We start from the raw sequence: 58,930 nt of genomic DNA, 5'->3' as shown, positions 1-58,930 counted from the left end.
TGTCCACTCTATGTATGCCTGTCATAATCTTATAAACCTCTGTCGGATCTCCCCTCAGCCTTTGATGCTCCAGAGAAGATAACCCAAGCTTAACCAGCCTCTCGTGATCGCACATGCCCTTCTAAACTGGGCAGCATCCTGGTAAACCTCTTCTGCACCCTCTCCAAAGCCTCAACGCCCTTTCCTGTAGTGGGGTGACCAGAACTGTACATAATACTCCAGATGTGGACTAACCCGAGTTTTATAAAGTTGCAACATAACTTCCTGACCTTTGAACTCATTGCCTCGACTAATAAAAGCAAGCATTCCAGAAGCCGCCTTAACCACCTTATCGACCCGCGTAACCACTTTCAAGGAGCTATAAACTTGGATGTCAAGATCTCTCTGCTCAGCGACACTGTTAAGGGACTTGTGTGTTAAGTGTACGGCCTCCTCACATTTAACTGGGTTAAACTCCATCCGCCATTTCTCTGCCTGTATCTGCAACTGATCGATATGGTGCTGCATTCTTTGCCAGTCTTCTACACTATCCACAACTCCACCAATCTTGGTATCGTCTGCAAACTTGCTCACCCACCCATCTACATTTTCATTTTCATTTATACACACTACAAGCAGCAGAGATCCCAGCACAGATCCCTGCGGAGCACCACTAATCACAGACCGTCAGACCGAATAATCCCTTCGACCACGACTACGCGGGCAAGCCAATTCTGAATCCAATCAACCAATTTGCCCTGCATCCCACGAGTCTTAATCTTCTGGATTTGCCTCTCATTATGTCAAAGGCCTCACCAAAATCCATTTAGACAGCATGCAGTGCCTTACCCTCATTAATCTCTCTTGTCACCTTGTCAAAGAACTTAACCAAATTGGTAAGACATGGCCTGCCCTATACAAAGACATGCCGGCTCTCCCTAATTACGAGGGATTGGTGAGGCCAAGTTTGGAGTATTGTGCACAGTTCTGGTCACCGAATTATAGGAAAGATGTCAACAAAATAGAGGGGGTACAGAAGAGATTTACTAGAATGTTTCAGCACCTAAGTTACAGAGAAAAGGTTGAACAAGTTAGGTCTTTATTCTTTGGAGCGTAGAACGTTGAGGGGAGACTTGGTAGAGGTGTTTAAAATTATGAGGGGGATAGATAGAGTTGACATGAATAGGCTTTTTCCATTGAGAGTGGGGGAGATTCAAAAAAGAGGACATAAGTTAAGGGGCAAAAATTTAGGGGTAACACGAGTGGGAACTTCTTTACTCAGCGAGTGGTAGCTGTGTGGAACCAGCTTCCAGTAGAAGTGGTAGAGGCAGGTTCGATTTTATCATTTAAAAAAATATTGGATAGGTATATGGACAGGAAAGGAACGGAGGGTTATGGACTGAGTGCAGGTAGATGGGACTAGGTGAGAGTAGGCGTTCGGCACGGTCTAGAAGGGCTGAGGTGGCCTGTTTCTGTGCTGTAATTGTTATATGGTAATTAGACCATGGGTTTCCAAATGCTCATATACCCTATCCCTAATAATTTTCTCTGGCACTTTCCCTGCAACTGATGTGAGACTCACCGGTCTTTAGTTTCTGGGATTATTCATCCATCACTGGTCTCTTAGTTGTCCCTGCCTTTTCCCCGGTAAATACTGAAGCAAAAAGCTTATTAATTATCTCACACATTCTCTGCATCAAAGCAAATGTCTCCCTCCCTCCCTCCCGCCCTTTATCTTTGAGTGGTCCCACCCTCCCCCTAGTTATCCTGTTGCTCTGATGTATGTGTAGAATGCGGCTGCAAATGGGAGGAGAAGACGACCTATGGGGCATAATTTGCTCTGGGTTACCCAGACCAGAAGGGAGTGGCAGGCTGGGGATGAGACAGATTGGCTCCCGTTCCCTTTCTCTGGGCACAAACCGGAGACTGAGCCAGGCACTATCTGCATGAAGATCTCAGCACCTCGAGTCGGCTCTGTGGGCAAAAGGAATCATCGTCATCGGGACATGAGATGCCCAGACTTCCTCCCCTTTCCCCAAAGATACTGCCCGGCCCTCTGGGTTCCTTCAGGAGGAAGTTTTGTTGCTGCAGACTCCAGAATCCGCACCCCCTGTGTCCCTGCTGGGGTCTGAGTGACTGGTTCCCCCCTCCCACCCTCCACCAGGGTGCAGGGACCAGACAGGTTCCAGGTCTGGGAGCCCTGAATGATCTCCTCGTTCGTAGTCCTGGACCAGAGTGGAATGGCTAACTCTGCCTACCGCAAGGAACAGCGCTTCGATTCTACCCCGTCTTTCCCAAACTGAGGTGTGACTGGTCTTGCGCTGTGAGCAGGGCCGTAATTCATTCCAACATGGGCTGATGACCAGGGGATCAGACATTTATCACAGGTACAGAACTGAGCAGAAGTCTATACCTAGATCTAGAGTGCCTAAGACTTTGCACAGTCCTGTAGTAATTTTGTGTACTGTCAAAAAAAACAAATTTTGTGACATTTGTGAGTGATGATAAACCTGATTCTGATATGGGTCTCTCTTGAGGACTGAGAGCGGGAAGGAGGCAGGGAGAGGGGAATCATGTTTGGGAAAAGGGAGAGGGGAATCATGGTTGGGAAAAGGGGAAGGGAGAGGGGAATCACGTTTGGGAAAAGGGCAAGTGACAAGGGAATCACAGTTGGGAAAAGGGGAAGGGAGAGGGGAATCACGGTTGGGAAAAGGGGAAGTGACAAGGGAATCACGGTTGGGAAAAGGGGAAGGGAGAGGGGAATCACGGTTGGGAAAAGGGGAAGTGACAAGGGAATCACGGTTGGGAAAAGGGGAAGGGAGAGGGGAATCACGGTTGGGAAAGGGGGAAGGGAGAGGGGAAATCATGGTTGGGAAAAGGGGAAGAGAGAGGGGAGGGAGCGGGAAACACCAGAGGGATATTCTGTAATGATCAATAAACCAATTATTTGGAATCAAATGACCTTGCCCGGAGTCTCAGGTCTTGGTTTGTCTGCACCTGAGCTACCCCCGCCCCTGGCACTTTTCTGCCACCTGTCCCACGGTTCCCCACCCTCACTATTCCCAACATCCTTTGCTCCTGCCAGATTTACAAACTCACTGTCCACTCCATGTCGACAAATGCAGTACTGTTCCAAAGTCTTAGGTACCCTACCTATATATATGTGCCTAAGATCTTTGCCCAACACTGTGTCTGGAAACACTCACTGAAATTCGTCGTTTACACGAACAGCCAGAGCAGCCTAAGGATGTGCAAGTGTCATCACCACCTCACTCAGCAGAGCGACACAGAACACAACGACAGCAAACCAGCTCCCTCCCACCCACCCAGACAATGACCAACTCCTGAATCTCCTGTAGACCCCCAGATCTGTAAGCAGAGACTGTTTCCTTCTGGTTCCTCCCCACCTTAAGGCAGGTCTCCTCCCTGGGAGTCCCAGGACCAGAATCCTTCTCTGCCTGTCCTGCCCCGCACCCGGCGATGGTGACCTGCGCTCAGTGACTCCCCATCCCACCCTACGGCCCGGACCAACATCTCATGTGAAGCACTGGAGATCCTGCAGGTGTTGGAATGCTGAGCAAGATGCACAAAAGGCTGAGGAACTCAGTGGGCTGGTCGGCACCCGTGGAGGGGAGTGAACGGTCAATGTTATCGGCCAAGACCCTTCAGCGGGGCTGGAGTGGAAAGGGGCAGCCAACGGAATTAACGAGTCAGGGGAGGAGGAGAAACCAGGCGATAGATGAATGCAGGTGTGAGACGAGGGGTAAGAGTGGGGTATGCAGTGAGAAGCTTGGGGGGATGGGTGGGGAGGGCGAAGGCCTGATGAGGGAATCTGTCAGAGAGGACATTACACAATGCCCCTCCAATTCTATATTCTAGTTTGATAATCTAACCCAACGGCATGAACACCGATTTCTCTAACTCTTACGCCTACCTCAGAGCCTCTTAAATGCCCCTTGGTAGCAGGCTCTATCGCCAACCCTGGCAGCATGTCCTGGCACTCAGCACTCTCCATGGAAACAAGACCTACCCCTGGCATCTGCTCTAAACCAGTCAGTCAGTGGGTGCCGGGGTTGATGGCTATGCACCCCCATCTTCTTCGATCTTGCGACGGCACCGAGTACAGCCTCTCCTCCAGTTTGTTCCCCCCCACCCCCCGCCGAACTCGAGCCCGAGGCCGTGTCGGCCTCCAGCCGCGGCCGCTTCTTCGAGCTCGGCCCTTCCTTAGGCGGAGGCCTTAGGCAGGTCCAGGCACACGGTGCAGCGCCCCAGTTCATCCTGTCTCTTCTAACTAGGTGCATAGCATACGATTCGTAGACACGTGGTGAGGCTTTAATCTCTTCCACGGAAGATGGCCGTTGGCTCACAAGGAGCTCATCCGTCCTTTGTCAGGTCTGTCTTTTTTCAGTCCTGCTGGGTGTCCTCACACCCTCCTCAACAGACTAAGTCCTGTGGGGGAGCCGGCCCAAGTCGACGACCACTCGACCCCAGCCGAGCACTGGGCGCCCGCCCCCTGCCGAATCTCTCCGAGCGCCCGGCGCTTTGTCCAGCCACCATTAAAACAATGCCTCTGGTAATGGCCATTATCGCCCTGGGAGAAGGACATTGTAATGAGATGGGACGGTGTGCGGCAAGACCTGTCCCTGTATTGTGCTATCCCGGGTTCTACGTACGCAAAGGCAAAGGCCAACGTTGCTAGGCCTTTGGTCAAGGCTGAAGACTTGTAGAACGTACAGCACCATGGTACAGTACAGGCCCTTCGGCCCATGATGTGGCGCGGCCTGCGTGGGGCGGCACGGCAGCGGAGCGATCGGTGCCACGCCTTGCCGTACCGGTGGCACGGGTTCGATTCCCACCGCTGCCCGTGAGGGGTGTGTACGCTCTCCCCGTGACCGCGTGGGTTTCCTCCGGTTTCCTCCCACAGCCCACAGACCACAGACGTGCCGGTTAGCAGGTTAATCAGTCATTGTAAATTGTCCTGGGATTAGGCTGGAAATAAATCGGGGAAGGATCAGAAGGGTTTGTGTATCTCAATCAATAAAGGCATAAATACACAGAGAAATAGATATGTAGATAAATAAATGAATAGATGAATTAATTTACAAACAAATAAATGTACTCCAAGATTAATCTAACCCTATCCTCCCACACAGCTCAAAATGCTCCAATTTTCTGACATCCCTGAACCCTCAACACCCTTCCTATAATGAGGCAACCGGACTGAACCCAAACTTCAAGTCTGGCCTAACCGAAGTTTTATAGAGCTCACAGCTCTGGAACTCAGTCCTCCAACTAACGGAGGCCAACACACCTGACCCACGTGCGGCTGCTTGGAGGGGTTGATGGGCAGGGATCTCAAGCTCCCTCTTCTCCACACTGCGAAGAATCCTGCTGCTGACCTTGTACTCTTCCTTCAAAATAGATCTTCCAGTGTGAAACGCTTCACACTTTTCCAGATTGAACTCCATCTGCCACTTCTTGGGCAAGCTCTACATCCTCTCAGTGTCCTGTGCTGACCTTTGACAAGCCTCTGCAGTAGAGTCATAGAAAATTACAGCCCTTCAGCCCATCATGTCTATGCCGGGCCATTTAAACTGCCTACTCCCATCGACCTGCACCAGGACCATTGCCCTCCATAGCCTTACCATCCATGCACCTATCCAAACTTCTCTTAAACCTTGAAATTGAGCTTTTACATGCACCATTTGCCCCGGCAGCTCATTCCACACTCTCACAACTCTCTGAACGAAGAAGCATCCCTTCATGTTCCCTTTGAACTTTTCACCTTTCACCCATGACCTCTGGGTTGTAGTTCCACCCAACCTCAGTAGAAAAAGCCAGCTTGCATTTATCCTATCAATGCCCCTCATAATTTTGTCTACCTCTCAATTTCTACGTTCCAATGAATGAAGTCCTAACCTGTTCAACCTTTCCATGTTACTCAGGTCCACAAATGCCTAACCTTCCTTCTGCAGACTTACTTACCCACCTTTCTGGTTCCTCGCCCAAGTCTTTTTAAAAAGTTTCAGAAAGCAAGGAGTCCCAGAACAGATCTCTGTGGAACTATTCAGTCAGCTCGAGGCAGAATACACTCCAGTTACAACCACCCTCTGTCTTCTGTGGCTGAGCCAATTCTCTAACCACACAGCCAGGTTTCCTTGGATAACACATCTCATGATTTTGCCATGAGAAACCTTGTTAAACATGTCAGTAAAATCCATATACATCACTCAATCTCATCAACATCACCTCCTCAAAAAAATTCAATAAAGCATAGTCTACCCTTCAGAAAGCCATGCTGACTAGCCCTTATAAGAAGATGCTTCTCCAAATGCTCGTAAATCCCACCCCTGTGAATCCTCCTCAATAGTGTGCCCACCAGTCACTATAATTTCCAGCGTTTTCCCTCTTACCTTCTTTGAAGAATGGAACAACATTTCCCAACCTCCTGTACAACTGCTGCAGCCAGGTAAGGATACAAATGCCCCAGCAATCTCTCTTCCCTCGCGCCTGTAGTAACCTGCGGTAAATCTCATCCAGCCCCAGGGACTTATCTACCCTAGTGTTCTTCAGAAACTCCAACACTATCTCTGAGGACACGATATCAGGAAGTGATCTGGGAATTGGCCTGAAAGCCATTCGTCCCCGTGCAGCCCCAGAGGTGACAGATTCTCTCCCCTGCCATCCTTTGTGAACAGAATAGGATTTTTATTACAGTTGGGGAGCTTGGTGATCGCTGTCGCTGACAGCAGGACAGAAGATCTCCTTGAGCCTGGTGCTATGTGCTCTCAGGCTTTACTATCTTCTGCCTGGTGGGAGAGAAGAGATGAGAGAATGTCCGGGATGGGAGGGGGTCTTTGATTGTGTCGACTGTTTTACTGAGGCTGCGAGAAGTGCAGACAGCGTCCTTAGAGGGGAGACTGGTTCCTGATGTGCTGAGCCGGGTCCAAAACTCTCTGCAGTGCCTCACAGTCCCAGGCAGAACAGTTGCCGTGCCAAGCCAGACTGCATCTAAACAGAATGCTCTCTACGGTGCACCAATAACAATTGACAGCGGTATGCCAATCTTCTCTAGCCTCCTCAGGAAGGAGAGGTGCTGACGAGCTTTTGGCCCTGCAGCTAGCTGGTCGGATGAGGACAGTCTGCTGGGAATGTTCACCCCTGGAAACTTGAAGCTCTCGGCCTGCTGGATTTCAGTGCCATTGAAGCAGACAGGAACAAATGCCCCCCCTCCCCCCCCCCCCCACTTCCTTACGTCAATAACAAATTCTTTTGTTCGGCTGACATTGAGAGAAAGGCTGTTGTCACCAGGCTCTCTGTCTCCTTCCTGTACGCCGACTCACCGTTATTTGAGATGCGGCCCTCTGCGACGGTGTCACCTGTAAACTTCTAGGTGTTGTTAGAGCAGAGTCTTTGTTCCTCTTCAATGAGGAGGCGTATGGTGTGTTTGTCTTCATTAGCCGGGGGATTGAGTTCAAAAGGTAATGTTGCAGCTCTATAAAAGCCTGGTTAGACCACACTTGGGGTATTGCGTTTAGTTCTGGCCCCCTCATTACAGGAAGGGTGTGGAAGATTTGGCAAGGGGGCAGAAGAGATTTACCAGGATGCTGTCTGGACTAGAGAGCATGCCTTATGAAGATAGGGTGAACAAGCTAGGGGTTTTCTCTTTAGAGAGACGGGAGATGAGAGGACACCTGATAGAGTTGTATAAGATGATAAGAGGAGTAGACGGAGAAAAGATGAAAGATTAGCTTTATGTGTCACGTTTGTATTGAAAGAGCGGAGTGTGTCATTTGTGTCAAATCAGATCAGTGAGAATTATGCTGGGCAAGGCTTCCAGCTCCAACATAGCATGTCCACAGATCACTAAGCCTAACCCCTACGTCTATGGACTGTGGGAGGAAATTGAGGCACCCAAAGGAAACCCACATGGTCACAGGGAGACGTTCAGACTCCTTACAGACAGCAGCAGGAATTTAACCCCGCTGGTGCTGTAAAGCATTCCGATATCTGCAACGTTGCTGCATCGCCCTGGTACGTACAGTCCCGTGGACAGTCAGTACCTTTCTTCCCAGGTGGAAATTGTCAAAGCAAGAGAGCGTTATTTTAATGTAATCGGTGGGAAGTATGGGAGTGGGGGAATGTCAGGGGTAGGTTTCATACACCGAGTGGATGGTGTGTTGAGTGTGCTGTGGGGAGTGGTGGTAGCGGCAAAGACCTGAAGGACATTTGAGAAATTCTTAGGTAGGTACATGGATGAAAGAACAATGGAGGACTATGTGGGACAGAAGGGTCAGGTGATCTTGGAGCAGGTTAAATAGTCAGCATTCCACTTCCCCACCAGCTCTGGTCTTGATTCACACTTGGGTAGATGGGTCTGTGCCTCTGTCTGCCCAGCTGGGAACAAACACTACAGATGCTGAAGAGCTGTGGATAAATGCTTTGCAAGTCAGTCAGCATCCGTGGAGGTAGAACCAGAGTGAGACGCCGGATGTAGAGGTTTGGATTAGCCTTATTTGTCACAGGTACGTCAAAACCTACAATGAAAGACAGTATGTTGTTTGAGTCAACGACCAATGCTGTCCAAGGGTGCTGGGGGCCAGCCCACGAGTGCCATGCTTCTGGCACCAGCATTGCATGCCCACTGCTTACCTGTACTAACCCGTACATGTGTGAGGGAGCTGGAGCACTCAGAGGAAACCCACGCGGGCACCAGGAGAATGTACAGTTTTCCAAACGGGCAGTGATGGAATTGAACCAAGTGCCATTATGCTGACTGCCACCAAACTGCCCTAATGCTGCTACGCTCCACGTGGGCCATACTGTGAACTCAGGGAGACATCAGATCTGGGAGTTAGAGTGCGAGGCAGTCTGTGTAAGGAGGTCGGAGGGGGAGTGATGAGGCAGGGACTTGTAGGTGATAGTTGGAACTTGGTTAAGAGTTTGGGGTGAATTTCTGGGAGAAATACCAAAGAACACAAGAAAATAGCAGCAGAGTTTCCATGTGATCATGGCTGATCTGCCCAAAACCTTGTCTCCTCTTCGCCAGTTCCCCAAAGTCCTCAATTACTTCCCGCTGGCTCAGTAGAGGAGCCAGCATAACCAAAGACCCCACACATACTGGACGTTCTCTCTTCGCCCCTCTCCCATTGGGAAGAAGATACAAAAGTCTGAAACTATGTACCACCAAGTTCAAGGAGAGCTTCTCCCTCACTGTTGTTGGTCTCTTGACTCTTGCATGATGAGATGCTGTTTCTCTGTCACACTTTATTCTGCCTTCCACTGTTGTTTTACCAGTTCCACCTGTGTGAACAGTGTGTAAACTTTCGACTGTGTCTTGGTACATGTGACAATGATAAACCACCATCAACTCCAATTTTCAACTAAAAAGAATCTTATCCATGTCCTCTTTAGATACCTCCTGTGATCCAATCTCCATCAGAGAGAGAGTTCACCCTTTGAAAGAAGTTCCGCCACCCCCCCCAATATTACTTGTGAGGCTTTCCCACAAAGACCAGATATCACCACCTCTACCTTATCAGTCTCCTCCCAGGATGTTTCAATGAAGTCACCCCTCAGTACTTCAAACAAAAAAATGCAGATCAAACTTTTTTTTTGCTGGTTGGGATATGATGACCTCATCCTGGGGTTAGCTCGGTGAAGTGCTTCTCAGCTGCCTCTGATGGGAATATAAGGAGACCAAAACTGTACACGGTACTCCAGGTGTGTTTGGGACAAGATGAGGCCACCCTCAGGGTGGAGGAGCAACACATTATATTCCATCTGGGTAGCCTCCATCCTGATGGCATGAATATCAATTTCTCCCTCCGGTAAAAAGTTTTTTTTCCCTGCTTCTCCTTTTCCTCTATTACCTCTTCTTACCTGCCTGTCAAAGTGATTACCAATAGTCTTGGTAACCTGTCCACCCTTGTCAAACCCCATGTCAAAAATCTTGGTGTGGTATTTGTTCCATCTTTAAGTTTGACAAGCAAGTTAATGCAGTAGTAAAAGCCAGTTTTTTCCAGCTTCATACTATTGCCAAAATCAAGTCGCTTCTGTCTTTCAAAGATCTCGAGAAAGTCATCTACACCCTTATATCCTTCCGCTTGGATTACTCCAACTACCTGTATACTAGGATTAGTCAGTCATCCCTGTCCCGCCTGCATCTGGTCCAAAACGCCACAGCCGGGCTCCTGACAGGTGCCCGGAAGAGGGACCATATTACTTCTACCCTGGCCTCCCTCCACTGGCTGCCAGTACGGTTCAGAATTGATTTTAAGGTTCTCCTGTTTCTCTTTAAAGCCCTAAATGGGCTGCCCCCCCCCCCCTTATATCACAGACCTTCTAACCCCTTATTCTGCTTCCAGGTCCCTCGGGTCAGCTGACTTGGGGCTGCTGGCTATCCCAGGATCTAAATTTAAGCTCGGGGTGACCGCGCCTTTGCTGTTGTAGCCCCTAGACTGTGGAGCAGTACTCCCCTCCCTATCAGATCTGTCCCCTTCATTGTCTCTTCTAAGTGCAGGCTCAAAACTTACCTTTATTCACCAGTGTTTGAATCTTCCTGATGTGACTGATTTTTGGCTTGTGCCTAGGCTCATGTGTTGTTTATTTTGTGCCTATAAGCTGTGTGCCTTGTTGTTTATATCTGTGTTTCTTGTATTTGTGATTTTAGCTACGTGTTATGGTTTGTACAGCACTTTGGTCAACATGGGTTGTTCTTAAATATGCTCTATAAATAAATGTGACTTGACTTGACTTGACTATTACTTCCCCTGGGGTCCCCTCCTCCTTCCCTTTCTCTGATGGTCCACCCTCCTCTCCTATCAGCTTCCTCCTTCTCCAGCCCTTCACCTTTCCCACCCATCTGTCTCCACCTATCTAGCTATCCTCCTCCCCTCCCCTCACCTTTTCATTCTGGTGCCTTCCCTCTTCCTTTCCAGCCCTGAACAAGGGCCCCTGCCCAAAACGTTGACTGTTAATGCGTTTCCATGAATGCTGCCTGACCTGTTGAGTTCCTCCTTCCTCACAGTTCCCGCACCCCGCACCTCCTGTTTCTACCTCCTACCCAAAATCCACAAATCTGCTTGTCCAGGTAGACCCATTGTTTCAGCTTGTTCCTGCCCCACTGAACTTGTATCTGCAAACCTTGACTCTGTTTTATCTCCCCGGTTCAGTTCTCTCCTACCTACATCCGTGAAACCTCACACGCTCTGGATCTTTTCAAGGATTTCAGGTTCCCTGGCCCCCATCACCTTACTTTTACTATGGATGTCCAGTCTCTATACACCTCCATCCCCACCAGGAAGGTCTCAAAGGTCTCTGTTTCTTTCTGGACAGTAGACCCAACCAGTTCCCCTCCACCACCACTCTCCTCTGTCTGGCAGAACATGTCCTCACTCTAAATCATTTCTCCTTTGGGTCCTCCTACTTCCTTCAAACAAAAGGGGTAGCCATGGGTCCCAGCTACGTCCACCTGTTTGTCAGCTACATGGAACAGAATATGTTGCAAGCCTACACTCGTGACTATCCTGCACTTTTCCTACGCTACGTCGACAACTGCATTGGTGCTTCTTTCTGCACCTGTGCTGAACTCATCGATTTCATCCACTTTGCCTCCAACTTCCACCTGGACCTCAAATTCACCTGGTCCATTTCCAACATATCCCTCCCCTTTCTCAATCTCACTGTCTCTCTCTCTGGAGATAGCTTATCTACTGATGTCTATTATAAACCAACGGACTCTCACAGTTACCTGAACTATACCTTGTCCCTCCCTGCTACTTGTAAAAATGCCACCTCCTTCTCTCAATTCCTCTGTTTCTGCTGCCTCTGCTCTCAGGATGAGGCTTTTCATTCTAGAACGAAGGAGATGTCTTCCTTTTTCAAAGAAAGGGGCTTCCCTTCCTCCACCATTAACGCCGTCCTCAACTGCATCTCTTCCATTTCACACACGTCCGCTCTTACCCCATCCTCCCGCCATGGTTCCCCTTGTCCTCACCTACCACCCCGCCTCCGTGTCCAGTACATAATTCTCCAAAGCTTCTGCCACCTCCAACTGGATCCCACCACCAAACACATCTTTCCTTCCCCCCCACTTTCTGCTTTCCACAGGGATCGCTCCCTATGCGACTCCCTTGTCCATTCGTTCCTTCCCACTGATCTCTCTCCTGGCACTTATCCTTGCATGCAGAACAAGTGCTTTACCTGCCCCTACACCTCCTCCCTCATGACCATTAAGGGCCCCAAACAGTCCTTCCACACTTAGGTTGGAGGAACAACACCTTATATTCTGTTTGGGTAGCCTCCAACCTGATGGTATGAACATTGATTTCTCAAACTTCTAGTAATGCCTCCCCACCCACTTCACCATTTCTCATCCCCTTGTCCCTCTCCTCTCTCACGTTATCTCCATTGACTCCCTCTGGTACTCTTCCCCCCCCCCCCCCGCCTTCTTTCTTCCATGGTCTCCTGTCTCTTTCACCAATCAACTTCCCAGCTCTTTGCTTCATCCCTTCCCCTCCAAGTTTCACCTATCGCCTGGTGTTTCTCTTTCCCCTTCCCCCACCCTTCAAACCCACTCCTCAGTTTTTTTCCCTCCAGTCCTGTGGAAGAGGCTCGGCCCGAAACGTCGACTGTGCTCTTTTCCACAGCTGCTGCCTGGCCTGCCGAGTTCCTCCGGCATTTTGTGTGTGTGTGTTGGTTTGGATTTGCAGACTTTCTCATATTTCTGCTGGTAATAAACGTTTTCCTAAGTGAGGAGACCAAAGCTGTACATCGTACTCCAGGTGTATTTAAAACAAAAAATGGGGTTGCTGGAGGAATGGGGTGGGTTCGAGCAGCGCCTCCAAGGGGCGGACGAGCAGCTGACATTTTGAACTGACACTCTGCATCGGGAGAGTGGAGAAGGAACCAGGATCAAGAACATCAACACCAACGTCTGTCGCAATTTTTAAATTTTGTGGCAGCAGTATAGTGCAAGACGTTAAAGGTAAAGCAAATGAATTTGGCAAAAGAGGAATACCAAGGCCGTTCTCATGGGTTGGTGGTCCATTCAGAAATATGATGTGGAGGAGAAGAAGCTGTTCCCAAATGAGCGTGGGTTTCCTCCGTCCTGAGAAACACAGAAACATAGAAACATAGAAAATAGGTGCAGGAGTAGGCCATTCGGCCCTTTGAGCCTGCACCGCCATTTATTATGATCATGGCTGATCATCCAACTCAGACCCCCGCCCCAGCCTTCCCTCCATACCCCCTGACCCCCATAGCCACAAGGGCCATATCTAACTCCCTCTTAAATATAGCCAATGAACTGGCCTCAACTGTTTCCTGTGGCAGAGAATTCCACAGATTCACCACTCTCTGTGTGAAGAAGTTTTTCCTAATCTCGGTCCTAAAAGGCTTCCCCTCTATCCTCAAACTGTGACCCCTCGTTCTGGACTTTCCCAACATCGGGAACAATCTTCCTGCATCCAGCCTGTCCAATCCCTTTAGGATCTTATACGTTTCAATCAGATCCCCCCTCAATCTCCTAAATTCCAACGAGTACAAGCCCAGTTCATCCAGTCTTTCTTCATATGAAAGTCCTGCCATCCCAGGAATCAATCTAGTGAACCTTCTTTGTACTCCCTCTATGGCAAGGATGTCTTTCCTCAGATTAGGGGACCAAAACTGCACACAATACTCCAGGTGTGGTCTCACCAAGGCCTTGTACAACTGCAGTAGTACCTCCCTGCTCCTGTACTCGAATCCTCTCGCTATAAATGCCAGCATACCATTCACCTTTTTCACCGCCTGCTGTACCTGCATGCCCACTTTCAATGACTGGTGTACAATGACACCCAGGTCTCGTTGCACCTCCCCTTTTCCTAATCGGCCACCATTCAGATAATAATCTGTTTTCCTATTTTTGCCACCAAAGTGGATAACTTCACATTTATCCACATTAAATTGCATCTGCCATGAATTTGCCCACTCACCCAACCTATCCAAGTCACCCTGCATCCTCTTAGCATCCTTCTCACAGCTAACACTGCCGCCCAGCTTCGTGTCATCCGCAAACTTGGAGATGCTGCATTTAATTCCCTCATCCAAGTCATTAATATATATTATAAACAACTGGGGTCCCAGCACTGAGCCTTGCAGTACCCCACTAGTCACCGCCTGCCATTCTGAAAAGGTCCCATTTATTCCCACTCTTTGCTTCCTGTCTGCTAACCAACTCTCCACCCACACCAATACCTTACCCCCAATACAGTGTGCTTTAAGTTTGCACACTAATCTCCTGTGTGGGACCTTGTCAAAAGCCTTTTGAAAATCCAAATATACCACATCCACTGGTTCTCCCCTATCCGCTCTACTAGTTACATCCTCAAGAAATTCTATGAGATTCGTCAGACATGATTTTCCTTTCACAAATCCATGCTGTCTTTGTTCGATCATTTCACCGCTTTCCAAATGTGCTGTTATCACATCCTTGATAACTGACTCCAGCAGTTTCCCCACCACTGACGTTAGGCTAACTGGTCTATAATTCCCCGGTTTCTCTCTCCGTCCTTTTTTAAAAAGTGGGGTTACATTAGCCACCCTCCAATCCTCAGGAACTAGTCCAGAATCTAACGAGTTTTGAAAGAAGACTAATAATAATCCACCGTCCTGGATGGCGAGGGGAGTTAATGACGGATGCTGCCTTCTTAAGGCAGCACCTTTTGAAGATGTCCTCAGTGGTGGGGAGGGTAGTGCCCGTGTTGGAGTCTCCAACCCTTTGCATCTCCGTTTGATCCTGGGATTGGAGCCTCCGTGCCAGGCAGGTGCCCGTCTGTAGAAAGTAGCTAGTCTTTGGTGATCTACCAAGTACTCTCAGACTCCTAACGAAGTTTACCAACTGTAAAATGAAAGGGAGGGGGTGAGCTGTGAGATGGGGGCTGGTTGGTGATGGGAAGGCTAAGGAGTGGGTGAATGACAACCGACGGGTGGAGCCAGATAAGGGAGCGGGGGAGTGATGGGAGTTGGGAGACGGCGGGCAGGTGGGTCCAGGTGTGGGATGGGGCAGGGTGAGGTGGGAGACGGAAGGTGCAGACTGATAAGCGTGGATACAGCGGGGTACTGGTGTTGCAAACTGATCGGCAAAGGAGAGAGCTAATGGGAATCGTCAGGAGGTGAAGGATGGGAGGAGGAACTCAGTGGGTGGTGAGTGGATGGAACTGGGGGAGTTGGTGGGGGAAGGCTTTGGAAATGGGTGATGGGATAAGGGAAGGGGATTGGAAGGAGAGAGGAGGGAGAAACACAGAACATAGAACATCACAGCACAGTACAGGCCCTTTGGCCCACAGACTGTGCTGACCTACTCTAACCCTACACGGCCATCCACTTTTCTATCATCCATATGCCTCTCTAAGAGGTCATTAAATGTATCTGCTTCTACCAATGCCCCATGCACCCAACACTCTCTGTGTAAACAAACCTTACCTCTGACATCTGCCCTGTACTTCCCTCCAGTCACCTTAAAATGATGTCCCCTGGTATGAGCCGTGTCCACTCCGGGGGAGAGCAGTGTTCTGCTGTCCACTCTGACTATGGCTTTTATCATCTTGTGCACTTCTATCCAGTCTCCTCTCATCCCCCTTCACTCCAAGGAGAAAAGCCCTCACTCACTCAGTCTATCTTCATGTGCCGTCCTCTAGTCCAGGGCAGTACTTTGGTAAATCTCCTCTGCAGCCTCTCTAAAGCTCCCACATCCTTCCTGTAACGATGAGATGATTGGAACCGAGCAAAATATTCCAAATGTGGTCTGACCAGGGATTTTATAGAGCTTCGACATTTCCTCGTGATTCTTGAACTCAATCCCCCGGCTAGTGAAGGCCAACATGCCCTAGGCCTTCTTAACCACACTATCAACCTGAAATTGTTTCAACGTTTGGTTTGTTTTCAGTCTCTACCAAGTAGGTGTTCATTTCATCCAGACAGAAATAGGAGATGTTGCAGACTCTTCAAGTGGATGAGGGGGGTGGGTTGGAGAGAGAGAGAGAGAGAGACCTCAACCAGAATTGCCCTCCAGAAAATCATCACACAACAAAGAGGACTCTTTCACTTTATTTTTAAATAAGCTTACATGTGAAATCTTACAGTCTTTGCGCACTAAAGTTTACTTTTTCACCCACCAAACTATCTATGGTGTCTGAGCAGTTCTGTGGCTACTGGGGGGTTGTTAACGTTAGAGCTCGTGAACAGTCCTGGCCCAGTCTCCATCTCACTCCTTCGGCCCGGGACCCTCTCCCACCCTCTGTCCCATTGGCAGTGGGTTATGAGCAAGGAAGACTTTGGGGAGGGTGGGGTCTCTCATCAATCACCCGGAGGGACCCGAAAGATGTGGGACAACTTTCGCACCCCCAAAGCAACAAGGCGAGCTCTCTCCCCGCTGCCCGCTCACCAGATGCAGAGGGTCTCCCGGGCATCGGCGAGGGCATCACTGCAAAATCACACGGGGTGCTGCCACTGGCCAAAGCAATCAAGTGTTAAGGCACGTCCGCTATCTGCGAGAAGGGAGAGTGGAGAGGCTGGGCTCAGATCACCTCCTGTGTGATGTCTACGGGGACTAGTAACAAGACACCTTTGAGAAGGTGCGGCCAAGATTCTCCAGAAGAGCACCCCGATCAAGGTTACAACCAGGGGGAGACAGAAGCAGCCGGGACTCTGTTCGTTCAAGCAGGCGGCTTCTGGGCTGCGCGGGCGAGGAGAGAGTGCGGGTGGCGGAGTCTTTCTCCCGGGGTAGAAACGTCAAAATACCAGAGGGCGCAGGTTTAAACGTGAAGCAGGGGTGGGAAGCGTGGAGGAGAATCCCAGGGCAGGATTTTGTTTGCACAGAGCGGAATAGACAGCAGGGGGTAGGGGCGTTAGCAGAGAGGCTGGCAATGTTTGCAGGACGCGTGAGCAGACAGGGAATGGAGGGAGCCAGGGCCAGTCTGCTGGGGGAAGTCAGTGGATCTGTGGATGGGGCCAGACAGTCGACATTTCGGGTGGAGATCCTGGGGATGGTGGGGTGGGGGGTTACTTTGGACTGGCTTCGTGACAATGATGGGCTGATGGGTCTGTCAAATGCTGGAGACGGTCAGCAGCGAGATGTGAGTAGCGGGGAACCGAGTGAGCAAGAGAGAACGCTGAACGGGTCAGATTATTCATCTGATCAATGAGACGTAAATGGCAAAGGAGCGTGCGGTGAGAGGTGGGATACAGCAAACCCGAACGCTGGGAGAGAATGGTGGCTGCAGTTGGAAGCAGACATGACAGCAAAGTTTATCAGACGTTTAGACAAAGCACATGAACGAACGCGGAATGAATGGACCATGTGGCTTAAAATGACTTCATTAAATTCACAGCATCTGTTCCTGTGCTGCACTGTGTTCAGGCAGCATCCATCAGCGTGGACAATGTCTGGCTGGGAAATCCAGTTGATCTGAACTAGTTCGGTGGAGTGTTGGGCCTGCTGGTCACCTTGGCTGTCAGAACTGTGAGTAGGGCACGGGGCAGGGTGGGAGTGTGATGTGGAGTCAAAGGGAGGGCACAGGCCTGTATCTGCATAGCTAAATTCACCCAAGACCACCAACCAGATCACCTCCCCATCAACACGACCCCGGTGTCAGTCAGTGATTCCGGACTAGAACCACTTCACCAAGGGCAAACCCATTCTGAAGAGTTCCTCACACCCATCCAAGGGGGAAGGAGAGGATGTGTATATGTACCCTTTTCTCCTCTGCCTCCCTGGCCATTCTACGCTCTCCCTTTTAGACATCTAGCCTAGACAAGAGTTTCAGATCCCTTCCCTCCACCTTTTTGTACTGGCTATCTCCCCTCCTACTCTTTTAGTCCAGAATAATAGTCTTGGATGGTGGGGTGGAGATACAGTTGAAGTCAGAAGTTTGCATACACTTACACTGAAGTTATTAAAACTCATCGTTTAACCACTCCACAGATTTCATATTAGTAAACTATAGTTTTGGCAAGACGTTGAGGACATCTACTTTGTGCATGACACAAGTAATTCTTCCAACAATTGTTTATAGACAGATTATTTCACTCTTAATTGGCTATATCACAATTCCAATGGATCAGAAATTTACAAACAAAATCAAAAGAAATCAGCCAAGACCTCAGAAAAAAAATTGTGGACGTCCACAAGTCTGATTCATCCTTGGGACCAATTTCCAAATGCCTGGAGTTACCGAGTTCATCTGTACAAACAATAGTATGCAAGTATAAACACCATGGAACCACGCAGCTGTCATACCGCTCAGGAAGAAGACACATTCTGTCTCCTAGAGATGAACGTACTTTGGCGCGAAAGATGAAAATCAATCCCAGAACAACAGCAAAGGACCTTGTGAAGATGCTGGAGGAAACAGGTAGACAAGTATCTATATTCACAATAAAACGAGCCCTATATCGACATAACCTGAAAGGCTGCTCAGCAAGGAAGAAGCCACTGCTCCAAAACTGCCATAAATAAGCCAGACTACAGTTTGCAAGTGCACATGGGGACAAAGATCTTACTTTTTGGAGAAATGCCCTCTGGTCTGATGAAACAAAACTTGAACTGTTTGGCCATAATGACCATCGTTATGTTTGGAGGAAAAAGGGTGAGGCTTGCAAGCCGAAGAACACCATCCCAACCGTGAAGCATGGGGGTGGCAGCGTCATGTTGTGGGGGTGCTTTGCTGCAGGAGGGACTGGGGCACTTCACAAAATAGATGGCATCATAAGGAAGGAAAATTATGTGGATATATTGAAGTAACATCTTAAGACATCAGCCAGGAAGTTAAAGTTCGGTCGCAAATGGGTATTCGAAATGGACAATGACCCCAAGTATACCTCCAAAGTTGTGGCAAAATTGCTTAAAGACAACAAAGTCAAGGTATTGGAGTGGCCATCACAAAGCCCTGACCTCAATCCGATAGAAAATTTCTGGGCAGAACTGAAAAAGCGTGTGCGAGCAAGGAGGCCTACAAACCTGACTCAGTTACACCAGTTCTGTCTGGAGGAATGGAACAAAATTCCAGCAACTGACTGTGAGGAGCTTGTGGAAGGCCACCCAAAACATTTGACCCAAGTTAAGCAATCTAAAGGCAATACTACCAAATACTAACAAAGTGTATGTAAATTTCTGACCCACTGGGAAAGTGATGAAAGAAATAAAAGCTGAAATAAATCATTCTCTCTACTATTATTCTGACATTTCACATTCTTAAAATAATGATCCTAGCTGACCTAAGACAGGGAATGTTTTCTAGGATTAAATGTCAGGAATTGTGAAAAACTGAGTTTAAATGTATTTGGCTAAGGAGTATGTAAACTTCTGACTCCAACTGTATGTTTCTACCTAAGGAGGTGTAAGGTGCTCCTTCTCTCTGCTAGTCTGCAGGTCACCTTCCGGCAAGGTGTAGCACCTGCTTAGCCTCCCAACAACCCCCTCCCTGATCAGGGTCACAGAAAGCCACAGGAGCAGCTGGTGGATGGTCATACGAGCAGGGGGTGCATATCACAAATCCTGGTTATGTGACTTCTGATACCAGGCAGGAAATCTCTAAAGAGCATTGATAATAGCTGGCGTAAAGACACTGTCCAGAAGAAGGCAATTAAACCACTTCTGTAGAAAAAGGTGCCAAGAACAATCATGGTCAAAGACCATAATCGCCTATATCATACGACACGGCACATAATGATGATGATGATGAATGGTCTCGAGACAAAATGCTGACCGACCATTTCCCTCCACAGATGCTGCCCAACCTGCTCAGCTCCTCCAGCTTTTTGTGTGTCTTGCTCCATATTCCAGCCCCTGGCCTCTGCTGTCTCCTTTAAGACACTGCGTTAACCTGTTTATTCCATTCTAGACCCATTTACACACTTGAATAGAAACTCTGCAATGCTGAGCCCGGGCTATCAGTTTGGGCCTCCAGATTATCAGTTCAACCAACAAACTAACTTGGTCTAACCAATAAACAAACTTCAGAAACTACTCATTCTCAAACCAAGTTCTTTCTTTTCAAAGACCTCACCATCGTTCCCCCTTCTGCACGTGAGGCCCAGGATCCTTGGGGATACTGCAGGAGAACTGACCCACGATGAATTGTTCGGGACAACACCAAAGAAGAATACAAGGGAATAGGAATGGGAGGAGGCCACTCAGCCCCTTGAACCCACCCTGCCAGTTGGTGTGATCTCAGCTGATCTAGGCTGGCCTCAACTCGTCTTCGGTACTAACTCCCTGACACCCTCAGTTCCCTGATCTTTTGAAATTTCGTCTCTCCTCCTTTCATTTTCCAGGCACCGTTACCCTCCAGGCAGAGAATTCCAGAGGTTCACCGCTCTCCTCAGTTTTAAGTGACTGGTATCCCTCCCACTGGTGAAAACACCTCAACATCGTCCACCTCTGGATCTGAGATGTTCAAGTACAGACTCACAATCTGGATTTTGCTCTCTTTTATCAGCTTTCACTTGATCGAGGGGCTTTTCATAAGAAAATCTCCTGATGATGTTAAGAAACCAAATCCCTCCCCACCCACACACCCTTCTCCTCTGCCTGGCAGATCGGAGGGTACCACTGAACCAGACTTGCTCTTGGTGAAGGAAACGCAGTGGGAATGAAGGGAGATGCGGGCTGCAAGCAGAACAATTGTCCGGATTCTGATTTCACTGAATGCACTGAGGGCAGAAGTTGGGAGACCGTGTTTCAGTTGTACAAGATGTTGGCGAGGCCACACTTGAAGTATTGATTGCCCTGCTGCAGGACAGATGCTACAAGCCAGAAAGAGTTCATGAGGTTTATGAGGATGTTACTGGGAATCGAAGGACTGGGTTATGGGGAGAGGTTGAGCAGATTGGGACTTCTTTCACCGAAGGGGGGTGACCTTACAGATGGGTTACGCATTCAGGGTTGGGAAACCAAGAACTAGAGGGCACAGGTTTAAGGTGAGAGGGGAGAGATTTAACAGGGACCTGAGGGGAACTTTTCCACCCAGAGGGTGGTGAGTAAATGGAACGAGCTGCCAGAGGAAGTGGTTGAGGCAGGTATGTTTACATCATGTTGAAAAGACATTAGAACAGGTACACGGATGGGGGAGGTTTAGAGGGGTTTGGGTCAAACCCCTGGTATGAGCTCAGATGGGAATCGTGGTCTGCAGGGACCTGTTGGGCCTGAGGGCCTATTTTCGTGCTGTATGACTCTACAGAGATACTGTCAAGTGCTTAAGCAATCCCCGGGAAGTGGCCCAGTGACCGGAGCTGTGGACTCGTGGCTCTGGGGACCCGAGTTTGATCCCAACATTGGCTATGGCCTGAGCCCGCATATTTTCAGAACGGAGATGAGGAGGAATTTCTTCAGCCAGGCGGTGGTGAATCTGTGGAATTTGTTGCTACAGGTGGCTGTGGAGGCCAAGTCATTGGGTGTTTTTAAGGCAGAGGTTGATAGATTCTTGATTAGTCAGGGCATGAAGGAATATGGGGAGATTGGGCTGAGAGGGAAAATGGATCAGCCATGATGAAATAGTGGAGCAGACTCGATGGGCCAAATGGCCTGATTCTGCTCTTATGTGTTATGGTCTTGTGATCTTATTTCATAAGCACTCTGCTCCCCTCCCCTCCTGGAGCACCCAAACCCCAGCCACATCCCCAACAGACGCCAACCAGGTTAAAAAGCTGTCATAGTATCGGAGGATGGCGGGGGCTTTCAAGAGCTGAGGAACACGTGAGAGAGAGCAGGTTACAAGGAGTGCTAGCTTGGAGAGCTAGCTCAGACTGGGAGGGCCGAATGGCCTCTGATGGAAGGAGAATATACGTTGAGATAAGATTGAGAAGACACACCCTCCAAGGTCAGCCAATGGGGAGCTTAGAGCGGAAAAACTATAGGTCAAGCACAGGAGGGAAGATGAGGTGCTTAGAGCACACAGATCAGCAGCCAGAGGGGGTAGGTTTGAGGGGGCAGGTTTAAGGGGAGGGGTTTTAAAGGGGACTTGAGGGGTAAGCGTCTTTCACAAAGAGAGGGTTTGTTGTCTGGGACGCGCTGCCAGAGGAGCGTGACCTGATAAAATCATAAGGGGTAGAGGAGTTTAGTAGAGCGCACAGGTTTAAATTGAGAGGGGGAGAGGTTTAAAGGGCGGTGGAGCTGCCAGAGGAGGTGGGGTCGATTACTACTTTTAAGCAATGATTGGACAGGTAGACGGAGAGGAGAGCTGTAGAGGGATACAGCCAAACAAACGACAGAAGCCTAGGCAGGTACGTTGGCCAGTGTGGACGAGCCAGGCCGAACGTCCTGTTTCTGTGCTGGGCGACTCCAGGGTCGAGCGGGTGAATGCCAAGGAAGCAAGGAACACCTCCCCCACAACCACCCAACCACACCCGTCCCCCAAACCATGGAGGGAGTCAGGGAGCGAGCTGGAGGGGGTGAGGGCCGAGGAGCAGGGGAGAGAGGAGGAAAGAGAGAGGGGCTGGCTCCACCATCCCAGCCAATCACTTGGAGCCCTTGACCTTCTCGTCATAGGTGCCCATGCCCCTGTAGGCGGCCACGAAGCCCGTGTGCTGCACAAGGTCCTCGCGCCCCGCCCTGCCCCGGCCCTTGCCGCTCTCATCAAACCGCTCCTTGTGGGACCCCGTGAACTTGGACGTGTCTGTCAGGCGATCCACAGCGCCGGCCTTGGCTGCCTTCTGCGGGGGGCACGGGTGAGGGTGGGGGAGGGGAGGAGCGAAACAGAGAAACAGCATTTAGCCCAGCAAGTCCCATCCAATCAGAAACTCCCTCCACACCGTCCTGTCACACACTCCCAGGGACAGGATCAGACACAGGGTGAGACTCCCTCCACACCGTCCCATCACACACTCCCAGACAGAGTCAGACACAGGGCGAGGCTCCCTCCACACTGTCCCGTCACACACACCCAGGGACAGGGTCAGACCCAGGGCGAGGCTCCTTCCACACCGTCCCGTCACACACTCCCAAGGACGGGGTCAGACACAGGGTGAGACTCCCTCCACACCGTCCCGTCACACACTCCCCGGGACGGGTTCAGACACAGGGTGAGGCTCCCTCCACACCGTCCCGTCACACACGCCCAGGGACGGGGTCAGACACAGGGTGAGGCTCCCGTCACACACTCCCAGGGACAGGGTCAGACACAGGGTGAGGCTCCCCCCACACCGTTCCGTCACACACTCCCAGGGACAGGGTCAGACACAGGGTGAGGCTCCCTCCACACCGTCCAGGTACACACCCCCAGGGACAGGGTCAGACACAGGGTGAGTCTCCCTCCACACCATCCTATCACACACTCCCAGGGACAGGGTCAGACACAGGGTGAGGCTCCCTCCACACCGTCCAGGTACACACCCCCAGGGACAGGGTCAGACACAGGGTGAGTCTCCCTCCACACCATCCTATCACACACTCCCAGGGACAGGGTCAGACACAGGGTGAGGCTCCCTCCACACCGTCCCGTCACACACTCCCAGGGACAGGGTCAGACACAGGGTGAGGCTCCCTCCACACCGTCCCGTCACACACACCCTGGAAAGTCGCAGATTAATAACATACGCAATCGACTGTGATGGCAATTGAGTAAAAGGTTATTTGAAGGTTCCCTCCCAAACCCAGGTTGGAGGCCTCGGAAGGACTATGAATTGCAGGGAAACCTTTACTTACTGTGACTCCGACCAACACGGGATCCTTGCCGGCAATGAGGGTGAATGTGGCTTCCAGCGCTTCATCCTCCCCCAGGTCCTTAAACCTTTTCTTTGACAGCTCCTTCAGAGCTTGTTTGAACTCCTCAAAGTTTATCACACGAGCTGACTTTGCCCTGTAGACAAGGATTCGAGAAACACTGGTCAGTATACAGATATTCACTCCCAGGGAGAGGGACTAAGAGACACCGGTCAGTGTACAGATATTCACCCCCAGGGAGAGGGACTGAGAGACACCGGTCAGTGTACAGATATTCACCCCCAGGGAGAGGGACTGAGAGACACCGGTCAGTGTACAGATATTCACCCCCAGGGAGAGGGACTGAGAGACACCGGTCAGTGTACAGATATTCACCCCCAGGGAGAGGGACTGAGAGACACCGGTCAGTGTACAGATATTCACCCCCAGGGAGAGGGACTGAGAGACACCGGTCAGTGTACAGATATTCACCCCCAGGGAGAGGGTCTGAGGGACACCGGTCAGTGTACAGATATTCACCCCCAGGGAGAGGGACTGAGAGACACCGGTCAGTGTACAGATATTCACCCCCAGGGAGAGGGACTGAGAGACACCGGTCAGTGTACAGATATTCACCCCCAGGGAGAGGGACTGAGAGACACCGGTCAGTGTACAGATATTCACTCCCAGGGAGAGGGACTGAGAGACACCGGTCAGTGTACAGATATCCCCCCCAGGGAGAGGGACTGAGAGACACTGGTCAGTGTACAGATATCCCCCCCCAGGGAGAGGGACTGAGAGACACCAGTCAGTGTACAGCTATTCACACCCAGGGAGAGGGACTGAGAGACACCGGTCAGTGTACAGACAATCCCCTGAGGGAGAGGGACTGAGGGACACCGGTCAGTGTACAGATATCCCCCTGAGGGAGAGGGACTGTGAGACACTGATCAGTGTACAGATATCCCCCTGAGGGAGAGGGACTGAGGGACACCGGTCAGTGTACAGATATTCACCCCCAGGGAGAGGGACTGAGAGACACCGGTCAGTGTACAGATATTCACCCCCAGGGAGAGGGACTGAGAGACACTGGTCAGTGTACAGATATCCCCCTGAGGGAGAGGGACTGTGAGACACTGATCAGTGTACAGATATCCCCCTGAGGGAGAGGGACTGAGGGACACCGGTCAGTGTACAGATATCCCCCCCGGGGGAGAGGGACTGAGTAGGGTCAGTGTATGCGAAACACAAGTCCAAAGGGCAATATTACGAATGCCGTGGGTGATCTCAATGTGCAGGCAGACTCGGAAAATCAGGTTAATGAGAGAAAATTTGTAGAATGACCTATGAGATGGCTTTTTAGTGCAGTTTGTGGTTGAGCCCACTAGAGGAAGGCTATTCTGGATTAAGTGCTGTGTAATGAATTTGATTTGATTTGGGAGCTTAAGGTAAAGGAACCCTTAGGAGGCAATGATCATAGTGTGACAGCCTGCAATTTGAGAAGGTGAAGCTAAAGTCAGATGTATCAGTATTATAGTGGAGTAAAGATAGTTATAGAGGCAGGAGAGAGGAAATGGCCAAAGTTAATTGGAAGAGTGATGGCGGAACAGCAATAGCTGGAGTTTCTGGGAGAAATTAGGAAGGCAGAGGATAGATATGCATCCCAAAGAAGAAAATATAGTCTGAAAGCAGGATAATGCAACTGTGGCTGACAAGGAAAGTCAAAAACAACAGAAAAGCTAAAGAGGGGGCATCTAATAGTGGGACATAAGAGGATTGACAGAAGGCAATTAAAAAATCCAAAAAGAGGAAAAAGGTGAATTATGACGGTAGGCTGGCCAATAATATCTCAGAGGATACCAAAAGTATTTCTCCAGATATATAACGAGTAAAAGAGAGGCAAAAATGGATATTGGACTGCTGGAAAATGATGCTGGAGAGGTAGTAATAGGGGACAAAGAAATGGCAGAAGAACTGGGTAAGTATTTTGCAACTGTCTTCACTGTGGAAGACACTAGCAGTATGCTGGAAGTTTGGGAATGTTAGGGGCAGAAATGAGTGCAATCGCTATCACTGGGAAAGGTGCTTGGGAAGCTGAAAGGTCTGATGCAGGATAAATCACTTGGACCAGATGGTCTGCATCCCGGCGTTCTGAAAGAGTTGGCTCGGGATATTGTGGAGGAATTGGTAATAACCTTTCAAGAATCACTAGATTCTGGCATGGTTCTGGAGGACTGGAAAATTGCAACTGTCATCCACTCTTCAAGGAGGGAGGGAGGCAATAGAAAAGAAATTATAGACCAATTAGTCTGACCTCAGTGGTTGGGAAGATGTTGAAATCAAATATTAAGGATGAGTTCTCAGAATGCTTGGAGTAACAAAGAAAAATAGGCCAAAGTCGGCATGGTTTCCTTATGGGAAAATCTTGCCTGACAAATATTTTGAAATTCTTTGAGGAAATAACAAGCAGGCTAGACAAGGGAGAATCGATAGATGTTGTGTACTTGGATTTTCAGAAGGTCTTTAACAAGGTGCTGCACATGAAGCTGCTTACAAGAAAAGAGCCCATGGTTTTACAGGAAAGATACTAGAGTGGATAGCGGTTTGGCTGATTAGCAGGAGGCAAAGTGCGGAAACAAAGGGAGCCTTTTCTCGTTGGCTCTCAGGGGCTAGTGGTGTTGCGCAGGGGCTGATGTTGTGACTGCTTCTTTTCACATTATATGTGAATAATTTGCATGATGGAATCGACGGCTTTGTGGCCAAATTTGTGGATGATACGAAGGTAGATGCAGGGCTGGGTAGCGTTGAGGAACCAGAGAGTCTGCAGAAGGACTTAGGCAAAATGGAAAAATGGGCAGAGAAGTGGCAGATGGAATATAGTGTTGGGTAGTGTATGGTCGGGCACTTTGGTAGAAGGGACAAAAGCATAAACTATTTTCTAAATGGGCAGAAAATTCAAAAATCTGAGGCACAAAGGGACTCGGGAGTCCTCGTGTAGGATTCCCTAAAGGTTGACTTGCAGGTTGAGTCAGTGGTGAGGAAGGCAATGTGATGTCAGCGTTCATTTCAAGAGGACTAGAATACAAAAGCAAGGGTGTAATGCTGAGGCTTTATAAGGCACTAGTGAGGCTCCACTTGTGAGCAATTCCAGGCTCCTTTTCTAAGAAAGGATGTGGTTACATTGGAGAAGGTTCAGAGGAGCGTCACAAGAATAATTCTGGGAATGAAAGGGTTATCGTTCCCCTATACTCCTTGGAATTTAGAAGAATGAGGATCTGATTGAAAGCCATCAAATGCTGAAAGGCTTGATAAGGTAGATGTTTCCTATAGTGGGGAAGTCTAGGACCAGAGGGCACAGACTTAGAACAGGAAGACATCCAGTTAGAATGCAGATGAGGAGGAGTTTCTTTAGCCAAAGGGTGGTGGATCTGTGGAAGTTGCTGCCACAGGTATCTGTGAAAGCCGGGTCATTGGGTCATTGAGGTTCACAGGATGTTGACTGGTCCGGGAGAGAAAGGTTTGGGGAGAGGTCAGAAGAATAGTGTTGAGAGGGAAAATGAATCAGCCTTGATGGAATGGCAGAGCAGACTTTATGGCCCAATTCTGCTCCATTCTCTTACGGTCGTGGTGTACAGAGGGAGAGGGTCTGAGGGATTCTGGCCAGTGTGTGGATATCCCCCTGACATTTTAGTTTACATTGTTGCTCGATTGTAGTTTTTTATGGAAAAAAATTAAGAAAACTTGCTTGACACTTACTTGACCTTGGTGAAGACGATGTCAACATCAGTGCCAGTGACAGTCTTCCCATCGATCACCTTGCAGTCCTTGCAGAGCTTGGCGAAGTTCTTGCCCGTCATGTCCAGGCCACTGGCCTTGGTGTCTCCGTGGATGGCGAACTTGCGGAAAGACTTCTCGAGTTCGGCCAGGTTCCCTCCCGCGTCCGCCATCTTCCACCGGCACCCTCTGGGCGAAGGGGCGGCGCTGTGTGTGAGCTCGCTGGGGTGGTCTCCTCCGGAGGGCCTGCGTGGTCACCTGGAATCAGGAATGATGCCATATCTGGAGAACTGCACCCAGCTGGAAATCGTAGCACGCCTGAGGGGTTATGAACACCTCGTCTCCCGTCCACAACTGGAATGGTAGCAATCATCAGGTACAGCTCACATCTGCAGAGCTGTGCACATCTGGAGAGCTGCTTAGAACTGGAAATGTAGCAGACATGTCCAGACATCTGAACAACCACCCACATCTGGAAAACTGCCTACCAGTGGAATTGTGGTGTGCCCCAGGTAGAGTGCACATCTGGAACTGTCCACATCTGGAAAACTGCCTACACTGGAATTGTGGTGTGCCCCAGGCAGAGCGCACATCTGGAACTGTTCACATCTGGATACTGTCTACAACTAGGATTGTAGTGTGCCCCAGGTAGAATGCACATCTGGAAAACTATGTGGTGTGCACCAGGAAGAGTGCACATCTGGAACTGTCCACATCTGGATACTGTCTACAACTGAAATTGTAGTGTGCCCCAGGCAGAGTGCACATCTGGAACTGTCCACATCTGGATACTGTCTACAACTGGAATCCTATTGTACCTGAGGAGCAGAGCATAACTGGAGAACTGAACATCTGGCATGTTGGACACAGAGGGACAGTGTGTATGACAGAAATTCTATGCACTCCTGGAAACACATCTGGGGGTTTCACACTTTCTATTGATATGCACATCTGGAATCCCCATGCAAACCTGGGAAACAGAACACTTCTGTGGTTTTGTGTAACCATGATGGATAGATCACTTCTGGAATTGTGTGTGTACCTGGGAATGAGCACATCTGGAGATCTGTGCACATCTGCCAAACTACATTTTAGTGGTGCCCCGTTTACCACAACCCAGTTCTTAGAGCCACTGCCTCACATCTTCAGAGACCTTTGCTGCTGCTGCTGGTGTATGTGTGTGAGTGTGTGTGTGGGGGGGGGGAGTGGGGAGTGGTCTGGGAGATCTGCATGCTTTGCCTGTGACTTTGGGTTTTCCGTGAGGACCTCGGTTCCCTCCCACGTCGCAGAGATGAGCAAATCAGTGGATTATCGGCTGCTCTGAAATGCCCCCATGTGTGGGTGAGAGGGGAGTCCGTGGGAATGTTGGGATTGACAGGTTACAGTGGGAATGGGAGCTCAATAGAGCAGATAGAGTCAGTGGCCACTAATCTCGGCCCCCACACACGCACATATACACATACTCTATAAACACACACACACTGAGACAGACAGACAGACACACACACACACACACACACCCAGAGAGAGAGAGAGACACACACACACACACACTGAGACAGTGAGACAGACATATACACTCACAGTGAAACAGAGACACACACAGTGAGACAGACAGATGCTCACACTGAGGCAGACACACACACACACACACACACACACACACACACACACACACTGAGACAGTGAGACAGACACATACATTCACAGTGAGACAGAGACACACACAGTGAGACAGACACACACACATTGAGACAGACAGACACTCACACTGAGGCAGACACACACACACACACACTGAGACACAGACAGACACATACACTCACAGTGAAACAGAGACACACACAGTGAGATAGACACACACATATTGAGACAGACAGACACTCACACTGAGACAGTGAGACAGACACATACACATTGAGACAGACAGACACATACACTCTCCCACTCTCTTCCTCTGTTTCTCTTCCCCCCACCCCCACCTCCCAAAAGGGAACAGCTATATTTCTGCTGTCGCTAGGGAGGCCGGCATCCCAGTGTTGTCCTGTGTGTTTGACTGGTTGTCACAGCAACCCTGTGTGTGAAGACAGTTTGTCAGCGACCAAGGGAAAGTATCCCGCCCGGGGCAGGGCAGGGCAGAGTCAATATTCCCCCTTATCTCACAGCAGGAGGGGCGGAGGGAGGGAGGGAGGGAGGGAGAGGGTGAGGACAGTGAGGATGGAGAGAGCAGGGGAGGGGGAAGTGAATGAGGGAGAGGGAGAGGACGGGGAGTGGTTGCAGTTCCGGGGAGTGAGGGAGAATGGGAAGGAGGGGGAAGAGTAAGTGGAGAGTGAGAACAGGGAGAGATGGAGAAACAGGGAAGGGTGGAGAGAGAGGGAGGGGGTATTGGGGGAGCACAGGCAAAAGGGGGAGAGAATAGGGGAAAGGGGGTGAGAGAGCAAGGGGAGAGGGGGGCCACACACACACTCTCGTTCCGTCAAGCAGTCGGTTCACAGGAGGGTGTAGAAGCAGCCATTTTATTCCTGAGTAAGGACTGGACAATATGGAGGCATTGCTTCTAGCTGGTGGCTGAGGCAGGTGGGAAGACGCTGTGACATCACAGATATGGGGCAACTACGATCACTGGCATGTCCGCACTGTGAATTCCCACAGGCCGGAGACACGCGGGCTTGAATGGGGTTAGGAGCCACGCTTGTGCCCCATTACAACGGTGTCAGGCAGGAGCTGGAATCAGCTGTAATCGGGCAGGGCCACATAAAGACCAACCAATCAAGACAAGAGGGCGAAAGAGGTCGCAGATTTAGTCGAGGAGGGAAAGGAAGCAGCTGTTTTCAAGCTGAAATAGTTCTGGTTGCCTCATTACAGGAAGGATGTGAAAGGTTTCGAGAGGGTGCGGAGGAGATTTAACAGGATGCCACCTGGATTAGAGAGCATGTCTTATGAGGAAAGGTTGAGTGGGCAAGGGCTTTTCTCTTTGGAGTGAAGGAGAATGAGAAGTGATGATAGAGAGGTATGAGATCACGAGGCATAGAGTGGACAGCCAGCAGCATTTTTCCTCAGGGCAGTACGGCTAATACCAGAGGGCCACACTTTAAGGTGAGTGGAGAAATTATGAGGGGGGGTGGGGGGATGTCAGAGGCAAGATTTCAGACCATGAGGAGGGAAGGGTTAGATTGATCGCAGAGTATATTTCTATAGGTCTGCACGACATTGTGGGCCGAAGGGTCTGTACTGTGCTGTATGCTCCATGTTACGTCTCCAGGCCACAACAGTGACTGAAGGACTAACAATCTTGGCCTTTGTGTTGATAGAACATCCAACGCCACAGGAGCAGGCCCTTCTGCCCATCGCTCCTGTCCCAGCCACAATACCAGTCTAGAACTAGGGACGTGGCCTCACGGGGGGTAAGATTTCGGACGGAGACGAGGAAGAGCTGCTTTTCACAGAGAGTAATCTATCTGTAGGATTCGCTGCCTCATTAAATATACTTCAGACTTAGTTATAGAAAGCTTTTGCATGAACAGCCTCTTTCAGGGGGCGGTCTTCGACCCCCAACATCTCCCTGCATGGGTCCCGCCATTACCTGTGTACCTCCCCATCCCCCTGGGACTGGATGTGGGGGAGAGTCAGCCACACCACCGCCCCCCCCCCATCTAAACGGAGCTAGTTGCCTCCCTTGGACTGGTGGATCATTCTTTTCTGGCTCCCGTGGCTTCACCTAAAAGCCCGGAGGAAGGGCAGTTGGATCCAATAGCCTGTGCTCCTCCCCCCCACCCTCCCCTGTGTCTCAGTGACCTCCATGTGGCCTGTTTCAATGTGCTCATAGGTGGGGTTTGCAGACGCCGGCTCTCACAAGAGGGGCGACTCTGGGATATGGTTTGGAAGGAGAAACCTTCAGTGCCACTGCAGCCAAGTTTGCAGATGATCCCAGAAAGGAAAGGTGTAATGCTGAGGCTTTATAAGGCCTGACCACACTTGGGCTATTGTGAGCAGCTCTGGGCCTCTCATCTAAGAAAAGATATGTTGTCATTGGAGAGGGTCCAGAGAAGGTTTGTGAGAATGATTCTGGGAATGAAAGAGTTAATGTGTGAAGAGTGTTTTATGACCTGTACTCACTGGAGTTTAGAAGAACGAGGAAGGATCTTATTGAAACCTAATGAACATTGAAAGGCCTAGATAGAGTGGACATGGAGAAGATGTTTCCTATGGTCTAGGACCAGAGGGCACAACTTCAGAATATCCATTTAAAACAGAGATGAGGAGGAATTTTTTAGCTGGAGGGCAGTGAATCTGTGGGATGGTTGTGGAGGCCCAGTCCGTTAAAACAGAGGTTGATCAGTCAGGGCGTCGAAGGTTACGGGGAGAAGGCGGGAGAGTGGGGTTGAGGTCAGCCATGATGAAATGACGGAGCAGACTCGATGGGCTGAATGGCCTAATTCTGCTCCCATGTCTTACGGTCTCAAGGAGTGTGGCAGAGGCTGGGGATCCGCAGAGGGACATGGGTTTGTTGGGAGAGTGAGCAGACAACTGGCAATCGGAACACAGCGTGGGGAAGTCTGGGGGGTCATATACTTTGGAAAGAAGAGGAAAGGTGTGGCCCATGGGGAGAGAGTTTAGAAATCGTAGGGATAAGAGGAGTCCTCGTGCGGGATTCCCTCAAGGTTAACGTTAGCATGATTGCATCACCACCTGGTATGGATGCCCCAGTGTACAGGATCAGAGGAAGCTGCAGAAAGTTGTGAACTCAGACACCTCCATCACGGGCAGTAGTCTCCCCAGAATCAAGGGCATCTTCAAAAGGCGGACCCTCGAGAGGGTGGCATCCATCATTAAAGACCCTCACCGCTCTTCATCTCATTACTACCATTCCCTCTCCTCATTACTGTACTTCCATCAGGGAAGAGCTACAGGAGCCCGAGGACACATAGTCAGCATTTCTGCAACAGCTTTTCCCCTGAACCATCAGATCTCTGAAGTACCCACACTGCCTGTAAGGGGTTTGTACTTTCTCCCCTTTATCGCCTGGCTTTCCTCTGGGTGCTCCGGTTTCCTCCCGCAGTCCAGTTGGTAAGTTAATGGGTCATCATAAATTGTCCTGAGGTTAGGCTGGGATTAAATTGGGGGGATTGCTAGGCGGCGTGACTCAAAGGCTATTTGCACTGTGTCTGATTAAACTCTTGCTCTCGTTTTGCACTATTTGATCACTTTGTATATCTGCTTATTGCAATTTCTGGTATTTATTGCACTGTTCTGCTGCCACAAAATGACACATTTCACGACATTTGCCAGCGATAACCGAACCTGGGTCCGATTTTGATTCTAACGTTCTGGTTGAGTCAGTGGTAAGGAGAGCAAATGCAATGTTAGCATTTACTTTGAGGGGATGTTGAATGAATCTCTTGTACAATACAGTGAACTCTTGATCTCACAGAGGACCTCGTTATCTGGCAGCTTAATGATTACCTGCACTGCTCTTCCTCTGTAGCTGTTACACTTTATTCTGTTATTGTTTTACCTTGCACTGGGTCATGATCTGCTCTGTATGAACAAGCTTTCATTGTCTCTTGTACATATGACAGAAATAGACTAATTCTAAGTCCAATTCTAAGGCGTTAGACAGACCGTGTTTGGAATATTGTGAGCAACGTTGCGCCCCAGTACTAAGGAAGGATGTGTTGACCTTGGTGAAGCACCAGAGGAGGTTTGCAATTATGATCTTGGAGGGTCTGATGTCTCTGAGCTTGTACTCGATGGAGTTCAGAAGGGTGAAGGGAGATCTCATAGAAGCCGAAAGGCCTGTGGAATGGACGTGGAGAAGATGTTTCTAACAGTGGGAAGGTTTTGGGGCACAAAATAATGGGACTGCCCTTCAGAATGGAGACCAGGAGGAACTTTTCAGCCAGAGGGTGGTGAATCTGTGGAATGTGTTGCAGAGGATGACGAGTCACTGGATGCATTGACGGCAGAGATTGTGAGGCTCCTGATTGGTGAGGGGGTTAAGGGCTGTGAGGAGAATGGGAGTGAGAAAATAAAAATTGGGGGAGGGGAAGACTTGATGGGCCGAATGACCTAATTCTGCCCCCTATTTCATGGCCTTTGTGGGTGATGGAAAGGGAAGCCAAAAAGTTTCTCCTCTGTGAGGCAATGACTGGACGTGCTGAGCAAGGCTCTTTTGTCAGGGATGGGTGCGAGCTGCCAAGGGACACTGAGGTCGCAGGTCCAGGTCCTGCACCCCCACCCTGCTTCAGGAGGGCCCCTGACCAGAGGAGACTGGTCCTCAGGGCCAGCTGACAAACAGGCCCTTTGGGCCATCTTGCCTATGCTGTACCGCTGACCCCTATCACCTTTACCCTTCTGAGGCCAGTGCTCACCTGGATACATGGTAAATGTGTCAGGGAAGTGGGGGGGTGGGGTTGTGTGGTTTGTGCTTCCACCACCCCCCCCTCAGGAACCACATTCCAGGCTCTGCTCTCTGTGGGGGAAGCACCCCCCTCCCCGAACATTGTCTCACCTTAAACCACCACCCTCTTGACTTATAATCAGAATCAGGGTCATTGCCATTGAAGTATATTGTTGCCCCTTGGCAAGATGGTGGTGTTTGACAAGTGGATAAGGGGGAGGGGAAATGCAGGGGGATTGGGATGAGAGGAGGAGAGGGAGATGGGGAGAGAATGGAGGAAGGAAAGGGAAGGGAGAAGGGGAGGGGAAATGAGTGGGAAAGGAGGTGGCAAGTGAGGGAGGAAGGGGTAATATGGGGTGAGTGATCAAGGAGAAGAGCAGAATGAAAGAGGGAGGTAAGGAGAGGGGAGAGGGGAGTGTGGAAAGAGAAGGTGGACCAAAGTGTGGGAGGAAAGGGAGAATGGTAGTGGGGGGAATAGAGGGGGATTGGGGAAAAGGAGCGGGGAATGAGCAGGGAAGGAGGGAGTGGGGTAGGAGAAGACGGTATGAAGGGACAGGAATTGAGGAGGAGCAAAATGGCCAACAGCTGACAGGGAGTCAGCGAGAGAGACACCACTGAAATGAGGTGTCACAAACAAACACTCTCCATCACCTTAAACCACCACCCTCTTGACTTATAATCAGAATCAGGGTTATTGCCATTGAAGTATATTGAGAAATGTTTTGTAGCAGCAGTGCAGAGAGCAAAACATAAAATAAATCACTATTAAGTTACAACAAGAAAAATGAGGAGGGATCTCATTGAATCTGCTGAATATGAAAGGTGGAGGTAGAGTGGGTGTGGGGAGGATCTTTCCAATTGTGGGAGAGACTAGGACCAGAGGACACAGCCTCAGAATAGAAGGACGTCCTTTTAGAAAAGACATAAGGAGGAATTTCTTTCACCAGGTGGTGAACCTGTGGAATTCATGGCCGCAGATGGGTGTGGAAGTCATTGGGTATATTTAAGATAGTGGTTGATAGATTCCTGATTAGTAAGAGCATCAAAGTTTATGGTGAGAAGGCGGAACGGGGTAGTGAGTGAAAATAAATCAGCCGTGATGGAATGCTGGAGCAGACAAGACAAGCCTAATTCTGCTCCTATGCCTTATGGTCTTATTGTCTAAGAAATAAAAATATTAAAGTGCAAAAGAGGAAGAGTGAGGTAGTGTTCACGGGTTCACGGAACAGTCAGAAATCTGGTTTCAGACGGGGAGAAAAGCTGATCCTAAAGCAGTGAGAGTGAATCTTCGGGCTCTGGTACCTCACCTTAGAAAATAAGTTCAATTTGATTTATACTGGGAAAACTGATTTAACTACATAACACCTCATAGGCCTGATTTTATTCTCACAAGTCAATGAATATGTTGTAAAAAAAAGATCTCTCCCTACTCTGTACATAGTTTTCTTCTTTCGATTGTTCTTTCTTTCCTCTCCTTTCTATAAGTGTATATCTCAGATATATATTATGTGGAGATTTGCGACAAATATGATTCTATGATAAATATGTACAGTGTCAGAAATACATCTTATGGAAATGTTTGTTTGATGATGAACTTCAATAAAAATTAAATTACAAAAAAAAAGAAAAAGAAGTTCTGACCTGTTGAGTTCTTGAGGAATTTTGTGTTTATTGCTCTGAATTTCCAACATCTGAAGGGTCTCTTGTGTTAAAGGAGTTCTTACTTTCCCACCTGCCCCCCACCCCAACACCTTGTGGTTTTATAAACCTCTATCAGATCTTCCTCAGCCTCCTTCACTCCAAGGGAAGCAATCGTTATCACCCCAAGCCCCCCAAGGCCACGAAACCTCCCGAGGAATCTTAAACACAGGAGATATTGCAGATACTGGAAATCTTGAGTAAGACAGACAAAGTGCAGGCGGAACGCAGCAGGTTAGACAGCACCTACGGAGGGGAATGAACAGTCAATGCTTCATCAGTACTGGAAATGAAGGGGGAAGATGCCAGAATAAGGAAGTGGTGGGTGGGGGAAGGGGAGAAAAATCACCTCTGTACTCTCTCCCTCCAGTGAAATCACATCCTCCCTGTAGCGTGACACAACGTCCCAATTTTTATATTCTACGCCATGGCAGCAATAGACAGGAGTCTCATTTGCCTACTTCAACACCCTCATCTACCTGCACTGCCTCTCTCTGTGACTTGTGCCCCGAGGTCCCTCCGCCCATCAGCACTGACTGGGGTCCCACCATTAACTGCCATCCCATTGCATCGCACCCCCTGACCGAGAGCAAGGTGTGGACTCGGGCAACTGTCCCTGCAGTGCACGGCACCGCAACAGATCGTATCACCTACAGATTTACCACCAACGTTCACCTCGAACGGTGATCATTCACAGCCTGGGTGTCAGCAGCAATGCATGTGGTACAGCACAGGTCACTGGGTCCTGGAAAAATAGAGCACATGAACAGGCCCTTCGGCCCATCTAGCCCATGCCGAACCATTTAATCTGCCAGCTCCCATCGACCTGCACTGGGACCATACCCCTACCATCCATGTGCCTATCCAAACTTCTCTCAGACATTGAAATTGAGCTCACATGCACCACTTGTGCTGGCAGCTCGTTCCACACTCTCACCACCCTCTCAGACTCACAGACAGAAAGGTAGCTCTCATTACTCTGGTTTAGTCTGTGCCTAACCCGTCTAACTCCCTGACCCTGCATCTGGGAGTGTGTGACGGGATGGTGTGGAGGGAGCCTCACCCTGTGTCTGACCCTGTCCCTGCACTAACCACCCCCCACCCCTCTGGATTCGGTGTGTTTCAGTCCCAGACCCCCCCCACCCCCCGCCACACTGTCACAACCCCAGCCTGTCCAATCTCTCCTCACGAGACAACCCACCTATACCAGCTTCTGGTCCGGTACACCATCCCTGGTGCTCCCTCCCCTTGGTAAGGAGACCGACACTGTCCATGGTGCTCCTGTTGTGATCCACGAACGCACCACAGAAAACATCTTAACCGGCGCATCTCGGCTTCGGCCCGTGACCGCAGGAAACTGCAGAGCTGTGGACACAGCTCAGCACAACGCAGAAACCAGCCTCCCCTCCACAGACTCTGTTGGCCCTTCCCGACCCCGCAGAGAGCAGCCAGCCAAATCGAGGAGCCCATAAACATGAGAATGGGCCGGGAGTCCAAAGCAACACAAACAAAACGCTGGAGGGACTCAACTAGTCGGGCAATGAATCAACAGTCAACGTCTCGGGCCGAAACCCTTCTTCAGGAATGAGAAGGGAAGAGGGGAGATACCAGAATGAAAAAGGTGGGAAGAGGGGAAGGAGGTTTGCTGGAAGGTGATAGGTGAAGCCAGGTCAGTGGGCAAGATGACGGTCTGGAGAAGAAGGAATCTGATATAGAGAAGGGAGGACCATAGGAGAGAGGGAAGGAGGAGGGGACCCTTGGGGAAGGTGAGAATAGGAAGTGGGGGGTTGAAATGTAGTTTACTGGAAGGAGAAATTGATATTCATACCATCAGGTTGGAGGCGTCCCAGAAGGAATTTTTGCTCCACCCTGAGGGAGGCCTCATCACGGCACAAGAGGACAAGTCGGAATGGGAATGGGAATCAGAATTTGTATGTTTGGCTGCCGGGAAGTTCTGCTTATGGCGGACGGAGCAGAGATGCTCGACGAGCCAGGGCCCTCTCACCCTGGACGTTCTCCCCTCTCTCCCGTCGAGCAGAAGATACAAAAGCGTGATAGCGCGTACCACCAAGCTGAGGGACAGCCCCTACCCCGCTGTTATCAGACCCTTGAAGGAACCCCTTGAGTGATAAGCTGATCTCGCAGTCTTTCCCCAAATGGCCTTCGCTTCTCTACCTGCATGTGTATTTCTCCATCATTGCAAAATTATATTCTGCAATTTGTAAACACTGGAGATTCTGCAGATGCTGGAAATCCTGAGCAATACACACAAAACCCTGGAGGAACTCAGTAGGTCAGGCAGCATCTATGGAAATGAATAGACAGCTGGTGTTTCGGGCTGGGACCCTTCCTCAGAGCTCATGTCCAATTCTGCATTCTCTTTTCCTCTTTACTACCTCAATATTCCTATGGTTGGAATAACCTGACTGGGTGGTACTCAAAGCCAAAGTTCTTCGCTCTATCTCCTTCTGTAGGCTGCAGGGTGGTGTAGTGGTTAGCACAACACTTCACGGTGCAGGAAACCCGGGTTCAATTCCCACTGCTGCCTGTAAGGAGTTTGTACATTCTCCCCATGACCGCATGGGTTTCCTCCCACAGACCAAAGACGTACTGGCTGGTGGGCTAATTGGTCATTGTAAACTGTCCCGTGATTAGGCTGGGATCACGATAGGGGACTGCAGGGTGATTTCCTGGCTCCAAGGGCCAGAAAGGCCTATTCCACATTGTATTAGAGTAAAATTTTAAAACATATTCTCGGTACACGTGACAATAGAGCAATTAAGTCCGTAAGGTAGGAGCAGAATCAGGCCGTCCTGCCCATCGAGTCTGCTCCTCCATTTCATCATGGCTGATCCATCTTCTCCCTCAGCCCCAATCTCCTGTATCCCTTCATACCCTGACCAGCCAAGAATCTACCAACCACTGCTTTTAAATATGCGCAGTGACCCTGGTCTCCATAGGTGTCTGTGCAACGGATCCCACAGACTCACCACCCTCTGGCGAGAGAAATCCCTCCTCATCTGCATTCTAAATGGCTGCCCCTCTACTCTGAGGTTGTGTCCTCTGGCCTCAGACTCCCCCCACCGTGGGGAACATCCTCTCCAAGTCTACTCTCTCACCATTCGATAGGTTAAACCCAGTACCCTGTGCAAATATTGCATCATCTTTGACTTTCGTCCCCCATTCTCCTCGCTAAGAACAGCACTCTGCTCCTCTCTCATTTACCCTCCCCACCCGCTTCCTCGCCTTTCAGTCAATCGTGCTCCTGGACGCACGGGTCTTCATGTGCCTCCGAGCTTTCTCTGTTTACGTAACACACTGCATTGATAAGAAAATGACCGATCTGACAGGTTGGTGAATGGTGTTTGCATAGAGAGGGCGCTGGGGACAGCTGTTACTCAGGATAGGAAGCTCTGTATGTTCTCCTTCCTTCAGACAGGCGAGCCATTGTGTGGGGAGAGGGATGATGTCAGGGGGAAGCCCGGCATTACACGACACTCCCCCCCCCCCCGCCCCAGGGGTACCGGCCCCGGGAGCCTGACTCTGCACGTAGGCAGACAACGGCACTTTTGTTGCCCCTTGGCAAGATGGTGGTGTTTGACAAGTGGATAAGGGGGAGGGGAAATGCAGGGGGATTGGGATGAGAGGAGGAGAGGGAGATGGGGAGAGAATGGAGGAAGGAAAGGGAAGGGAGAAGGGGAGGGGAAATGAGTGGTAAAGGAGGTGGCAAGTGAGGGAGGAAGGGGTAATATGGGGTGAGTGATCAAGGAGAAGAGCAGAATGAAAGAGGGAGGTAAGGGAGAGGGGAGAGGGGAGTGTGGAAAGAGAAGGTGGACCAAAGTGTGGGAGGAAAGGAGAATGGTAGTGGGGGGAATAGAGGGGGATTGGGGAAAAGGAGCGGGGAATAAGCAGGGAAGGAGGGAGTGGGGTAGGAGAAGACGGTATGAAGGGACAGGAATTGAGGAGGAGCAAAATGGCCAACAGCTGACAGGGAGTCAGCGAGAGAGACACCACTGAAATGAGGTGTCACAAACAAACACTCTCCATCACACTGATTCCAGATTCCAGGAAAGACTATAAAAATAGCGAAGGACAGAAAGAAACAAAAAGTCAGGAATGTATGGAAAAGATGAGGCACAATCGAAGTAGATCACAGATATCCCTCCGAGGGAGAGGGACTGAGGAACACCGGTCAGTGTACAGATATCACCCTGAGGGAGAAGGACTGAGGGACACCGGTCAGTGTACAGATATCCCCCTGAGGGAGAGGGACTGAGGGACACCGGTCAGTGTACAGATATCACCCTGAGGGAGAGGGACTGAGGGACACCGGTCAGTGTACAGATATCCCCCTGGGGGAGAGGGACAGAGGGACACGGGCAGGATACTGATATCCTTCTCAGGGAGAGGGATGAGGGACACCGGTCAGTGTACAGATATTCCCCTGAGGGAGAGGGACTGAGAGACACCGGTCAGTGTAAAGATATCCCCCTGGGGGAGAGGGACTGAGGGACACCGGTCAGTGTACAGATATCCCCCTGGGGGAGAGGGACTGAGGGACACCAGTCAGTGTACAGATATCTCCCCCGGGGAGAAGGACTGAGGGACACCGGTCAGTGTACAGATATCCCCCTGAGGGAGAGGGACTGAGGGACACCGGTCAGTGTACAGATATCCCCCGAGGGAGAGAGACTGAGGGACACCGGTCAGTGTACAGATATCCCCCTGAGGGAGAGGGACTGAGGGACACCGGTCAGTGTACAGATATCACCCTGAGGGAGAGGGACTGAGGGACACCGGTCAGTGTACAGATATCCCCCTGAGGGAGAGGGACTGAGAGACACCGGTCAGTGTACAGATATCCCCCCAGGGGAGAGGGACTGAGGGACACCGGTCAGTATACAGATATCCCCCTGGGGGAGAGGGACTGAGGGACACCGGTCAGTGTACTGATATCCCTCTCAGGGAGAGGGACTGAGGGACACCGGTCAGTGCACAGATATCCCCCTGGGGGAGAGGGACTGAGGGACACCAGTCAGTGTACTGATATCCCCCTGGGGAAGAGGGACTGAGGGACACCGGTCAGTGCACAGATATCCCCCTGGGGGAGAGGGACTGAGGGACACTGGTCAGTGTACTGATATCCCTATCAGGGAGAGGGACTAAGGGACACCGGTCAGTGTACTGATATCCCCCTGAGGGAGAGGGACTGAGGGACACTGGTCAGTGTACTGATATCCCTATCAGGGAGAGGGACTGAGGGACACCGGTCAGTGTACTGATATCCCTATCAGGGAGAGGGACTGAGGGACACCGGTCAGTGTACAGATATCCCCCCGAGGGAGAGGGACTGAGAGACACCGGTCAGTGTACAGATATCCCTCTCAGGGAGAGGGACTGAGGGACACCGGTCTGTGTACAGATATCCCCCTGGGGGAGAGGACTGAGGGACACCGGTCAGTATACCGATATCCCTCTCAGGGAGAGGGACTGAGGGACACCGGTCAGTGCACAGATTCACACAACATTGAAACAATGGCACACATGTATGTGCAGGTTAGCATGTGTGACTCAACGATTAAAGCTGCTGTCTCACGTCTCCAGGCAGCCAGACTCAATCCCAGCCTCTGGTGCTGACTGTGTAGAGTGTGCTCATTCTCCCCGAGACCCTGTGGGTTTCCCCAGGGGCTCTGTTTGCTTCCCATGTCCCTGAGATGTATGGGTTGGTGGCTTGATCAGTCACTGGGAATTATCCCTCCGGTGTGTGAGTGACAGGGAACCGATGGGTGTGTGGGGGAATGGAAAAGGGTCTTTGAGGAGTCAGTGTAAGAGGTCAGAATGGACTCAGTGGGCTGAAGGGCCTGTTGTCTGCTGTGGGGACCCAGGACCCAATTATACAGGTGCAATTTTACAAATGAAATCATAGGAGTTAATATACAGTCCAACACACACACACACACACACACACACACACACACACAGGCAATACATGCACAGACGTGTGTGCACACACACATACATGCACAGACACACACACACATGCACACAAACACACACACACACACACACACACACACACACACACACACACACACACAGTCGCTCTTTCTCACACACATACACACAGATACACATACCCGCACACATGTGCATGCACACACACGCATACACACAAACACAAACACACACTCACATAGACAGAGTGACACACTGGCACCTTCTGTCTCAGACATACATACAAACAGACACACACACACTAGTACTCTCTCTCTCTCTCTCTCTCTCTCTCTCTCTCTCTCTCTCTCTCACACACACACATACACAGGCTCATTCTCTCTCTCACACACAGAAACATACAGTATACACATACTGGGATACAGGAACACGAGCATATACGTGCAAACCATATGCGTGTACATGTAAATAGGGCACACACGCGCGGAGACATGGAGAGCACACACACAGCTGTCCCATCCACTCAGGGGACATAAGACAGAGGCGAGCGGTGCAGATCTGTGGAAGAGCCGGGCCGACGGTGGCTGAGTGACGGTGCCGAGAGCAGGGCGAAAGGGCGGGGCCGTCCAGATGGAGCCGGGCTCACAGGGGGGCGAATGGGGGAACGAAAGGGGTCCGGCACCTCAGAGTCAGAGGCTGTGGGGTCGGGGATAGGTGGGAGAGGGAGAGAAAATAAACGAGTGGATTGGGGGTGGGGAGGGGGTGCAGGTAATTAGGTGGGAAGAAATGATAACACGGCCGGGGGTGGGTTGAGGGAGACCTGAGGAGAGGGATTGCAGTGGGGCGGGAGAGGGCTGGGGAAGATGGGTAAGGGAGGAGGAGAGGAAAGGGTAAAGAAGGAGAGAGGTGGATGTGGGGAGAGGGAGAATCGGGGAGGGGGAAAGAGGAGAGAGGGAAGGGGTCATGAGAAACATGAGAAGGGAGCAAGGAGGGGGTGATGAGACAGGATGGAGCGGCGGGTGAGATTGACCTGTGGTGGCAGGAGGGAGCCGCCCGCCGGTACAAGGTACCCGGGATGGAGGATGGAGACGATCGGGGACCGGCGCACTGCGGCGGGATGAGGTACCTGCGGTGTCCCGGTGTCCTGTCCCTGTGGCTGTGTCTGTGGGTGTCGCTGTGTCTGCCAGCGAGGGGACGAGGCGGTACCGGCTCCCTCAGCACTCAGCTCGGGTGTGTGTCTGTGTCTGTGTTGCAGCTGCGGGAAAACAGGGGAGGAGTCGAGACATCCCTCCCTCTCTCTTCCCTCTATCCCTCCCTCCCCCTTCTCTCTCAATCCTCCTCTCTCCCCTCTTTTCCTCACACTCTCTCCCCTCTATCCCTCCCTCCCCTTCTCTCTCAATCCTCCTCTCTCCCTCTCTTTTCCCCACACAGTCTCTCCCCTCCATCCCTCCCTCCCCTTCTCTCTCTCCTCTCTCATTCCTCCTCTCCCCTTCTTTCTCTCTTTCTCTCATTCCTACTCTCCCTTTTCTCCCTCTCTCTCCCTTACCCTCCCTCTGTCATTCCTTCTGTGTTTCTCTCTTCTCCCCACCCTTTCTCTACCCTACCCCTCCCTCCCTCTCTCTCATTCCTCCTCTCCCCTCCTTTTCCCACTCCCTCTCTCCCTATCCCTCTCTCTCTCATTCTACCTCTTTCCCCATCTCTGCCTCTCTCCCTCCCACCTCTCTACTCCTTCTCACCCTTTCTACCTCCCCCACCCCCTCTTCCCCCTCTGTCGCCAACCCCTCTCTTTGTCACTCGCTATCTCCTTTCCGCTCCCTCCGTCTTCATTCATCCCTCTCTCCTCCCTCATCCTCTCACCCCTCCTTTCTCCCTGCTCCCTCTCCCAGGTTGGGGCTTTGTAGCAGACCAGCAAAAAGCAACGATCTGCCTGGGCAAAGTTATACTCTCTCCTCAACCCCACCCATCAGTGAGCTGCTGCTCTCACCTCAACCCGCTGCTGCTGGTCCCGAGAGAGCGGGATAGAGAGAGAGAGTGAGAGAGAGAGAGAGAGAGAGAGGGAGAGAGAGAGAGAGAGACAGAGAGAGAGAGAGAGAGACAGAGAGAAAGAGAGAGTGAGAGAAAGAGAGAGAGGGACAGAGAGACAGAGAGACAGAGACAGAGACAGAGAGAGTGAGACAGAGAGATAGAGAGAGTGAGACAGAGAGATAGAGAGAGAGAGAGACAGAGAGAGAGAGTGAGAGAGAGAGTGAGAGAGTGAGGGAGAGACAGAGAGAGAGAGTGAGGGAGAGTGAGAGAGAGAGACAGAGAGAGAGAGGCAGAGACAGAGTGAGAGAGCAAGAGAGAGAGAGAGAGTGAGAGGGAGTGAGTGAGAGAGAGAGGGAGAGTGAGAGAGTGAGTGAGAGAGACAGAGAGAGGAGAAAGTCTCAGAGAGGGTGTCACAGGGAGAAAGAGAGTCAGAGTGAGTCACAGAGAGGGTGAGAGATGGTCATAAGGAATGAGGCACACACTCAGCGATTCAGGAACAGCTTCTTCCCCTCTGCCATCAGATTCCTAAATGGACATTGAACCCATGAACACTACCTCACTTTTAAAATATATATTATTTCTGTTTTGCACTATTTTTAATTTACTGTAGTTGATTTACTTATTTATTTTTTCTTTCTACATTATCATTGAGCCGCTGCTGCTAAGTTAACAAATTTCATGACACATGCTGGTGATAATAAACCTGGTGCTGAAAGATAGAGAGAGTCACAGAGAAAACAAGTGATAGAGCCAGAGAGAGAGATGGGTGCAACGAGAGAGACTCACAGACAGGGAGGGTAGCGAGAGACTCTCACAGAGAGGGAGTGTAGCGAGAGAGACTCACAGAGAGGGAGTGTAGTGAGAGAGACACAAAGAGGGAGGGTAGTGAGAGAGACTCACAGTGGGGGAATGTAGCGAGAGAGACTCACAGACAGGGAGTGTAGTGAGAGAGACTCACAGAGAGGGAGTGTAGCGAGAGAGACTCACAGAGAGGGAGAGTAGCGAGAAAGACTCACAGAGAGGGAGTGTAGTGAGAGAGACTCACAGAGAGGGAGGGTAGCGATGGAGACTCACAGAGAGGGAGGGTAGCGAGAGAGTCTCACAGAGAGGGAGTGTAGTGAGAGAGACACAGAGAGGGAGTGTAGTGAGAGAGACTCACAGAGAGGGAGAGTAGTGAGAGAGTCTCACAAAGAGGGAGTGCAGCGAGAGAGACTCACAGAGAGGAAGGGTAGCGAGAGAGACTCACCGAGAGGGAGTGTTGTGAGAGAGACACAGAGAGGGAGGGTAGCGAGAGAGACTCACAGACAGGGAGTGTAGTGAGAGAGTCTCACAGAGAGGGAGTGTAGCGAGAGAGACTCAGAGAGGGAGGGTAGCGAGAGAGACTCACAGACAGGGAGGGTAGTGAGAGAGACACAGAGAGGGAGGGTAGTGAGAGAGACTCACAGAGGGAGAGTAGCGGGAGAGACTCACAGAGAGGGAGTGTAGTGAGAGAGACTCACAGAGAGGGAGGGTAGCGAGAGAGACACACAGAGAGGGAGGGTAGCGAGAGAGACTCAGAGAGGGAGGGTAGCGAGAGAGACTCACAGAGAGGGAGTTTAGTGTGAGAGACTCACAGAGTGAGTGTAGCGAGAGAGACTCACAGAGAGGAAGTGTAGCGAGAGAGACTCACAGAGAGGGAGGGTAGCGAGAGAGACACACAGAGAGGGAGGGTAGCGAGAGAGACTCAGAGAGGGAGGGTAGCGAGAGAGACTCACAGAGAGGGAGGGTAGCGATAGAGACTCACAGAGAGGGAGTGTAGCGAGAGTGACGCACAGAGAGGGAGTGTAGTGAGAGAGACTCACAGAGAGGGAGGGTAACGAGAGAGACACAGAGAGGGAGTGTAGCGATAGAGACTCACAGAGAGGGAGTTTAGTGTGAGAGACTCACAGAGTGAGTGTAGCGAGAGAGACTCACAGAGAGGAAGTGTAGCGAGAGAGACTCACAGAGAGGGAGGGTAGCGAGAGAGACACACAGAGAGGGAGGGTAGCGAGAGAGACTCAGAGAGGGAGGGTAGCGAGAGAGACTCACAGAGAGGGAGGGTAGCGATAGAGACTCACAGAGAGGGAGTGCAGCGAGAGTGACGCACAGAGAGGGAGTGTAGTGAGAGAGACTCACAGAGAGGGAGGGTAACGAGAGAGACACAGAGAGGGAAGGTAGCAAGAGAGACTCACAGAGAGGGAGTGTAGCGAGAGAGACTCACAGAGAAGGAGTGTAGTGAGAGAGACTCACAGAGAGGGAGGGTAGCGAGAGAGACTCAGAGAGGGAGTGTAGTGAGAGAGACTCACAGAGAGGGAGGGTAGTGAGAGAGTCTCACAGAGAGGGAGGGTAGCGAGAGAGACTCACAGAGAGGGAGTGTAGTGAGAGAGACTCACAGACAGGGAGGGTAGTGAGAGAGTCTCACAGAGAGGGAGTGTAGCGAGAGAGACTCAGAGAGGGAGGGTAGCGAGAGAGACTCACAGAGAGGGAGGGTAGCGAGAGAGACTCACAGAGAGGAAGTGTAGCGAGAGAGACTCACAGAGAGGGAGTTTAGCGAGAGAGACTCACCTAGTGAGTGTAGCGAGAGAGACTCACAGAGAGGGAGGGTAGCGAGAGAGACTCACAGAGAAGGAGTGTAGTGAGAGAGACTCACAGAGAGGGAGGGTAGTCAGAGAGACTCACAGACAGGGAGGGTAGCAAGAGAGACTCACAGACAGGGAGTGTAGTGAGAGAGACTCACAGAGAGGGAGTGTAGCGAGAGAGACTCACAGAGAGGGAGGGTAGTGAGAGAGACTCACAGACAGGGAGTGTAGTGAGAGAGACTCACAGAGAGGGAGTGTAGCAAGAGAGACTCACAGAGAAAGAGCGTAGTGAGAGAGACCCACAGAGAGGGAGAGTAGTGAGAGAGACTCACAGAGAGGGAGGGTAGCGAGAGAGACACAGAGAGGGTAGCGAGAGAGACTCACAGAGAGGGAGGGTAGTGAGAGAGACTCACAGAGAGGGAGTGTAGTGAGAGAGACTCACAGAGAGGGAGGGTAGCGGGAGAGACTCACAGACAGGGAGTTTAGCGAGAGAGACTCACAGAGTGAGTGTAGCGAGAGAGACTCACAGAGAAGGAGGGTAGTGAGAGAGACTCACAGACAGGGAGTGTAGTGAGAGAGACTCACAGAGAGGGAGTGTAGCAAGAGAGACTCACAGAGAAAGAGCGTAGTGAGAGAGACCCACAGAGAGGGAGAGTAGTGAGAGAGACTCACAGAGAGGGAGGGTAGCGAGAGAGACACAGAGAGGGAGGGTAGCGAGAGAGACTCACAGAGAGAGAGGGTAGTGAGAGAGACTCACAGAGAGGGAGTGTAGTGAGAGAGACTCACAGAGAGGGAGGGTAGCGGGAGAGACTCAGAGAGGGAGTGTAACGAGAGAGACTCACAGAGAGGGAGTGTAGCGAGAGAGACTCACAGACAGGGAGTTTAGCGAGAGAGACTCACAGAGTGAGTGTAGCGAGAGAGACTCACAGAGAAGGAGGGTAGCGAGAGAGACTCACAGACAGGGAGTGTAGCGAGAGAGACTCAGAGAGGGAGTGTAGCGAGAGAGACTCACAGACAGGGAGTTTAGCGAGAGAGACTCACAGAGTGAGTGTAGCGAGAGAGACTCACAGAGAGGGAGGGTAGTGAGAGAGACTCACAGAGAGGGAGTGTTGCGAGAGAGACTCACAGAGAGGGAGGGTAGTGAGAGAGTCTCACAGTGAGGGAGGGTAGTGAGAGTGACTCACAGAGAGGGAGGGTATCGAGAGAGACTCACAGAGAGGGAGAGTAGCGAGAGAGACTCACAGAGAGGGAGGGTAGTGAGAGAGACTCACAGAGAGCGAGGGTAGCGAGAGAGACTCACAGAGAGGGAGTGTAGTGAGAGAGACTCACAGAGAGGGAGGGTAGTGAGAGAGTGTCACAAAGAGGGAGTGTAGCGAGAGAGACTCACAGTGAAAGAGTGTAGTGAGAGAGTCTCACAGAGAGGGAGTGTAGCGAGAGAGACTCACAGAGAGGGAGTGTAGCGAGAGAGACTCACAGAGAGGGAGGGTAGCGAGAGAGATTCACAGAGAGGGAGTGTCGCGAGAGAGACTCACAGAGAGGGAGTGTAGCGATAGAGACTCACAGAGGGGGAGGGTAGCGAGAGAGATTCACAGAGAGGGAGTGTCGCGAGAGAGACTCACAGAGAGGGAGTGTAGCGATAGAGACTCACAGAGAGGGAGGGTAGTGAGAGAGACACAGAGAGGGAGTGTAGTGAGAGAGACACAGAGAGGGAGGGTAGTGAGAGAGACTCACAGAGAGGGAGGGTAGTGAGAGAGACTCACAGACAGGGAGGGTAGTGAGAGATACTTACAGAGAGGTAGGGAGAGATAAGAGTCATGGAGTCTCAGGAAAAGACAGAGAGAGTGAGAGCGTCACTCCCAGACAAAGACCTGAGAGACAGACAGACAGATGGTGTGGGTGGAGGGATAGTTGAGAGACAAACATGTGATGGGTGAGACACACACACACACACAAATACTGTGCATACACACACTTGCACATTTACACATGCACTCTTATGCACACACTTACACCTGTGCTCTTACAAGCACACACTCACACACACTGACGTGCAGTGAGTGACAAACATGATAGAAAAAGAGAGATGAGACTCCCACAAACAGAGACGGACTGATGTTGAGAACAGGCTTGGTGGTGGTGGGGGTGAAGATCCAGAAGAGAGATAGATAGAGAAAGTGACAGATGGGGAGACCTGAGGGGCCAGGTATAGAGATGGAGAGGGGAGATGGTCAGAGAAGGGGTGACAGAGAGCTGGAGCAACCTCCCCAGACTCTGGGTGTCAACACCTTTCTCTGCAACTGGATCCTCAAGTTCCTGACCGACAGACCGCAGTCAGGGAGCAACACCTCCACCGTGAATTTCACGATATATGCCAGTGATTATAAACCTGATTCTGCTTCTTCTAAACACCGGTACCCCACAAGGCTGTGCCCTCAGCCCTCTGCTCCACTCCCTGTACATTTACGTCTGCATGGCTGGACTTTGCTCTAACTCCATTACAGATGACACCACCGTAGGTGGGCTGTATCTCAACTGTCAACGAGCCGGAGTACAGGAAGGAGATCGAGAGCCTAGTGACATGGTGCCATGACAACCACCTTTCCCTCGATGTCAACAAAACAAAAGATCTGGGCCATTGACTTCAGGAAGGGTGGGGGCTGTGCACAAGCTCCTGTTTACACCAGCAGGGCTGAGGACCAGCGGGTTGAGAGCTTCAGGCTTCTAGGAGTGAACGTCACCAACGGCCTGGTGCAACCACGTTGAGAACATGGACAAGAAAGCTCACCAACACCTCTACTTGCTCAGGAGGCTAAAGAAATTTGGCATGTCCCCGTCAGCCCTTACAATTCTTTATCGATATGCCATAGAGAGCATTCTGTTTAGGTGCATCATGGCTCAGCCCAGCAACTGCTCTGCTTGAGCCCTGCTGAGTTGTGGGCACATCTCAGAACCCACCCTCCCCTCCAAGGGCTCACTATCTCAGTAAAGCAGCCGGCATAATCAATGTCCAGCCTGGACATTCTCTCTTCTTCCCCCTCCCAGAAAATACAGAAGCCTGAAAGCAGCTACCACCAAGCTCAACGATACCTTCTACCCTGCTGTTAAAGGACTCTTTTTTTAAAGTTATTTATTTTTATTTTTCTTTATTACAAACAAACAAAAAAACACAACAAAAAATACAACACATCCACAAAAACTACAACCATAACAAAATCTAATTAAATATTGAGCAGCAAAAGGCAGAAAATTATAAAGGCAAAAGTAAACTTACACAGCAGAGGTGCACTGCACCAAAAAACCTCAGTCACCCCGTAAAAAAGTCCAATACAGGGCCCCATATCCTTTCAAAGATGTCCCCTCTGTCCTCACTACATAGTCTCAGTCTCTCCAGATGTAAAGTATTTGCCAGTTCTCTCAGCCACAGATCATATGTAGGCACAGAGTCCGTTTTCCGCATTTGCAGGATTAACTTCTTAGCAATCACCATTCCAAACAATACAGCCTTTTTTTCATGCATATTGGCTGAAGATAGGGAGCTTGTTGCTCCAAGGATGGCTATGAGCGGCTCTGGTTCCCACCGCTTCCCAAAATCCTCAGAGAAACAGTGAAAAATACTTTTCCAGTATGCGTTAAGCTTACAACATGACCAGAATGAATGTGACAAGTTACTGTTCACAGATTTACATCTATTGCAAACTGGTGAAACTTCAGGGTAGAAACTGTGCAACTTTTCTTTGGAATAATGGAGTTTATGTATTGTTTTAAACTGTATAAATCTGTGTCTGACATTGACTGAACAATCATGTATACTCTTTAAACACTCATCCCAGACCTCCTCTGAGACCTGTTAAAGAACCCTTGAATGGACCGTTTATAGGATAAAATGGAGTCTTGACCTAATAATCTTCCTCATTATGATTTTGCATCTTTTATTGTTTACCTGCACTGCCCTTTTTGTTGGTTTTTGCGTTCCATTCATCATCGTTATTGTTTTACCTTAATGTACTGTAATCTATGGACCCCACCCTTTCCCATTCACACCCACTGCACACAATCCCAACAGTATGCAAAGCCAGTTTATCACTATAGCACACAAAAAGTGGCGGAGGAACTCAGCAGGTCAGGCAGTATCCATGGAGAGGAACAAACGGTCGCAGTTTTGGGCCGAGACCATTCATCAGAACTCTCCCCTCAATATCAATATCCATTCAAGCTTTTCACTGTGTCTTGTGACAACAGTCAACAAATATCAATCTACAGTCCACTGATATGGAGAATGATGCAGAGGGAAGGGGAGAGAAGAGTTCCTCTGCTCCTTGCTCCAATTGTGAACAAAACCCCATTCCTGAGATAGCTCCTGGTCCCCACACCAGACCAATCAACCCTTCCCCCAGTCCTCCTCAAACCTCCCAGGGAGAACAGCTTCCCTGAGGAACTAATGGACCTCCGTCCCAGTACAGTCAAGTGGCTGAGGCACTGGATTAGTAGCCAGAAACAAAGCCTAGTGGGTCAAAGACACAAATTCAAAATGAGGAGGCATGGGGTTCATTGATATTGTGTTCATTGGGAATGAATGGGAAGGGGTGGGATCCATTGGGATTGTGTACGATGGGAATGAATGGGAAGTGCTGGGGTCCATTGGGATTGTATACAGAGGGAGGGAATGGGAAGGGATGGGATCCATTGGGATTGTGTACAGATGGAATGAATGGTGAGTGGTGGGGTCCATTTGGATTGTGTACAGATGGAGTGAATGGGAAGGGGTGGGATCCATTGGGATTGTGGAAGGTGGGAGTGAATGGGAAAGGGTGGGATCCATTGGGATTGTGTATGGTGGGAGTGAATGGGAAGGGGTGGGGTTCATTGGAATTGTGTACAGAGGGAGGGAATGGGAAGGGATGGGATCCATTGGGATTATGTACAGATGGAATGAATGGTAAGTGGTGGGGTCCATTGGGATTGTGTACAGATGGAGTGAATGGGAAGGGATGGGGTCCATTGGGATTGTGTACAGTGGGAGTGAATGGGAAGGGATGGGGTCCATTGGGATTGTGTATGGTGGGAGTGAACGGGAAGGGGTGGGGTCCATTGGGATTGTGTATGGTGGGAGTGAATGGGAAGGGGTGGGGTCCATTGGGATTGTGTTCGGTGGGAGTGAATGGGACGGGGTGGGATCCATTGGGATTGTGTATGGTGGGAGTGAATGGGACGGGGTGGGATCCATTGGGATTGTGTATGGTGGGAGTGAATGGGACGGGGTGGGATCCATTGGGATTGTGTATGGTGGGAGTGAATGGGAAGGGATGGGATCCATTGGGATTATGTACAGATGGAATGAATGGTAAGTGGTGGGGTCCATTGGGATTGTGTACAGATGGAGTGAATGGGAAGGGGTGTGTCCATTGGGATTGTGTTTGGCGGGAGTGAATGGGAAAGATCGGGTGGATAAGAAATGCTGAAACAAATGCTGACAATGGAAAGAATCGCTGCGCTTCACCCTTAAAAGCCGAGCTAGATTATATCCACAGAACTCATCCAGAACTCTGAAATTTCAGATCCCTGATTCTAGTTTTCCATAGTTGTTTAACAACCTGATGATTACAGTCTGATCCTCCAGGGACTGAACCACTTAGTGGGAAAAGAAAGCACTTAGTGGGAGCCATGCATCACGCACATTAACAATCCTTATGGATCTGTAGATGATGCTGAGGCTGGCGGAGGGACGGGGATGGGTTTGGAGAGCAGGCAGAGAAGTGACACGTGGAACAAGGCACGGGGATCTGGCGGGGTTATGTACTTTCGTAGGAAGAATACCGGTGTGGATCTGGGGAAAGAATTCAGAAATTTGAGGTTCAAAGGGAATTGGGAGTCCTAGTGAAGGATTCCCTCAAGCTTAATTTGCAGTTTGAGGCTTTATAAGACTTTGGACAGATGGAATATTGTGAGCAGTTTTCGGCTGTGCGCTAGCCCTGAAGATGGCCCAGGGGAGGTTCACAAGAATGACAGGGTTGTCGTATGAGGAGTGTTTGATGTCTCTGGGACTGCATACGATGGGGCTCAGAAGGACGAGGAGGGATCTCATTGAAACCTACCGGATGCTGAAAGGCCTGGAAGGAGTGGATGTGGAGAGGAGGTTTCCATCAGTGGGAGAGCGTGGAATCTGAGGGCACAGCTTCTGGGTTAAGGGATGACCCTTCGGAGTGGAGACGAGGAGGAGTTTCTTCAGCCGCAGGGTGGAGAATTTGCAGAATTCACTGCCATAGAGAGGGGTGGGGGCCAAGTCACTGGGTGGATTGAAGGAAGAGATTGATGGGTTCTTGATTGGTTAAGGGGTTAAAAGGAGAATGCAATAGAATGGAGTCCAAAGAAAGCGGCGATGATTAACCTGTTGGGAAGAATGAATGGGTTGGATGGCCCAATTCTGCTTCTATAGCTTATGGACTTCCTGCTTATCCCCATACAACCCACCATCTGTGTGACAAGAGGTGCCTTTTCCTCCCTCGTGGAATGTCCACCATAAAGCGGGTGTCGCAAGGAGATTCTGCAGGGGAACTGACACCTTGGTCCTCCATGCCCACGCTAACCTTACTCCTTACCCCACAACCGGCCCCTTTTGCCCGCGTTAGGACTGTATCCTCATACACCGCGCCTATTGAAATACCTCTCTAAATGCCTCTCGGTTGTTTGATTCCACCTCCTCCTCTGGCGCACGTCCCAGGTCTGAACACCAACCCCACCACCACTTTACCCCTCCCCTTTACACATCTCCTTTAAATCTCGTTTCTCTCCCCTTAAACCTACTACCTTTTGTAATTGAGACCCTGACCATTGGGGAGAGAAGCTCTTTATGCCTCTATCACTTCACCCCCCCCCCCAACCCCCAGCCTCCGTTGCTCCAAGGAAGACAGTCCCAGCCTGTCCGGTCTCTCCCCATTACTAAAGTCCTCCAGTCCAGGAAACGTCCTTGAGAATCTCCTCTGCCCTCTCTCCACGCCCTTCCCGTTGCATGGCACTCAATTCTCCAGCTGGCGGGGAAGGGGTAGGGTGGATAATTTACTGACAAAGCCTCGTCCCCCAAAGACCCAGACTGGATTATGCCCACAGAACTCATCCTGATGTTTCTGAGATTCCAGGTCCCTGGTTCCGGTTTTCCATAGCTGCTCAACAACCTTGCGACTACAGTCACCTCCCCCCAGGGAATGAGCCACTTAGTGGTATGGGAAAGCACTTAGTGGGAACCATACATTACATCCTGATATAACCTGCCTGATTCTCTACACGATGACAGGAGATGACCTTGGCTGGGTTCTCTTCCCTTGTTTGACTGTCTGCGATGAAGATCAGTAGGAAAGTGCAACTTAGCATTCATTGTGAGAGGACTAGAATAGAAAAGCAAAGTTGCAAACCCGAGGATTTATAAGGCATTGATCAGGCTGCTTTTGGACTAGGGTGAGCAGTTTTGGGCCCCTTATCTAAGAGAGGATGTGCTGGCACTGGTGGGGATTCAGAGAGCTTCATGAGAAGTTCATTAGTGTGGGGCACGTAGCCAAGTGGTTAAGGCATTTTTCTAGTTACCTCAAGGTTGCTAGATCGAGCCTCAGCTGTGACAGTGTGTTTGTGCCCTTTAGCAAAGCACTTAATCACACATTGCTCCAGTTTGTGCGAGGAGTGGTACCCCACACAGACTTCCAATCTGCGCCTTGTAAGGCATAAAAATGCCCGACGCAGGCCTCTCATTGTCTGAGTCGACATTCCCCCCATGAGAAGGATCCTAGGAATGAAAGGGTTAATGCACGAGGAATGTTTCATGGCTCTGCAACTGGACCTACTGGAGTCTAGAAGAGTGAAGGTGAATCTCACTGAAACTTATGGGATATAGAAATGCCTAGATGGAGTGGATGTTGAGATGATGTTTGTGGGAGAGTCTGGGCCCACAGGGATCAGCCTTACAATACAAATGGTTCCATTTATTCTCAGAGAATGTAGACAGTATACAACCTGAAACTCTTACTCTTCACAGACATCCACGAAAAAACGGAACTCCAAAAGCATGAACGACAGAAAAACACTAGAACCCCAAAGGCCCCCTCTCCCCCTCCCCCACACAAGCAGTAGCAAAGCATCAACCCTCCCCCCCCGCCAAACCACCCCCTCTATTTCAGCAGAAAACATCAGTGCTCACCACCCACAAAGCAAGAACAAAGCCCCCAAAGAGAAACCACGATGTACAGTCAGTAAAACTATTGTTTGCCTGGTAGTTCAACATGGCACAGGCTTTCTCTTTCATTAACAAGGGACCGAGAGGTCACCCATTTCAGAGTGAAAGGGGAGACCAACAGTCACTTTAGACCATTAGATGAGGAGAAATTTCTTTAGCCAGAAGGTGGTGAATCAGTGGAATTCATTGCCTGTGATGGTTGTGGAGACCAAGTCATTGGGTACGTTTAAAGCACAGGTTCATTGCTTCTTGACTAGCAAGGGTGTCAAAGGTTATGGGGAAAAGGTAGAAGAATGGGTTGAGATCATTACGGAATAGCGGAGCAGACTGTATGAGCCGCATGGCCTAATTCTGCTCTTGTGTCTTGTGGTCTTATAGTCCAAAGAGTCTGAGGAGTCATGGAGACGTTCTGCAGGGAAATCTCTGCTGACATCTACCACTCTAACCTGATTTTAATCGCATTTTATTTTTTAATTGTTTTTTTCCAGCTTCCAATTTCTTTAATCTGCTCTAGACTGTGGGAGGAGGTGAATGGTCTGTGAGTTGGCGAGTAGAGTTTAGTCTGTACAAGGGTGAGTTGGATCACTTTGAGGGGGAGTGGTTGGCTAGGACTGGCCAGCAGATGGATGCCATGTAAGGGGGAGGGAGGGAGAGCTTGTTCCACAGGTCCTGAATGAGGCCACTCGGTCTCTCATGGCTGCCCTGCCCCTCAATATAATAGGCATCCGTTAGTCTCATGAGACCATGGATTTGTGCCTTGGAAGGTTTCCAGGGCGCAGGCCTGGGCAAGGTTGTATGGAAGACCAGCAGTTGCCCATGCTGCAAGTCACCCCTCTCCATGCCACCAGTGTTGTCCAAGGGAAGGGCACTAGGACCCATACAGCTTGGCACCGGTGTCGTCGCAGAGCAATGTGTGGTTAAGTGCCTTGCTCAAGGACACAACACGGTGCCTCAGCCAAGGCTCGAACTAGCGACCTTCAGATCACTAGACCAACGCCTTAACCACTTGGCCACGCACCAACGCAATATAAACCTGCAGCATAGAAATGGCCCCACTTGTCTGAGTTGAAAGTTCAAAGTAAATTTATCATCAAAGTACATTTATGTCACCATAAACAACCCTGAGGTTCACTTTCTTGCGTGCAAACACAGTAAAACAAAGAAATAGAATAGAATCAATGAAAAACTGCACACAAAGACCGACAATGTGTAAAGAAGACTAACTGTGCAAATACAATTGCTAGCTAAATAAATAAATAATACTGAGAGCATGAGTTGTAGAGAGCGTGAAAGCAAGTGGACAGGTTGTGGTGTCAGTTCAGTGTTGAAGTTATCCACACTGGTTCAGGAGTCTGATGTTGACGGGTAATAACTGTTCCTGAACACGGTGGTCTGGGACCTGAGGCTCCTGCTCTCTGATGTCAGCATGGGCTGGATGGTGGGGTCCTTGATGATAGATGCTGCTTTCTTGTGGCAGTGGTCTTCGAAGATGTGGTCAATGGTGGAGCGGGCTTTTCCACTGACGGGACTGGCTGATATCCCCTACATTCTGTTGGCGTTTGCGTTCTTGGACAGTCCTGCCTCTGTGGCAGGTCATGATGCAAACGGTCAGGATGCTCTACACTGTGTATCTGTAGACATTCCTCAGAATTTTAGATTCTGTGCAAATTTCTAAGAAAAGTAGTGAAGCTGCCGTGCCTGCTTGGAGATGCCACTTACGTGCTGGTCCCAGGACAGATCCGCTGAAATGACAGTGCCAAGGAATTTAAAATTACTGACCCTCACCTCCCTCAATCCCCTCATGAGGACTGGCCAATGGATTTCTGGCTTCTTCCTCCTGCAGTCAACAATCAGCTCTTCGGTTTGACTGACATTGTGAGAAGTTCCTCCTACGGTCCACTCTCCTCTCCCATCAGATTCCTTCTTCTCCAGCCCTCGACCTTCCCCACCCACCTGGCTTCACCGATCACCCGAAGCACTGACTGTTTACCCTTTTCCATAAATGCTGCCTGGCCTGCCGAGTTCCTCCAGCGTTGTGTGTGTTGCTTTGGATCTCCGCCTTCTGCAGGCTTTCTGGTGATTATGGGAGGTTGTTTTTCTGGCACCATTCAGCACCCCCCCCCCCCCCCCCACCGTTTGCTCGGCAGAAGGCAAGCTCTGTTGTGGTCAACTACAGATTTTCTGCTTGAGTTTGGACTCTTTTATTGAGTGGCTGTATCTTTCTACCTTAGACATGCTGTGTGTGCTTTGTGCTGTGCGTGACTGATGGTATTATGTTTTGCACCTTGACCCCACAGTAACGCTATCTCATTTGACTGTAGTCAAGAGTATTCATGAATGACAGTTAAACTTAATTGAACTGATATGCCGAGTCGTCACCACTTTTGATTCAGCCAACATCGCTGGTGTTACTACCAAACTTAAATATGGCATTGAACTGTGCTTAGCCTCGGTCATAAGTTTTAAGCGAGTAGAGCAGGGGGTTCAGTACATAGCCTTGTGGTGCACATGCGATGATGGAGATGTTGTTGCCCAGTCTGTACTGACAGCGATCTTCAAGTGAGGTCATCAAAGAGCTAATTGCACAAGGAGGTATTGAGATCGAGGTCTGGAAGCTTATTGATTAGTTTTGAAGGGATGATAGTATTGAATGCCAAGTTGTAGTCAATAAAGAGAATCCCGATGTATGCATCTTTGCTCTCCAGGGTTGAGTGAAGAGCCAGTGAAACTGCATCTGCTGTTGTGATGGTCAGGAAATTGGAGCAGATCCAAGTCACTCTCAGCAGGAGTTGATATTCTTCATGAGCAACCTGTCAAAGCACTTCATCACACTGTGCCTATTGAAGTCCCCGGTCTAAATGCTCTTAGATGTAATTGATTCCACCATGTCTTCTGGCAGCACATCCCAGATATTAACCCTTCTCTGTGTGAAATACACTTACCCTCAGTCCCCTTCAAAACTCCTTCCCCTTTCCTTAAACCTATCTCACTCCCTTTGTTTCTGACACCTTTATCAGTGACAATCTATGTCCCTTACAGACTCCTATAAGGTCACCTCTCGCTCCAGGGAAACAGTCCTAGCCTGTCCAGTCTCTCTCCGTAAAGAAAGTCCTTCAGTTCTGGCAACATCCCAGCAAATCTCCTCTGCACTCCCTCCACCTCCCTGTGGTGAGGAGACCACAACAGCACACAGTATGCCTGCTGAGGTCGGAACTTGTGTAAATTCCAGGAAAAATGAGCCAACAGCCAAAATCTTTGTCTGTGGAACTGGTCTGCAAAATCCCCTCTGGGATTTTCCCATTCTTCCGAAATTCTGTCCATCAGAACCATCTCCTTTTCACTCTGTGTCTCTGTGTGCTAATCCAGTAACTGAGCCCAGTTCACCTCTCGATGATAGGGACCAAACAGTAGGGTAAAAATGCAGAAACTGGTCTAAAGATCCGAAATGCTGACTCCGTTTCTCTCTCTCTTTGCAGGTGCTGCCTGACCTGCTGGGTGTTTCTGGAATTTTCTGCTGTTATTTGCTTGACTGATACCCGGTAGGGGAAGGAACGAGGAAAGTTCAAAGTAAATTTATTATCAAGGTACCTGTATGTCACCATATACAACTCTGACGTGCGTTTTCTTGTGGGCATTCTCAGTAAGTCCAAGAAACGCAATAGAATCAATGAAAGACCACACCCAACAGGATGGAGAACAAAACTGGGCAAATACGACAGAAAATAATAACAATAAATATTGAGAACGAGACGAAGGGTCATCGAAAGTGAGTCCTTGGGTTGTGGGAACAGTTCAGTGAGGGGGTGAGTGAAGCTATCCCCTCTCATTCAAGAGCCTGATGGTTGAGGGGTAATAACTGTTCCTGAACCTGGTGGTGTGAGTCCTGAGGCTTCTGTACCTCCTTCCTGATGCCAGCAGTGAGAGGAGAGCATGACCTGGGTGGTGGGGTCACTGATGATGGATGCTGCTTTCCTGCAACAGCGCTCTGTGTAAATGTGCTCACTAGTGACGAGGACCCTCACTATCTGGGACATGCCCTCTGCTCGTCACTACCATCACGGAGGAAGTACAGGAGCCTGAAGGCCCACACTCAGCATTTTAGGAACAGCTTCCACCCCTCCACCATCAGATTTCGGAACAGTTCATGAACCCATGGGCATTACTTCGCTAATGCTCTTTCACTGTTAGGAGTTAGGGTGTATAGCAAACATTAATTTCAACAGCAACCAATCTTCGGACCTGAACGCGGATTGTAGATTAAATTTCAAATGCAGTTCTGAACAATAGTATGCCGGGAGTCAATCTTCGGACCTGAACGCAGATTGTAGATTGAATTTAAAATGCAATCCTGAACAATACTATACCGGGAGCTGGGGACTGGATTGCAAACCAGACAGTGCTGATTAACATTCACTTTGGGTGTCTGGAGTGTGGGTGCGAAGAAGGAAGTGTTTGAAAACTGTATGTAATTCAAAGGCAGTGGATGCATTGCAACTATAGAATTGTCCCGCTGTTACCTTTGATCTCTAGTGTATAAAAAAGTCAAGTAATATTGGATCGAGCCGGCCTCTTCCTCTGAAAAAGTCTCTATATAATGCCTGCTG

At 50.1% G+C, this 58,930-nt stretch overlaps 2 protein-coding genes across 2 annotated transcripts in view; one reads left to right on the top strand and one right to left on the bottom strand.

Annotated features, from left to right (window-relative positions):
* The window catches only part of LOC140203672 (uncharacterized), an 85,140-nt gene extending 74,709 nt beyond the window's left edge, over window positions 1-10,431 (top strand). Inside the window, exons 10-12 of the mRNA XM_072269720.1 lie at window positions 4,421-4,586; window positions 7,373-7,460; window positions 10,347-10,431. Coding sequence (XP_072125821.1) covers window positions 4,421-4,586; window positions 7,373-7,460; window positions 10,347-10,431 — 339 coding nt within the window. The remainder of the gene's footprint in view (window positions 1-4,420; window positions 4,587-7,372; window positions 7,461-10,346) is intronic.
* A 5,621-nt stretch (window positions 10,432-16,052) lies between these two features.
* LOC140203990 (tubulin polymerization-promoting protein family member 3-like) lies at window positions 16,053-42,752 on the bottom strand. Its single transcript, XM_072270209.1, has 4 exons — window positions 42,613-42,752; window positions 27,416-27,691; window positions 23,663-23,816; window positions 16,053-22,671 (listed from the first exon to the last, which is right to left on the bottom strand). Exons 2-4 carry the CDS (start codon window positions 27,604-27,606, stop codon window positions 22,477-22,479), a joined length of 540 nt encoding a protein of 179 aa, XP_072126310.1. The 5' UTR covers window positions 27,607-27,691; window positions 42,613-42,752; the 3' UTR covers window positions 16,053-22,476.
* Between the last annotated feature and the right edge of the window lie 16,178 nt (window positions 42,753-58,930).

Source organism: Mobula birostris, chromosome 10, assembly GCF_030028105.1.
Source record: "Mobula birostris isolate sMobBir1 chromosome 10, sMobBir1.hap1, whole genome shotgun sequence".
Classification (NCBI taxonomy): Eukaryota; Metazoa; Chordata; class Chondrichthyes; order Myliobatiformes; family Myliobatidae; genus Mobula; species Mobula birostris.
The sequence above is the reverse complement of the archived record's forward strand: the minus strand, read 5'-3'. Positions and strand labels throughout refer to the sequence as shown.

What these genes read in the sequence shown, in the direction of transcription:
- LOC140203990 (XM_072270209.1), bottom strand. Translation starts at nt 27,606, where the DNA reads ATGGCGGACGCGGGAGGGAACCTGGCCGAACTCGAGAAGTCTTTCCGC. An exon ending in ATCGTCTTCACCAAGGTCAA is followed by an intron (nt 23,817 to 27,415) that starts GTAAGTGTCAAG and finishes CCTTGTCTACAG; the next exon opens with GGCAAAGTCAGCTCGTGTGA. An exon ending in CCGTGTTGGTCGGAGTCACA is followed by an intron (nt 22,672 to 23,662) that starts GTAAGTAAAGGT and finishes TGCCCCCCGCAG; the next exon opens with AAGGCAGCCAAGGCCGGCGC.